The sequence below is a fragment of the Citrus clementina genome, unplaced genomic scaffold, assembly GCF_000493195.1.
Source record: "Citrus clementina cultivar Clemenules unplaced genomic scaffold, Citrus_clementina_v1.0 scaffold_3, whole genome shotgun sequence".
Taxonomy (NCBI): Eukaryota; Viridiplantae; Streptophyta; class Magnoliopsida; order Sapindales; family Rutaceae; genus Citrus; species Citrus x clementina.
Genome location: NW_006262339.1, coordinates 44,714,846 through 44,780,756, shown reverse-complemented (window position 1 = coordinate 44,780,756; position 65,911 = coordinate 44,714,846). Strand labels below are relative to the sequence as shown.

The window sequence follows — 65,911 nt, the reverse complement described above, 5'->3', positions numbered from 1 at the left end:
CCCATCATCAGAAAGCTGTCTCCAAAAATCTCCAATTTTTTCATCACCTCTGCTTTTCAGTGATTCAACATCAACTGCGGGGGCGGGACTCATCTTCTCAAGGGTCTCAGATGTCAGGTCTTGCTCGGCAACTAAAGAAGCCACGCTTTTCATGGATGAGCCAGAAGAAGCTAAGATGCAAGTAGTCTGGCTTGAGGATACAGACTTGCTTAATGGAACACGCTCATCAAACTTCTCTTTCAGCAACCTCACGTCTTGGCAAATAACCGATATTTCTCCTCTGCCAAAAAACAAAAAATAGACTGCATCAAAATGCCTCTCACCACAATTTTGACAAGACATGGAGTTAAATCCAGGACAGAAACTTTTCATGATCAATTCCGAAAGTACTTCTAAATAGTTTCATTACAGCAGCAAAATAATTAAACAGAACCAAGGTATTCATTGTACTCACAAATACCACTTCAGCAACAAATTATCACCACAACCAAAAACAGGATATGCAACACTCTATGAATGGCGAAGTAAAGGTTCTTATGCAGGCATGACTTACCATTGAAATAAATCATAGAAACATGCCAAACAACCAGGAAATTTCAAAAAATTTCACATAGCTGTCGAGATGCATATAAAGTGATTGGTTCTAGTATTTTTTTTCCGTAGGGATGGAAAACCATCATACCTCGACTTAAATGCAAATCAAACTTCATTTTTTTCAAAAGATAAAGAGAACTAAGACTTACTGCAATGAATCAACCACGCGACCACGGTCCATGAGAAACTCCCGTAACTGCAACAAAATAAAATGATAAAGTCACAAATAATTTGTCTTCCAAAAGATGTATAAACATATATGTGTAGGTAGCAACCTTAGAATTCTCCTCTGCTTGCTGCTGCAGAAGCTTCGATTCTTGGACCACCTTCTCCATGATCACTTCTTGTTCGGCAAGAGAAGCTCGGGCTGACTCTTCCTTTTCAAACTTTTCCTCTTCAGCTTCTTTCCTCATGTCTTCCGCTGCAGCTAGTCGGGCTTCAAGGGTTTCACGCATCTGCAGCAAATTTGCATCCAAAGAATATTTAAGATGTCATAGCCTTGATGAAAAATCATATAAATCTCCTTCCAATGAGACTCACACTTGGAAAAAGAAAAGTATCTAGAATAACAAGACAGTGGTAAGAACCAGATTCTAGAGACATTAATAATTTTTACAACTGAATAAATAAAAGCACAAATGATCAAAGAGTAAGAACCAACTGCAGACTACTATGATTATTCCAAGACCCTACTCATAAGACAATATAAGACATATATGCTGAAACGAGAGACACTACCTCGTCAAGAACTGCAAGCGATTTATCTCTCTCTTCTGACAAACTGAGAAGTCGATTCTGAAGCTCCCTTGCTTCAGTAGCCAAAATTGCTCTCTCTCCATATATTTCTCCTGCATGCTGCCAAGGTTACACAATCTAGGGTCAGCTTTCTAGCTCGCTAATCAAACAGCCACGTTATCAAAATAGTTATCAATTCCAATAACCAGAGGTCCATAAAACTATATTGTTACCATATCATTTGCTTCCTTTGCATGTGCAAGCATCTGTTTGAGTTCATCCATCTTAACAAAAATATCCAGACCTCCCCTTACTGCTGCTGCTTTAGCTTCTTTAGCAGCTCTCTCTTGAATTTCAACTTCTCTCATCATGTTCATTACAGACTCCATAGCCTTGAACAAATTTTTCTGCATCACGAATAATAGTGATTAACTGACTGTCCACAAAGGAATAAATATTACTCTGAAAGGGAAAAGCTAAAATATTAATGAATATTCTAATAACATCCATAGGTGAACTTGATTTCTGAATACTCTAAACACAATCAATCAAATAATCTTTCCAATATTATTTACCTAACAGACATACTAGCACATGAAGATTGTATAGTAGAAAATAAATGTGTAACCAAATTATTTCCAAATTCAAAACTCAAGAACATTTTAAAGAACAAAAGTACCTTATTATATTTGGCATCCTCAATCATCTCTTCAAGGAGATCAATTCTGCAGATTTGGCCAGATCTAGTAACAATGGTAGTAATTGTTGAGTCATCCTCAATATTGCACTTCCCATTCACAGAATTTTCTTGCTTGGACATCAGATCAGAAGAACCATTAGCATCAGGTTTGCCAGAATCAGTAGTGGAGCTTGAACCAACTTCTAAATGAAAACCACTTTCTGACACATCTGATGTATGCTGTTGGACAGATGATGGTAAGCTTGATCCAACTTCTAACTGAAAACCACTTTCTGGAACATTTGATGTATGCTCTTGGACAGATGATGGTACCAACTGAGCAACGGAATTTTCAACCTCAAGGGGAAAATCTAAACACGATCCTACTTCTTGACTTATTCCACAGTTAGAAACACCAATATCAGTGGCCCCAGGGCCATCTAAATCAGTCCAAGCTGTCAAGCTGCCATTAGCAACAGCATTTGATCCAACTTCTGACTGTAAACCACTTTCTGGAACATTTGATGTAACCAACTGAGCAACAGAATTTTCAACCTCAAGGGGACAATCTAAACACGATCCTACTTCTTGACTTATTCCACAGTTAGAAACACCAATATCAGTGGCCCCAGGGCCATCAAAATCAGTCCAAGCTGTCAAGCTGCCATTAGCAACAGCATTTGCTGGCATGACAATTGGAGTATGTTCTGACTCAACCTTAACATCTCTGTATTGGCATACATCTGATGCACGCTCTTGAACAGATGATGGGACAAACTGAGCAACAGAATTTTCAATCTTAAGGGGACAATCAAAACACGATCCTACTTCTTGACTTATTCCAAAGATAGAAATATCAATATCAGTGGCCCCAAGACCATTTGCATGTGCGGAAAGGGTTGGCATGACAATTGGAGTATGTTCTGACTCAAACTTAACATCTGTGTATTGGCCTTTGTCCACTGAAACCACACCATTGCTTTCAGTATTAGCACATGCTCCACCGAGATCATCATTTCCACACTCATTTGGCATAACTGTGGAAGCCTTATCTGACCCAACTTCAACGACACTTTCTGGAGTCTTTCCCAACAAGATCACTTCCTCACTTTCAGGATTCCCGTACAATAGACCACTACTGTCATTAGGATCATAAGATTGTGAAACTGCAGAAGCATTCAATGCCTTATCCAGAGAAACTGAATCAGAATTGGGAGCACATGGAAGATCAGTGCTAGTGGCATATCCAGTGGTTATTGATCCCTGTTCCAAGGAAGAGGGCTGACTTCTATTTCTTCTGCGACGGAAAGTATTTAGCTCCTCATGTTCCTCATGTTCAGCTGCATCTCCAATACAATTTATAATGCAAATAAGTAATATAAATAGAAGAAAACCTAACCCTCATTGGACCTAAATGTAACTAAAAAGGAAAAGAAGACAGGAAAAACCTTCCAAATAAAAAAAACTTACAAGACAGTAAGCACATGACATCATTCAATTAGATTTCGAAAACTTTGGATGATAAAACAACACACAAGTTTTTGAGAAAATTCAAAACCATCACCTATTTCATCACTAGGACGATCTGAAAGACGTCTAAGACTTAGGTCTTTAGAGGAAGTACTGGATGCGGTCCGGTTCGAAATAACAGAACTGGAAGTCAAGCTCTTTTTTGACCAATAAGGAAGAATCTCTGTAAGAACAATAGTAGCGGCAGCATCAGCATCTTTGCTGTGCTCAATAGCAACAGCCTTCAATAGACGTGTATCAATCTGTGCAAAAAATGAGACCATGTTAAAACATTTTTAAAGGGTTCGTATTTTAAAAATAAAATAAAATAAAATAAAATCCAAAAGTTTGCCCACACAAGTCTTGACTCCAAGCAAATAATAGATACTTTTAAGTTCATTGGTTTTGATAAATGCAGAAGACACATTTGTGAAGAACTACATGTTCAAATGAAATTTTTCCAAACAACTATTTCAAGCATGCAAGATAGCCTCATTTACAGAAAACTGATTTCAAATTCTTATTTCAAAAATAAATATGTAGATTCGATAACCATTTTCCAAAGAAATTTGCTTTAGGAAACCAAAAAGTTCTTGGAGAACTAAGAATGAAACTGCAGTATAACACATGTACATCCTCTAAGCATAATTTCTCGTTTAAATATCAATAAAAGGTTTTGAAGTATACAATTGCAATCCAAGAAGAAAGAAATAACCAAAAAACAGTAATGCATTAGTTATGAGTTCAATCCATTATCCGTAGAACAAACTGATACCTGGGGAAACATCTCCATTAAGCACCGATAGACTGCATTGAAACCCATCTTACAGAGCTATTGATCTGCAGAAATTAAATTACAAGAAAATTAACTAATTCCAATAACCAAACGCATTAGGTAAAAATCGTATTTGGTAAATAAAAAATCAAACAAAAATTCGGGTATAAAAGTTCCAAAATCATAAGGGTACAATGCAATAACAAATAAGCACAATTACAATACGCAGTTCAACTCTAAACAAACCCAAAAAAAAAAACGTAATTTAACCCAGCTTAGTCGCTAAGAAAACGCCAAACCAAAGAAATTAAGGAAGAAACCCTAGGTTTCACTTGGAAAACAAAAAACAAAAAAAAAAAAAGCCTCCTAGGATACTAACAGTGACACGAAACACAAAATTGAATGCCAAAATAAAAAAAAATCAATTAATTATAAATTTCAGAAAACGAATCTTTGAATAACATGAAAAGGATAAAAAACAAAAAAATCGTTTCAATTACTTGTGATTAAAATTTCCTTTCGGGTGTTTTCAAAGTGAGGAAGAATATGAAAAGAACGGACTTTTCAATGTTGGGAGAGATGCAGTGTACGTGTGCAGTGATAAGACTAAGATGAAGATGAAGAAATTGGTACCGAATTGTCTGATTGTTTGTTTTCACGGTAAAACACAGAGAAAGAGGAAGAGATTGGTACGCTATTTGTAGTGTTCTTTTATTCGGAATGCAAAATACAAATTGCCTGTTGCGAGGAGACTTCAGCAGCTAAGTAACTGGACATAACTGTAATATTATCATCTTAACGAGCGCATTTTAGTCTTATTCACTGGTGGCTGGCATCATTCGTGGATTTGCATTGCATTGTACACATTCACTTGCTTGGTAAGGCTCCAGGAAATTTCGCCTAGTTTTTTTCTGCCTTTTCCTTTTTTAAATGGAATTTCTCTTTGACATAAATTCAAACACCTTAATGAATTTATCCATCATTGAGAACAAATATCTCGCACCTTATGGCTTCTGCGAAGTAATGTCAAGTTTGAATTTATAATATTTACAGTGCTTTGACTAATCGGAATTAATTGAGATCTAAATAAATTACTTACTTTATTTATAGGAATCAAAATAAGTTATATTAGTATTGATGTATTTACTAAAATAAGTTACTTTATCTTTGAATTGGAAAGAATCATTCCAAGTTCTTAAATTAACTTTGGTTGATTATTATAATGATTATATGATTATGATTATTGTTATTCAAAATAATTATTTTTAATAATAATGATTACAAAAAAATTAATAAATTTTAATAAAAATAATATCAATATTATTATTATCATTTTCTTCATCATCGTTATTATTATTATAAATAATGAAGGATCTATTTGTAAATAAAAAAAATTATCATTTCACCACCTTTCTTTTACCTTATGTTCATCCAACCACCACAAAATTTTAACATATTTTCTGCATTACCTTTCTTTTGTAATTTGTATCAATTAGCCACTTTTACACTAATACCGTTATATAATTTAAACAAAATGATAATTTTACACCTAAATAAATTAAAAGATCATTTTATCTTGTAAAAGGTTTGAAGAAAATAATAATTATAAAAATACCCCTACATTTAATAAAGAAATAAATCTAAAAATTAGAATTTTTTATTTTTAATAAAAAATTATTTTAATAAAAAATTATAATTATAAAAATAATTACAAAATTTTGGGATTTAATAAAATCCCCTAAATTATTAAAAATTTGGGATTTGTTTTTAATAAATAAATTCAGTTATTTTAATAAAATTTTACAAATTTATAATTTTTTAATAAATAAATTCAGTTATTTTTTGTTAAAATTATGCAAAATTATAAAATTTTAATAAAAATAATTATTAAAATTTTGCAAAACCTAAATTTAATAAAAATAACTAAGCACCTCTATTTTGGATTTATTTTTTTAAATATAGGGATATTTTTATAATTATAATTTTTTTAAAAAACTTTTATAAGATAAAATGATCTTTTAGTATATTTAGAGGTAAAATTGTCATTTCATTTAAATTATTTAATAGTATTAATGTAAAAGTGACTAATTGATATAAATTTCAGAAGAAAAGTGGTGCATAAAACATATTAAAATTTTGTAGTAGTTGAATGAACATAAGACAAAAAAAAAATTATACAGTAATAATTTCCCTTGTACAATAATAATTTCCCTAATAATAATTTCCCTTGCAAATATCACAAATCTTCGACAGGGGGTAAAAGCAAAAGTGACAAAACTATATTGAGGATAATTTTAAGATTTTTCCTGAGGAGAAACGAAAACTTGATTTCAAACCCCCTCATGGGTCCTTAATCCCAAAAACAGGTGGATTCCACGTACTTCATTCTCATTTTCCATTTTACTTAATAAGTAGACATTATCAATTATTTTCATTCCGAATTCGGATTCCTTAATCCTACAACTAAACACACCCTTACTTTGAATATTAGTCAAAATACAATTTTGTATACCCTTTCTTTTGTTAATAAGCTAAAATTTTTGCTGCATGAGGCAGTGAAATCTGTTGGACTTCGTACAAATATAACCTCAAAACTTCTTTTCCAGAAACAAGGCTAGTTTGTCACCTCAAAAAGCAAAAAGCTAAGAGCACATTAAACAACTACATACGCGCACAAAAACTAAACCCAACATGATGACAGGTACTTATGCACATTACACAAGTCAGTGAACTTCAAAGCTACTTTGCCAAAGTCATTGCTTATTGCCAAGAAGAGCCTCCTTTTCAGTCCCCGGAAACCTTACTGAATGCAACCCGCTCTCCACAGACCTCTTTGTGGTTTGCCCCTGCTTACCTTGAGCACCCTGAAGGACAGCATTCAGCCAACATATTACTAGATGGCCAATAGCATCCCTGGATCTGAAATTACTAAACTTACTGTGTCTGGGTCTAATCAGTAATCAGGACCTATGTCTCTAGGTTGGATACAGATTTCTAGTTTTATACAATCTGTAACAATTTAATGTGCAACAGTTTCATTAAAGATATCAAAGGACAAAAGCTACAACCAAAGTTAATCCGTAACACATGGTACTAGAACAATTGCTATCTGTTCTAGTTTTGATTGTGTGGCAACAGTTTACAAGATATTTTAAGCACATTTTCATTTGAGCTCTAAGCAAAAACCAAGAATTAGACATAAGTACAATACAAAATAGGTTCATTTCCATACCATTTGAAAACAGATATGAGAAAAAGCAGCATGACCAAAACTCAACTAGACACAGACTAGTATTAGTTTATCTTTATCCTTCTAAAAGTCAACCATATGAGTTTGAATGCAAATCAGTGAATTAATTATATTACTTACAGCAGGCTTTTGTGCAGTCAATTTCCAACTTGATGGAGCTCGGGCCATTGTTGAAGCAGCTGCAGCGGCAGCAGCCACTCGTATCCTGGAAAAGTAATTAGCATTTTACATTTCACGTAAACAAATGGCATCAATTTCAAACATTAAGGCGATGAAAATTAAAAACAACCGTACCTTTTATGAACATCGACATATACATCAGTCTCATCCACTATTTCCTCCTGTATGGGGAGGAGATCACAAGATCACTTATAAGCAATTTCAAAAAAATAAAAATAAAAAATCAGCTGGCATAGTTTTATGCTGCTGCAACTGAGCAAAAGTTGGTCAAAATAAACTGATCGGCATCTAAGAGGTGGAAGCAAGCTTACTTGCAGAAGTTCTTCAAAAACATCCTCAAGGGTGATGATGCCAATGACTACTCCTTCTTCAATATCCTCTAATGAGTAAGGCAAGTTTTCTGCAGCAGCACCAAGCTGTGGTGGCAGAGATTGGTTATTTGTGTTGGGCCTTGATGTTCTGTCAATGCCAACAACAACACTTTCTGATGTAACATCGTTGGTTAGCAAGGGAGTAGTTTCTGATGTAACATCGTTGGTTAGCAAGGGAGTAGTTAATTGAGAATTCCCAGAGAAAACACCGTTTCCCCCAAATTTCTCTCCCAGGCTGATAGACTGGGATTTTTTGCTCTTTCCTTTAACCTTCACTACAGCAGCCATATGACTGCTACCCTTTTGAAACTCGTTGAGGATATCATATAAAGGCATATCTGCTGGAACCCTGGATATTCATGCATTAGAACTTGCATTTTTGCTCAGAAAATAAAAACATGATAATGGGGATAAAGAAGGCACACCTTGGCATTCTCCGTATAGAAACAGCACTCACTGGAGTTTCTGTCTCTGCCCGTACTGTAAGAAGGCTTTTCACCTAATTCTCAGAAAATTAAATATTGAAAAAGGTTCACTAATTTACATTCTGCCAGCAACCAATAATAACAAACATGGTTAACATTGAGAACTTGAGAATGCCCGAGGATTTTATCACCCACCAGTAAGAGACCAATAATGTTTTTAGGATTTCCAGAATAAATAGGTACACGACTATGACCTCGAGCGAGAATTTTTCCAATTGCTTCCCTGCATTAGAAGGCATAAATAATATATTTGTGAGATAACCTCATATTTATAAAGTAGACATTCAAGCACCTCAAGTTTTTACTGTATGGAAAGGTAGGCCCTTTTTATTAGTCCTGATAGAGATTGACTAACAAGATAATTTTGCCATATATAACAGTGTACTCATAACCATAGCAGACATCACCAACCATAACGATCCTGAAAACACTCTATATATTAGCTTGGCTTATTCGGCTGTGAATACACCATCCCAACCTCAAATGTCAATTTGCTCAGGATACAAAGAATCTAAGACTTCAGCCAAAAATGCAACATGGTCGTATAGACAGACAATTAAGAAGACCTCCTAAGTTACAGTGAAACAGACAATAGCAGTTCTTTGTCAGACAGATGAACAGAAGTACAAAATTAAAGGTTATATCACTGCAATTTCATAGGAAAAAGCACAGAGAAGGCAAGCAATTGAAGAGAAAAATGGGTTGCAAAGCCTAACTCACCAGTCTAATTTCGAATTGACATCTAAGGAAAATGTTGACTCAATGGGCGTCATAGCCTCCTCCGCAGTCTGCATGTAGCGAGAAACTTGAAAATTATAATCATTTAACAGAAAAAAGACAGTGCAGGAAAAAAAATGTAAATTTAAAAGCACATTTAGAAGGTCTAAAGGGATTTCAAAAACACCAACAGGTAGCCATAGAAGTACACGTCCGCCAAATTAGGATGTAAGCTAGCAGAAACTATACAGCAGCAAGGAATGTGCACATGAATGTCATCCATTTAGTTTGCAATTTCAGCAGGAAAGTCTTATCTCCTTTAAAAGCTTATCCCAAGTGAAAATTATGATATGATATCCTCACTATTGAGTACCTGCACTCCAAACTGTTAAAATGGCCAATTATTTTGGTCGCTTCTCATATTACAGCATGAAAGTGGTCCATTATTTCGAATGCCATATTTGAGTAAAGCGTCCCCTTATTATTTCAAATTGGAGGCAGTAAATTTCTTTTTCAAATGCTGTGGTTAAAATATTTTCCCACAAGACAAGCAGGAGCCCAAAAAAAAAAACAGAAACAACCATTTATAGTTTTCATGCAGTCTACAAATTATCTTCATCCCCTATCCAAATGAGATCCTATGATGCCAGAATGTGTTCATTGAAGAACAAGTCGCAGAGAACCCATAGCAACAGATACCTTTTCAGTTAAGTCTAGTGCTCCACTGATAATAGTCGTCTCATCATGAGTAAGTTCACCTCCCTTGCCAGCCTAAACTTGACAGGAATAACAAGTTAACAGAAGCAGGTTATTACAACAAAATTATTGTTACCTAAACACTTGTTGTTCTTGTTATCTGATAAACATCAAGAAGAGCAACATTTATTAGTAGTAAAATTTGGAAAAACATGTGATACAGAGAACTGATTCAAGCAGGTTACCTCTTGGCTGTGGATAGAAACAAGGGCTTTCAACTGGGCCCGCCTGAACAAAGCATCATGGTGTCCAAGAACAGCATCAAGAATCTGATGTCTTTTGAGTCAGAAAGATTCTCAATAAAAGCAACACCTTATTTCTTTTTTGTGGGACATGGAATGGTGCAATTACAATGTCAAGTAAAATGACAAATTATGCAAATTATGCAACAAAGCAATCTCCCAAACAAATAAAGCACCACCTAACACCTCCTCTTGAAATGTAGCAAAAAACAATTATGCAGCTTGAATAACTTAACTTGATTAGACGTAAGAAAGTGGTCAAGGAGCACAGTGCAATGGTATGCATAGTGTTATATGTACGAAGATAGAACAAAATCACAATTTGGCAACTCATGGCATACGTCAATAACAATTCATATTGTTCGAAGCTCAAAAGCGTCCCCATCCAGAATAGGAGTTGAATAACATTCTGTTATCATCTTCTGATGAGGCTTCACAAGTACCTTATAATACTTGTTTAAAAAAAGTAAATCTTATACCATTTGTGCTGCTATTACCAATAAACATCTGAGCCCAAGTGCAATAATTATACAAGTCTGTCATCTGGCGTTACAAGTCTGTAAAAGAAAATTCAAAATTCAACCATCAATTATGAGATTACCTTTCCAATAGGATACGCGATGGGATAACAAATGATCATCAGAATACGAACCAGCCATACAAAGTTTGCACCTACAGCAAGTCCATACCTTGAACATATGGCTTGTGGAATAATCTGACTCAAAATGATAAGACAGAAATTAGTCCCCTTACCGTAAGCCTAAGGTAGTAACTATACTAACTGAAAATCAAGCATTATAAATTAGAAACGAATTAAACCTCTCCAAAAGCCAGAACAAAAGTAACCGAGAGTAAAACAGCCACAAATGGATGAAAAATTTTGTCGAGGTATATCGGCAGCGCCTGCAAGAAACAGATCACAAGTCACAAATTTACCACTGAGATCAGTGAATTATATCAATAGTGGGGGTGGGGGGGGGGGTGGGGTTGGAATTTACTAACCTCCATAGCACAAGCATTACACAGAAGCAGAGTTACTAAAAGCTGGTGTTGCTTTTGAACAACTGGCAGTATAGCAGCTACATGCAAAGAAATGAAAAAAAAAATGCAATTAACAACCGTTCAATTACTGAAAGGCAATAGTAAAATTATGAGTTGTAAAGGCACCGGCTTGTTGCTTTTCAGTGGAGGTGCCGCTTCTTTGTAAAATTTCGAGCTCGACGAGGCCTAGAGACATTAGCCCGAGCGTGAGGCCGGACATTATACCGGCGAAGAGCACGAGTACGCAAGAGACGCCGGCGTAGACGAACCACCACGGATTCCCAAACTCGATGTCGTCCGCTTCGAACACGACGTCGTTTCGCGGCATCGTGGTTCGAGCTAGGGTAAGGACATTTAGCAGCAACATCAGATTTTCGTGCCTTGCTTGTTTTCGAGGTGTTGAAGAACGGGGAATGAACGTTAAGGGGAGCAACTGGCAGTAGAGTGGTGTGCAGCCCGTGGGTGACCTTTTGGTCGTTTCCTAGGTGCTGTTTTAAGAAAACGACAAGCGGCGTACTGATGAACAGTTACGAGTAAAGGGACAGATTAATACGGATTTTGTTGCTCTGTGAGATTGCGCTTTTGTTGAGTTCTTGCAATGAATACATTGTAGACTTGTAAGGACTTAGATGGAAGTCAGAGGAGAGCTGCTTCTTGGCCGTTTCAGATAATGAGGGGGTACATTTTGGCCGCCGCTGTTGGAACCTTTGGGACAGAAGGCTACAGGAACAGGAGTATATTCTTAATTACATGTAGGGACCATGTTGCTCCACGTGCATTACTGGCCCTGCCCATACTACGGTATACCCAACTGTGAGTCGATAATTATTAACGAGCTTAAACTCCCTCTTTATTTTTATTAGTAGAGATAAAAAAAAATTATTTAATTTTTAAATATTTTATTAAAAGAAAATTAAAGAATAAGAGAAATTTTGATAAGAGTTTATAGATTAAATAATATTTTTGTAGCAAAATAAATATTGTAAAAAAGTCATAAAGTCAAAGAGATAAATGAGGAGAGAATTGTATATGATTAATTCAGCATCTATCATGAATTAATTTTAATTTAGCAGCTGGATTGGAAAGGTCCAGGATGATTGATTTTTCTTTCCTCAATTTTCCGACGACCAAGGTTTCAATGCCGATGAGAGTGTAACGGTAGGGGCACTTTGTAAACGGCGTCACGAGCTTTGCTTGTTCACTGATGCCTTAAAACGCCGTCGTGCAGGTGGCTTTCAAGTTTCAAATACAGAAATCAGAGAATTACAGACATCTTGATCCTCGCTAGCTGACAATTAGGGCTCACTTTCTCTCTCTCTCTCTCTCTCTGCTCGTTGGGTTCACTCGCATTTTCCGGTATGCTCTTCAATACCAAAAGCTTTTCCCTTTACTTACAAAATCTGATAACGACATATAAACCCCATGTAAACCCGAACTTCACCCACACCCACCAAATCAAACTCATTTCGAGCCTCAAAGTAGTGTGGCGAAAAGATCAGAAACTAGACCAAGCCATAGAGAACGACAAACAGTACAAGCTCTGTGCCCGGGTCGTTAAGGAAGTCCTGAACGAACCGGGTCAAGTCATCCCGCTCCGTTACCTCGAAAAACGCCGCGAAAGATTAAGCCTCAACGTAAAAGTCAGAACTTTTCTTAACCGATACCCTGGTCTTTTTTATACTTATTATGATCGAATCAAGCCCAAATCTGATGCCGTTTTGTTCTTGCGCCCCAGTGATAGGCTTAGAGATTTTCTTGAAGAGGAAAGAAAGATATATGATAACAATGAGGAGTTGCTTGTCGCTAAGTTGTGTAAATTGTTGATGATGTCTAAAGATAAAGTTCTTAGTGTTGATAAATTGGTTCATGTGAAGAGAGAATTTGGGTTTCCTAACGATTTTTTAGTTAAATTAGTGCCTAGATATCCTAATTACTTTAAGTTAGTTGGGTGTCCTGGAGAAGGCCAATCATTCCTAGAGTTGGAATCTTGGAACCCCGACTTTGCAAAATCTGTTATTCAGTTAAGAGCAGAAGAGGAGGCTAAGTTAACGGGGATTCCCGTTCGACCTAACTTCAATGTGAAGCTACCTCCGGGGTTTTTCTTGAGGAAAGAAATGAGGGAGTGGGTTAGGGATTGGTTAGAACTAGATTACATATCTCCGTATGAGGATGTGTCCAATTTAGATCAATCTTCGCAGGAAATGGAGAAAAGAACAGTTGCGGTTTTCCACGAGCTATTATCTCTGTCTATTTTTAAGAGGATTCCTGTGCCTATATTAGGGAAGTTTAGTGATGAGTATAGGTTTTCAAATGCATTTTCAAGTGCTTTTACAAGGCATTCTGGTATTTTTTATTTGTCACTGAAAGGAGGGATCAAGACTGCAATGCTGAGGGAGGCATATAGGCATTCTGAGTTGATTGATAGGGATCCGTTGTTGGAGATTAAAGAAAGGTTTGTTGAGTTGTTGGAGAAAGGAAAACATGAATGGACGGAACAGTTGAGGTTGCAAAGGGAGGAGGTTAAGAAGGACATGGAAAAGATGGCCTTAAGAAGTGAGGATGAGGAGGAGAAATTGGATGAGCTCATGTATGATGAACAGATGTGAATCTGAAAGACTTGGAGGAATATGATATGATGAGCGAGTCTCACAATTAAAGCCTCAATCACAGGTATAGAAAGTTTAATTTCAAGTTGTAATGCTTATTGATATTCAGCTTAATGTTTTTGTCTTGAAAATTTTTAATATTGTGAAGAATTGCGGTGTCTTTCTCTCTTTCCTTTTGGGTAAATGTACCTTTTTTTTTTCAATCCACTGCCAAGCAGGGGGATTTGTTTAAGATATTATAGGAATGATGAAGACATTGAATTCTGTATGTGTCATTGCTAAGTTGCTGAGCTCTTTCAATTATGGTGTTTGCATAAGTTTGTGTGTCTATCAAGTGACAACATTAGCAGTAGTTGATTTTCTCATGCTCTGTGACTTTTCTGTTTTACAAGGATACTTTATCTTTGGTTATGTATTTGTGCATGCAAAGTGATATATCAGATACGATTGGGATTTTCCAGGAGTTATTTCCTAATACATAATTTTTTGGTGTTCTGTATAGTAGAAATTAATTATGTTAGTTTCGAAATTTAGTTTGTATCAGACTCCTTTGCTTATCAATAATATTGCATATTCAATCATTTACATTTTGAGTTCTGTGTGCATTTGTTGTGCTGCACTATTTTGCCATTTTTCACTTGTAGAAATCGTTGGGCCTTTGATTCTAACAAATATCATACATTCTCCATTTCTTAGGTATAGGAGTTTTAAGTTTGATTGTTGTATCTGAAATAGACCCCAGTGAGATGGAGTAGAGTATTGGAGAGCAATGAATCTTGAACATTGTGGCAACTTTGAGAGCTACCCTGGTAGCGTGATTGGACTTTGATACGCCTGCTACTTTTTTCAACATTAACATTTCCAGGATTGCTGATCCTGACATTGCTTGTTTTGATTCACTGCCATTAATAGAATTATGTTTTAGAATCTTTTTTATCCCCACAACACATAGTTGCTCGTCATCTCTTTCAGATTTCAATCTTGCTCTCTTTTTGGATACGCAAAGCATTTTAGCTCTTGTTCACACATTTGTTTCTGTTGCATGCAGCAATTAACCAGCAGTAGATGCCAAACCTATTTGATGTCTGTGAAAAACTTGGGAGTCAGGTATTTAGTAGGTCTGAGAAGTGTGGCGGATGCTTTTGGAACACGGTAATATCAAGGTTGGAGGAAAATGTCTGGTTCTCAGATAAATAATTAGATTTTTTTTCCACCTTGTGATAAATAAGACTTGCAATGAAGTTGTGCTTGACCAGAATAGCTGCCAAAGAGATCTTTTTTAACTGAGCCCAGCATGTAGCGTGGAAGCTAAATCTGTGGTATATGCATTAACTTCAAAGTCCTTATGTATTGATCGTGAGCTTGTAAGGATTTTTCGACATTTTTCCCTTCTCCCATGCTAATCATATTTTGTTATCAAAAGATAATTTGGATTTTGGGGTGTTGTTCGACCACTCAACGCAGGCATTTATAAAACCAAACACAGGAGTTTCTCTGAAATCAAAATCCTAAGCCAGAATAAAAGAATGTCCTGGGGGACCTGGTTCTCACCCATTTGCATTTCAATCTTCTCATTTCAATAGACAGCAATCCAAGTTGCTAGAATGCCCTAAAGCTAGCACTATATATTCTTCTCATTTCTTCTAAAAGTACTTGTGTTTTCTGAGTAATGCTATGGTAAACAGAGAAATTTTATTTTCTTGGTGGCTAACTTCAAAATATTTTCCTCTCGTGCTCTTATCTCTTCAACACATATGGTAGGAATAGAGTTGTTGGCAGGTAACAGCCTTAGGTTTGAGGCTGTACGTCACCTAAAAATTAGGCACACATTGAATGAGAGATGCATAACCAATTATAACCTGAAACTCTCCATAACATCCCCAAGAAAATTCCCCCCACTCCTTCAATCGTTTCTATTTTTTTATTTCTTCATAACCCGCCATAATTTCTAACTAAAAGGAAGCATGAAAAAACTATGAATTCACATATATATAAATAGAAGCAGGAGCCGTTCTGAAACATCAATTTCCCCTCACCCTCTTTATTAATCAAAGATAGACGCCATGAAGACAGACGGTGTTGTTACAGTAGCACTCTTTGTGTCTGTGTTGGCAGTCCTTCCCCAGATGGAATGCCAGCTAAGGCCAAGACCGATGCCACTGCCGCCGCCTGCTCCTCCCCGGCCGCTATGTGCCTCCCAATTCGCTTTAGTGAACTATGCGTGCTCAATGCTGCCATACAACCCGGCTGCACCCGTACCTCCTCCTTCCCCTCCCTCTCCTAACAGCCCTCCTCTGGATCATGATGAATCGTTGCAAAGACATGGTCACCGACATAGGCACAGACACAGGCACGGGGGAGTTCACGAAGAGACACCCGAGGGAGAAAGTTGTTGCCGTTGGCTGAAGCAGGTCGATGATGAATGTGTTTGTGACTTGTTGGTTCGTTTACCTGTCTTCCTTGCCAGGCCTGTGCACACGTACACTGTCATTGTTGATGAGTCTTGCAACGTTACCTATGCTTGCAGCGGGCGGCTACGCCCTTAATTAGTTGGCACATTATCAAGCTTCTTAATTTCTGGATAATTTCTTATGTTATTGTCTGCTTTTACCATGTTTGAGGCGACTTTGTTGTGCTACACATTAGCTCAGTTTTTAGCCTGTTATTAATATTAATTCTGGCAGCAGTCTATCCGCTGGTTTTCGTGATAATGTATCCCGTTTCTATAGCTAAGTAACAATTTAATGCTAGGTGATGATGGGAATTTATTAAAAGCCAGATTCTGCGAAGTGTTCATTTCACTGCACAAAATACAACATCCATGAACCACCGATATACGAGGATAAAGGACTTGGCATGACCATTAGATATATGTTCCGCATTGAATTACTGAAGTTTCAAATTCTCATTCATTTCACAGATTATATAGCTCATGGATTCGACTCCTATGTGTTCCGCAATTACATCCATGTGATGGAGAATATTTTCCAAAGATAATCGAACGCGAAAACACGACACAAAGGGAAAACAAACGATAGTTTCCGATTGACAAAAAGTTTATTCAAAGTTTACCTCTTCATCTTCAAAGTTCAAAACGAATAACTGTCTAGTCACAATTTGGCTTGTACCATATAAACCTTTTTTGCGTCTTAGTATATAAAAGAATCTATCTCTTCTCTTCTCTTTACATGGCGGTCCAGAAACGGGACCTATCCATACGCATTTGCATATCTTTTGAAAAGATAACCAAAATGCCAGCAGCACTTCTATCTTTTCATTTTTATGCACGTTATATACGGACAAGGCTGCGTTGCAGACTCTGTATGTAACAGCTCAGTGCAAACTGGCCTTGTATCAGCTGAGTTCCAACAGCTTTTCCTCTCTCCTGCAACGCGTGGATGCTCCCCATTTGCTATGTTACATACAGAGTCCGTAACATAGCAAGCTCCCGTTATATAATAGTAATGTCCATTACTTTTGTTATTTACTCGCAAAAAACAAAAAGGGAAGATAACATTTTTAACCTTTTTCCGAAGAAATAACGATACACGTTGAGGTTTGGGAAAAAGCATGGATTCCAGTCGGCTAACACTATGTTACGTTGAACGTAACATACATTCAAAAGAAAAAATATCTATTAATACCCCTAAACTTAATGGAAACTACTCTAATTGAATTAAAAGAAATATTTTTAAATCTCAAAGAAGAAATGAGAGAAATTAAACAAGAAATAGGAAAAATAAAAATAGAACTATCTGTAATACAAATGAGTCAAAAGAAAAATAAAAAAGTAGAAAAATTTGAAATGTTAAAATCAGGAATAATTGGAACAAGTTTTAAGAAACCTATAGAAAAACCACAAACAGAAAGTTATGATGATTGGTTTATAAAATTCCAATACCCAAAAATATTAGAAGAAATAGAAAAACTAAAAGCAGAATTAAAAAAGAAAGAAAAAGGCAAAGAAAAACTAGAAATAAAAGAAACAACCCCTAGTGATTCAGAGTAATGAAAGATAAATTAGAAGAACTTACTGAAAAATTTAGTGACATAAATCTTAGTGATTTAGAAGATTTTGAAAAAGAATATTGCATAAAAATGAATACTGCTGGAGGTCCAGAAATAAAACTTAATGTTGAAGAACCAAGCCATAGGTACGAAACAAATAAAAAGAAAAAATAGACCATTTTTTGAATATTACCCACCTATTAAAAATAATCAATGGAAAAAAGAATACCAACCTAATAACGACCACCTAACACCAATAAGCAATGCAGGCACATTTCTAGACTTAGACTGCAAAATAGATCCCCGAAAAACTTTAGTAGAATGGGGAATGCAAATGAAGTTATTTTTTATATTTAATGGATCTAGAGATGATTGGAATGTTGAAACAGAAGAAGAAAAAATAAATATATTTGCAGACATTTTAATAGCAAGTTTCATAAGAAATGTATTTAACTGGTGGAAAAGATTAAGTGAAGATACACAAAAATTAATAAATGATTCAACCAAAATAGCATTAGGAAGAAATAAATGATTAGGAATTGAAAGAATAATTGAATATATTGCCAGTTAATTTTTAGGAGAAGACTGGTTACAAAATTCAGAAAATGAAGCAAAATATGATAAATTAGACGCTAGAATGAAATTAATAAACTTAACAATTTGTAATATGTGTTTTGTAAAAGAATATACCTGTGAATTTTCTAAATATTATTATACTCAATTCATGAGTCATGAAGACCAAAACATTTATAAGAATTTATACTATTCTAAACTTCCATATCCTTGGAATGGATATTTTATTAATGAATATGAAAAGTACACTAGTAGTAGTGATAATAGACTCCCAGATACATTAGGAGCTAGAATAAGATTCCTAAATACAAGATTAAGTGAAATATGTATTCAAAGAAGTTTAATAAAAAAGAGTAAAAATATAACAAAAATATATTGTGAAAAAACAGAGATGCCTACCCAATAAGGATGTTATGCACCTCATAAACGAAGAAAGAAGTTCTACAAGAGAGAAAAAAGATATAAAAAATACAATAACTTTAAGAGAAAATACCGAAAATCAGGAAGAAAATATAAAACCCAAAGAAAAATATTAGACAAGTCCAAATGTAAATGTTGGAATTGTAGAGAAATTGGACATATTAGTACAGATTGTACAAAAAAGAAAGTTAAACTTCTAAAAGAAGATTTTGAAAATATAAAGAATGACTTAGAAGAAATAAATAATCTATCAGATTATGAAGGAGAAGAAGTTTATATGGCAGAAGAATCAGAAAATGAGTCAGACTAATGAAGAACTTATGGAAAATGAAAAAAATAGAAGAAATTGAAGAAATAGAGAAAGAAGAGAATAAAGGTGGATATAGTCTTGTTGCCACTTTTAATAAAGAAAAATATAACAAACTTTTAAAACTAAATATGGAGAAACCTGAATATGGAATAATACATAGGTTTAGAGATATGTTTAAAAGAAAACGAATAGTATTACATGAATATTATGAACAAGAAAAGGCTGTAACAATTACACAAGCTGAGGGAAACATTAGATTTAGTTTAATAAATAAAAGATCTATAGACCTAGCATTAAGAAAAATAAAAAATGAGTCTCAACAAAAGAAAAAATTCAATATGTATATTTAGTAGAAATACAAATCTTAATAAAATCTCTATTCAAAGAAGGAATAGATAGCCACATAGTTTTATCATTACACGATCAAAGATTTACTAATCCTAGCATAGGACATTTAGGGACAATAAAAGGAAATCTATGTTATACTAAATTACTATTTACTTGTCACCCTAGATATTGCGTACATATAAAGGATAAAAACATAGATGAAACATTAAGTCTACATTTTAAACTATTAAAAAAGAACCTAATGAAGGAAGGAAATAGAATAATGACAATACATTACTCAGCTTTATATAGTTTTTGTAATTCAAATTATGGAGAAATATATGGAAATAAACCTTACATAGAAATAAATAAAGATTGTGAAGATATAGCAACATTTATAGAACCAGTAATTCAAGATTATAAAATTCCTATTAATTATGAATTAAATATAGATGATAGAAAATAATTTTTAGATAATAATAATGAAAACTCCATTATCCATATAAGTTTTGCATGAAGAACCTTAGTAAGAGGAAGTTCATCTAGAAGATTAAGTACTGATAAACAAATAGTTAAATCCATAGCAACTAACAACGTAATAAAAATACTTGGACAATATTTTAATGAAATAGATTATACAGCAAAAATACCTATACTAGTAGATACTGGTACAAGTCATAACTATATGAATCACACTAAAAATAAAGGACTTTTGGTAAAAGAAAAAGAAATTTCATATGAATATACAGATTTCAATGGGAATAAACATATTTGTAAACAAGAAGTTAAAGTTCCTATAATCATAGAAGGACTTAGAATAATAGTGTCTTGTTACATAGATTCATTTATGACCACATATCCAGAAAAACATATAGTATCAGCAAATAGTTTTTTAAATAATTTAGAATATTATAAGATAGAAAAGCATAGAATAACCATACAAATAGAAGGTCAAAAAATAGTATGTGAAACATGTTAAGACAAGCTTATATAACATACCCTATGTCTGTTTATATACAAATAAATATAACAGAAAAAGATATAGACACATGTGCCTTAATTGACACAGGCAGTGAAATAACCATAATGAAATCCTTTTTATCAAGCAAATGAGAACTCAATGGAAAATTAAAAATTATTGGAATAACAGGAGACAAACAACAAGTAACTCAATCTTTACTAAACTTTGAAATATTGTTAGGAAGTAAAATAGTACATATTAATCAAATATTTCAATACAATAATATGGATTGCGATATCCTTTTAGGCAATGACTTTATACAATAATTCCAATATTACCAACAAACTCCATATATGATCACTTTAAAAACACCTTGTAATCATATTCTTCGTATTCCTCGTGAATTTAAACCCTACAGAGTTCAGCCAGCCCAGCATGGTGATAAGTACATTTATGAAAAACACTATCTAATACAAAAAGGACAAAGTTATAATATACAATTAGAAACAATAAAGTCGCAACTTGAACAAGTTTATAAAGAAAACCCATTATCATTATGGAAACCAGATCATCCTAGAGCAAAAATAGAATTAATTGAAAACATGATAATAAGATTAAAACACATGATGTACACAGAAGAAGGTAGAGAAGAATTTAAAATCCAAATAAAAGAACTCTTAAATTTAAAACTCATTTGAACTAGTAATAGTCCACATAATAGTCCAGCCTTTATGGTTAGAAAAAGATCAGAACATGTTAGAGGAAAAGTGAGAATGGTAATAAATTATAAAGAACTAAATAAATATACAAAATTTGACGGATATTTTCTCCCGAATAAAGAAGTACTGATAAATCTTGTAAAAAATAAAACTTATTATTCAAAGTTTGATTGTAAATCAGGATTTTGGCAGATAAAAATGGAAGAAAATAGTATTCCTTATACAGCTTTTAGTACCCCACAAGGACATTACGAATGGCTAGTAATGCCTTTTGGACTAAAAAATGCCCCTCAAATCTTTCAAAGTCGAATGGATAAAATATTTAAAGATTATAAATATATTATAGTCTATGTCGATGATATATTAATTGCATCAGAAACTATAGAAGACCACAGAAACCATTTAAAAGAATTTGTTAATGTATGTATTAGAGAAGGAATAGTACTATCAGAAAGAAAAGCAGTTATAGAACACAAGAAAATAGAATTTTTAGGAATGATCCTTGACAAAAAAGGAATAAGACTCCAAAGTCATACAGGAAAAAAGATTATAGAATTCCCAAATAAGTTGGAAAATAAACAACAAATACAAAAATTTTTAGGATGTTTGAATTATGCAGAAGGATTCATAAAAGATTTAGCAAAAAAGAGGAATATACTTCAGAAATTACTAAGAAAAAATAATACTAGAGGATGGAGTGAAGAATACACAGAAACTGTAAAAAAATTAAAGGAAGAATGTAAAAATCTTCCAGCATTAAGATTACCAGAAGAAAATGATAAATTAATAATACAAACGGATGCATCTGATTTATATTGGGGAGCAATTCTCAAAACTGATATAAACGAGATTTGCCGATATACCAGTGGAACGTTTAATCAAGCACAAGTCAATTATTTCGTACATGAAAAAGAACTACTTGCTATATATAAAGGAATTAAAAAATTTTCATTATTTTTGCTCCAGAAGTAATTTATCGTAGAAACAGATAATTCTCAAGTAAATTCTCTTGTCAATAGAATTTTACCAAATGAACCTCAATATAGAAGATTACATAGATGACAAGTTTATTTGTCTTATTATAATTTTAAAATCATACATATAAAAGGCACTAACAATTTCCTTGCAGATTTCCTAAGCAGGAATATAGAATTCAGAAAATGAATGCAGAAATAAATAAAACTATATCTGCAATAAATACCGAAATACAAAGGCTCAAGGCCGAGGCATCTGACATGCTTGATGCAATAAATTACATGAAAGAGGAAGCAGAGGGCCATGAGAAGGGAATACATTTGTTAGAGTCATACATAAACGACCTAACCAAAGGGCTTTCAATAAACACTAGCCCAACAAATATAGGAAGCAGTAGTGGACCAAACCCACAGCAAGAACTGGTCTCTGACCCAATTGTCAACCGAACCATATCTATAGAAACAACCGAATCACAAAAAGCAACTTCTTCAAAAAAGTTTATCAAAATAAACAACTCTCCTCCAGAAGAAGAAGAAAAATCATCTCCTCTAAATCCAAAAGAAGAAAAATATAAACAGTTTTCCATATGGGTATATTCTACTTGTTCCCACAACTATACAATCTTCAAATCTCCAGGAAAAAATATGTATCCCAGGATGATAGCCATAAAAGGAGCAGATCCACTCCTTGTTGGAAAAATAGCCAAATACGGGTATCTAGACTTAGTATATCCAGACACAGACCTTAGAGAGTTTAGATGAGCTATTAGTTAAAAAGGTTTCTAAATTTGCCCAAAAAAGGTCCATATATTTAAAATTATACACCATTAATCCAGAATACCATCAGAATGTAGAATACCAAGCATATTATATGATCTCAGTGTGACATATTACAAAGAATTTTCAATTAGAAATAGGAACTGAATATACAAATGCTCCTCATATAACCAGTACATGGATAAGAACCCGTAGAGCTCGAGGAATAAAAACAATATGGAGTATCGCTAAAGATCTCTATAAGAGAAATTATAGAACAATTATTCGTTTTCAAAATTATATTCTTGTGACTTCAGAAGAAAGCCATACACCATCCAGTATCCTTCTAGAATTCATCAATGAAATCAGTACTATGAGATTCACTAGTAGCAGTGAAACCATGCAGTAGGCCTATCAGCTTATGGAAGCAAAATAGCATAGCAAATAAAAGATGCTGGTATCAGAAATAAAAAATAAAAAGATGTTCATGGCAGACAGAGAAGATAAAAAGATGCTTGTGGCAGACAGAGAAGATAAAAAGATGTTTGTGGCAGACAGAGAAGATAAAAAGATGCCCGTGGCAGACATAAAAGATAAAAAGAAGAAGATAAAAAGAGAAAGAGACGTTCTAAAAAAAAACATATCTCATAACTCTCTGAACAATGATTCTGTAAACACTTCCTTGCTCTAAAACCATAAATCAGATCATCATAAATTATTAACACAATCATCAGAGAAAAGGGAAAGAAACCTAAACTTATCCAACAACTCTTCAACAAGCTGATCAAAATCCATACAGTAAAGCCATCTGAGTCCGCAGATCCCGCTGAGGCAAGAGGCCGTTAAGGGAATTGGACATCCAGGCTGCAGGTCACTGGAAAGAGATCGAAAAGGGAAGAAGCGAAAGAAAGTTAGGTAATAATTCTTAAACTTTATCTCTTGGTGGAGGTTGTTGATAATTGATAGATGAAACGATTTGTAGATGAAGAGCAAATTTTTATAATGAAACAAACCTTTAATTATCTTTTATGATATGAATCATAAATTTTATTTAGGAGAATCTAAGGAATTCAACTACAAAAATAACATATAATGAATATATGATGATCATAGACTTTAATTTATGATCGTTTAAACAAAGTTCATATCTGTTTAGTAAACAAGAGCTTGTAAGAACAGAAGATTTATTAGCCATATACTCACTGGATTTACCTCCGGAAATAAAACGAAAGATCATAAAATATATTGAAATAGATAACCTAAAACAGTACATAATTATGTTAACAATAGAAGAAACAATCGATATAGCAAAAGCATACTTAGAACAAAAACGTTATAGAGAAGAACCTTCATATACTTATAATTCTGATAATGAAGAATTTGAAATATAATTTATAAATCTGTTCCTATAAGAAAAATACTGGATAATTGTATATTGGCTGGAAACCAAGGTGTGCGGGCTACTGGTCCAAAGGAGATTTAAATATCTTGGCTTGCCAAGGATCTCATCACTCTGGTAAAACAATGCCACGTACAACTACCCCTGGTATTAACTAAAATATACTTTATATATGCAGAAAGAAAATAAATCCTTTAGTTATACATATAAAATATCTTTTATTATTATTATTATTTTTTTTTTTGTAGATTTGCAAACCTGTATTTATAAAATAATGAAATAGCATCTATGTTGATTATTTTGTTTATCTTTGTTTATAATTAATTCTGTTTTATTTTATAAATCAGTTTATCTTTTTTTTTTTTGGTTCACACGAACAAGATGGTATCAGAGCCATAACCATAAATGTGGATCCTATACAGTCAATAGTTGATAGTTTATACACATTAAAAGTATATAATAAAGAAGAAATAAAAAATTTAATAAAAGCATTAAAAACTGATAAAAATAATATAAGAAATATAGAACTTGAGTTAACCGAGGAGCTTAGAGAAAGATTTATAGATACAACAGGAGGTGAGATATTGATAGAAAAGAAAATGAAATTTATTGATAAATTTATAAACTTTTTAATATATTGGTATAAAACCGAAGCACTATGAATCAAGTTGTTAACACAATACAAGAATTAGTAAATAGTATAGAACGTATGTGTCTAGGATGGGAAATCATAGTAAATACATATATAAATTTAATAAATCAGAAAATAGACTTACTGGAGCAAGAAAGAATAAGATTAATAAATTTAGGACCAGAAATTTATTCTGAACTTATAGATTTATATGAATTCGATAACCATTTATTATTATTAAAGGAAATCAATAGAATTTTAGAAAGAATAAAAAATAGATGTAGAAGGGATGGAAGAAGACAAATACTTCCACAATTATAGAAAATAAAGAAGAATAAAAAGACTTAAATGAAATTTGACAAGAAAAATAAAACAAAAAACGTAAGGTACATTAATTGTAATTTAGGCGCTCTCCTTCTCAAAAAAGCCAAAGCAAGCAAACCTTATCCAGCGAGGTTAAAAGTTGAATATGAAGGTGACTGGTGAAGTAAGATACCGTCCTAAATTGATTTTTTTAATTCGCTTTGACCCTTCAGTTTTTTTATTTCTCTTGTTGGGTCTATGAGAAAAGATTTCTTATTTTAGCCTTTCTGTTTGCTTCTCTTTTAATATATGGTTATAATATGCGTATGGACATATCATACTCTTACTGTATGTATTCATAATCCTGCTGATTGGAGTCAAGTGGCCGAGGAAGACAATGGTTATTGGATGGAACCGAACAAATTGTAGCCTTTCTACTTTTGTTTGTTCTTATTATTTCCTACTCATAAGTCATTATGCACAAAATGACAAAATCCATAAATCTTACATAACCAAACGCGACAAACTTTATAGTCTTTATATTCTTTTTTGCTCCGTCTTTATTTCATTCGAATGCTAAAACTGTGATAGCAAAAGGGAATAAATAAATAAATAAATAAAATAAAATAAAATAAAAGGGCATATTAATCAATTGTGTGATTTGTGATCGAGGGTTCGCACCACATGTAAAGTGGGACCTGATGTGAAAGAGAGATGAAATAATTATATAAGTTCGTACCCACTGATTCTACGGAAGTCAACGCCTTCTCTGTACGGCAATATGCTCTTGCGCGTGGCGGATTGCAGCCGCCGTCGCCAAAGCTTTACGGCTCCTTTCCTATCACTGATTTTTTTAGCTAATAGCATGCTCCTTCGCAACAGTCTCGAAACTTTGGTGAGATCATCCCTCTACAAATTTTTTTTTTTTGTCTTTTATCATGCATTTTTGTCTTATCGAGTTTTATGGTCATTCTCGGAGGAGTGAATTTCATTACGTCTCTCTTCACTCTCTTCTGATTAAATATAACTTTTTTTTAATAATGATGCTTTGCAACAGTCCCGATAAACTTCATTACTTCTATTTTTTGATTAGATGTAATTTTTTTAGGTAATAATGTTTTGCAATAGTCTTGAAACTTTACTGAGATCATCCCTCTATAATTTTTTTTTAAATTTTTTTCTCGTATATCATGCATTTTGTCTTAACAAACTTTATGTTTATTCTCAGAAGAGTAAATTTCATCACATCTCTTCTTATATTTATTATAAGGAGTAAATTCTATATCGTCTCTCTTCTAATTAGGTGTAACTTTTTTAAATAATGATGCTTAACAATAGTCCCGATAAATTTCATTACTTCTCTCTTCTGATTAGGTGTAACTTTATTACGTAACGATGCTTCACAACCGAAACGTTATTGATATCATCCCTCCACAATTTTTTATTTTTTTCTCTCTTATATCATGCATTTTTGTCTTAAGCGAGCTTTATATTTATTCTTGGACGATTAAATTTTGTTACGTCTCTCTTCTTATTAGATGTAACTTTTTTGAGTAATGAAGGAGTCACAACTATCTTGAACAAATTATTGTGTACAAATTGATATGATAAAAGGTGATTTGGTTATACAAAATCATCATAGGCTCACATAATTAATAAAAAAAAATAACTTATATCACTTTTCTGTCAATTTCTTCATGCCACATTAATTTATATATACTAATTTGTACAAAATTATTTGTGACTCTATCATTATTTAATTTTTTTTTTCTTCATATAATAAAACTCTTTAGTTTTGGTTTGAGGTTTGCTGGGGAAAAAATTATAGTATAAAAACTGTAAGAATCTACTCAAATACTTTTTAAAAATATATATATACATTACATGCAACTAAAGAGATTGAGAAGAGCGATATGGACCACCCAAATACCATTGAACCATTTTTAATCAAATTTTATTTAATGGGTAATTTGATATTGGTTTGATACATTAATAAAAATTTTCAGTGACATGTAATTAATGTCATTTAATGTAAGTGGGTGAGTTTTCTCTAATACATTCAAAGAGTGATTTTCTAATCAGGAATCTTTAATTTTAATAAAATCAAGAATTAGGTAAAAGATAAAAAAAAAAATTAGATTTCAATACACTACATAATAAAATACAGTGCATTAGAGTCTGTTTTTATTTTATCTTTTAACTTATTCTTGATTATTGGAAATTAGTATACATTCAAAACTTTTAAACAAATAGTTATTGTTTGATTTTTAAAAGAGAAAATACCGTGCATTGGAATCCGTATTTATTTTATCTTCTAACTTATCCCGGCTGATAGAAAACTATTATACATTCAAAACCTTTAAACAAATAGTTATTGTTTTACTTTTAAAGAAGAAAACGGACCTATAATCCTGGTAAAACCACTGCTAACACGTACAGGGAGGCTATAACATACAGCTATCAAGAGGAAAAAGAAAATGACGAGATAATAATAACTCTTTATTGTTGTCGCATCAAAATTGCAGTTTTGATCGATCTTATACCACGAGGCATTGCTTAATATTATGATCTCTACTGGCTACAGAAGCTGGCGGGACCTCCACGGGCACATTGTACAGAAATTCTTCCACTAAGCGAGTGCTTGGGCCAGCCACAAACTTTTCCCACGCCTCATCCGCTGCTTTGCCGTGCTGACGAATTCGAAACACTTGTGTTGCATCAAAACGATGTATATTCCACCGTTTGACGTTCATTAGCCGACGTATCTTCTCCAGTTGGCGAAACGCCAATTTGCATGTGTTATATTTCACTGCCTGAATTGCTTGTTGCAATAGCTTGGCCTGATTCTCTTCATCCAAAAACGGCTCCATTTTGAAATAGAGATCAAACTCGGGGACTCCAATTGCTTTTCTTACCCCCTTTGAATAGTCCGCGTTGGGATCAAAGAATTTTCTCACTTCATCAATCATGCCATTTTGGACCATCCTGTCAACTCTCTCGGACACAAATGAACGTAACACCGGCATCGATACATCGACCCAGAGGAAACAACAATCATATTTCCACCGGAATCCGTAATCCTCGTCATCAACCAGAGCCTCGATGTATGAATTGGAGCCTCCAACGATTATCGGAACCTTCCCTTTATTCAAAGTTGATTCAATGGAAAATGAAGCCATGTCGCAGAAATTTTGGGCGGTGAAATCTGCATTAGGATGTTGGATTCCTAGCAAATGGTGCGGGATACCACACTGTTCTTCCTCGGTGATCTTGTTGGTAACTATGTCGAGCCCCTCGTAAACTTGAATTTTGTCTGAATTAATAATTTCCGCAGGAAATCGAGTTGCCATATCTATGGAGAGTCGTGATTTTCCTGTTCCGGTCGCCCCCATTAGGATCAACACCTTTTCTTTTTGTCGCCTGGAAACCAATAGGTCCATTCTCGGCCTACATGAAGATAAATCCATGGCTGGCGTTGGTGTAATTTGATTCAGCGTTACCATGGAGATTCCAATGACGAACCTATTTAACAAAACAATAGTTCTCAAAACACAAATGGAAATCTGAGATGGGTCTAGCAAATTAATCTTCATAACAAAATGTTTTAAAATCTATTAGTATTTTTAAAACATTTATAAATATATATAAATAAATAAATAATTACAAATTTCAATACATCACGGAATAAAATAAATTATAATGGAGTGTTGGTTGTTTTTAAGTATTCTAACTTATCGTTGGATGTAAAATTTCTCTAATAAGAGCGTCCTTGTTGTAATAAAATAAGGACATCATTCACAATTAAAAAAAAAAAATACAATCTCCAATATATTAAAATTTATATATTTTTTTTTATATTTTAGTAACAACAAAATGATGATATTCTCATTATAAAAATAACTATTTAGTGTAGTAGTACAATCCAAGACTTTGATAAAGTTCAGACCCTGAACCAGAGAGCACATGTACATACGATTATATATTGTTACAGAAACTCACCTTCTTGGAGATTTGATATGCGGCAAATTGAAAAAGGTTTCCAGAAATCTCTGTACTGAAACTCTCTCTCTTTGATATTTCAAGTGAAACTACCCAGCACAAGTGGTGGCAAGCTGAGGCTCATAATTTATAGAGGCGAAATGTTAACTGGGGTCTCTTTCCATTGCAGTCGACTTTTGGCAAGGAAAAGTGCTATTAATTTTCAACAATATTCCTTGAAAGCTATTTTTTAATTATAAGCTTAAGAAGGTTCATAATCATGAGATTATTCTTAAAAATAATGTCTTGACTATCCAGGCTCCAGCAACATGTAAAGTAAGAAAGCAGCCATGGTTGGTTAGCGATTTGATATTTCTGTATGCGGTTATGCATTAGCAAATTGTAGAAGAATATGATTAAATTTAAGCGTTAAGTGCTGAATATTTTGACTTTCATTGGCAGCATTTGATGGGCATTTCAGTGACTAAGTGACTTCCACGCACGCCTTTCCAGCAAGTAGGACTAAAAAAATTCTCCTTAACAAAATTAAGGAATAGAAATTTCTGTTATCATTATATTCGTCACACTTTACTCTTTAAAGAGAGCGATGTAAAGCCAAAGTAGAATTATCATTAATTTTTTTTTTTTTAATGAAACTTGTATGTGGGTCAACACGCAAAAATGGATGCTGTTGCCTGTTGCGTTATAATCAAAGTGTATGGCCAAGTACTTTGATCCTTAAAGAAAGTTACTGTTTTCGAGCGAATTTAAGTTGGGCACCCAAGATTCTTCAAGGACGGCAACGAATGTTACAGTACTAGCTGGAATCACTGTTAAAAGGAGCCTTTTCCATTTGCAAAATCTGATTCCTGATCTCATCCAAGTGGGGGCTGGGGATGATAATTGAAATGACGTTTTGGCCGGACTAGCTAGTTAGATTTACAATTCACGCTTCGATCAACTCGAAAGAAGCCATTGTCAAATGTCACCACTGGCAACATTATTCCAGCACAAATGGTGCTATCACGGCCCTTCGGCTCTTCTAGCAGTTTCTTCTACACTCCCACTTAATTTCTCTTCCCAAATAAATATAAACAAGGATTTAGATTCAGTGCTGAAATGATCTGTGTTAAGTTCTTCGTAATCTTTCGTCACACGTGCACATATTGTTATATACAGTTGAGATTAATTAATTTTATATTCTTATTTAATAAATATAAAATATACATTTCTAAAAAATTGACTGCAGAAATAAACAATTATATATTTTAAAAAGATCTGCTTAGCACTGAACCTAAATCTTACCAACAAATGCTGTTGACATGAGAAATAAAATCATGGGATTAAGTTGCAGCTTTTACACGAACTGACGTATATATCCCGCCATGCTTAACATAGCCATCTAGGCTATAGCTAGCTATACGCCATACCTAGAACCTTGGTTTGGAATAAGTAGTTGTACATAGGTTTTGTAATTTTGTGCCATATCATTGCCGAAAGCCTATAAAAGATAAGCGTCGCTACGCCGGATTCTATGTCCTAAAATGACCCAGAATGGTATCGATCCATTTAACCATGCACAATTTCCTAATTCGTAATCATCAATTCCTTGTCTTCACCCCTTTATACATGAATGAATCCAAGATTCATCTTATAACTTCGTTAGAATAAATATATTCAGCAAGAACAATAAGTTAAATTCTTTCTAGATCACTTTTATGCCATCAAATCAAAATTATTGCAGCAATGATCATTATCAACTTCTATTTACCATTACATCAATGAACAATAGTTAGCGGGTGGCTTGTGGGAACTTAAACGAAGTGGATAGATCACGCGACCGGAACTTTAGGGATATAATTCGACAAATGTGCAATCCAGGTGCAAGGATGAGATAGAATATTGAACTTTTATTTTATTTTATTTTCCCGTTTTGTAGCTACATGCTAGGTTTTGGCTGCTCATGTGTCCATAATCAACTGTTAATATTATCAATCATGTCAGCACGAGTGAAAATGGCCTACGTAATCCTCGGTCTAAAGATGATTGGGCTAATTTGGATTTAGGCTTCCAAAAATTTTAGACGAGGGATGGGACTTGGGACAGGATCGCTGGATTTTTTTCTTTTTTTTTTTGTTTCAATTCATGAAATATCGCTTAATTATTAGGGCCACAACAGCAGCTGAACTGACTCGTTGAGGAATCGAAATGTAACAAGTTGTTATTGTGTTACGATGCTTCAGAATTAGATACTTCATGTACATACAGAGTTTGCAATCGAATTCTTTCGGCCAGATCTTTTCAAAAGTCAAGTAGCTGGACATTTGCGATGATAGCTTGACTTTAAAGTTGTTTCTATTTAAACGGACACTATTTCATCCACACAAAAAAAAAAAAAAAAAAAAAAAAAAATCTAGCTGCAATGTAGGAATCCAATTTGCATTACTTCAAAAACACAACACATTCAACCATCACCACATATTGGAGTAAATGCTTCATTTAAGTACATGTTTTCTCTGGCCCCTCAATGATTGAGCTTGCATGCTTAACTTGTATGTGTGTGTGTGTATATATACACTTTTTATGCCCATTTCCCTTAATCAACAAATGGGTCTTTGGTCCAATGAGAGAAACTTTGTACTTACAATGTTGAGTGAAAGGGTTTAAAACTCCATAAAAATTTTATGGAGGTTAGTTTGAATACTCCCTCAATTATCAACATAATTGAGTGGAGACAGTCTCTCCCTTACGAAATGTAAGTGGAGTAGGCACCTCTTGAATATTAGAGAGGATTTAAAATATCTGAACAAGTGCTTCAATGTATGGTAATAGTCCCAGTTATGTAGTATGATTATAAATATTAATTGTAATGTCTGATGTAATGTCAATAACATCTCTATATAACAAAATTCAAAAGAAAAAAAAAACTCCCCTTAAGCAAAAATAGAAAATATATCTCCTTTTTCAATGATTTGTATCTTTTTTTTTTTTGGGAATTTTTTAAGCTATTTCTTTTGAAGTAGATTTTTGTCGTTTATAAGTATTTATAGTTGAACAAGGGAGCATGAGTCTTCTAAGGAATATGTTAACACTCATTGTACAAAAAGAAATAGAGAATAAATTCTAGGATATGCACGTATGAAGATACCACGGGTTACAAAATTTGTGTTGTCTATAAAGATGTAAGGAGAGTGGTGGAAACTATAAATACTCTTGTAATATGGATTAACTTTGCTAGGATGCTTGCATGTGGTATCTGGTTATGTCTACACTCTTGTAATATGTGATAGTTATTATAATGAATTTCTACACTCTAGTAACATGTGATAGTTATTATAATGAATTTCTCTCTCGTTTGTGGTTGTTGCCTAATCAAAAGTGAACTACGTTAAGTTATTGTAACTCTTTGTGTTGTGTGATTGTTTTTTTTTTTTTTAATCCTTTTACACGTCTATTGTTTTTGCTTATTATTTCTGTGATATGTTGCTTATGAGCTTTTGTAAGGGGCTAAAAATTCCTACAAGCACAGAATTTTTCTCCTCTATTTGTGAGAAATGAAAGACCAACAATCTTTTCTTCGTACTAATTACATTAGGTTATTAATCTCTTTTCTTAATTTGTGAGAGCTTTGTCTCTACTTGTGTTAAAGTTATTTGTGTGAGTATTATCTCGTGTTTTGGTGGTTTAATCCTCTACTTTGGTTATGGTTGGTTTTTGGAAAATTTCTCTCCATTTTTTAAGAATTTTTTTTTTTAATCGAAGTCATTATTTTAGTAGGAATAAATATTTTCATTGTTCAGAGCTAGATATTTTCTTATTACAAATCTATGGTTGTGTTAAAATCTTTTATGGGTAGTCATCTCTCTTCTAACCGAAGTTTTAATAGATAAAGCACATCTTATTTGTACAAATTAATGACAATCCCATTCTTTCCAAGATCATTGTACCTATTATCTATTTTCTCCATTGTTTATAACATATTTATTATCTTTTCTTTTTTTTTTTGCTTTAATTTTGGGTCTAAGGGGAGTTTGTTTAACCCAATTTAAGGCATTTATTAAAGCTTCCGTTGCTTTTCAAAAAAAAAAAAAAAATATATATATATATATATGTGTGTGTGTGTGTGTGTGTGTGTGTGTGTGTGTGTGTGTGTGTGTGTAGACTGTTCGTAAGGAATTCTTGCCGAACATGAAGTACCTTACATTTATGCTTGTTGAATTTTAATTAATGTGATCTTTGTTTTGTGTGGCTTTAATCTTATTTTCCAAAAGGTACACATTCTGTCTGTTACTCTATTTAGGTGAAATTGATTATCGACCAAACATGTTTTGTCAAATTTTGATAACACAGTCTGTTAATATGATAGCTATCATATTCATTTATTTAATAAATGACTAATCACAATAATTAACACATACGACAAATAAAGCAAGAGGAGAGGATTCCTATCCATGAATGACACAAAACTATTTTTTTGTGGGAAATGTACTTTTAAAATGTTATATTTACATTGATTGTCTAACATTTCTGTTATTATATATATATATATATATCAGAATCATGCGCGAGTCAGACTGATGTATATGGGCCGAGGTTTTAGGTACAAGCGGCTATTAGTTAATGGGTTGGCCTTGTTTGTTCGGTTCATGTTTAACCCATTGGTTCTTCGTTGATCGACAACCCCCCAACAAAGAAACCAAACCATCACAATCACATGTAGGGATAGCAAAAATCCCAACGGAGACGGGTATTTTTGGGAAATTTTTCCATTCAGGGAGGATATAGAGATAATTTCATACCTAATTTCTTATTCGGAGAAGGGACGGAAAAAAATTTTTACCCAATTTCTTATTCGGGGAGGGGATGGGGATGAGGTGGAATCCCCATCCCCTACCAATTTCCTCATTTTAATTTTTAATTTTATTTTAATTTTTTAAAATTATTAGTAAATAAATAATAAAATTTGAATTATAAAATTATAAATATTGGTAAAAATAACAAAAATATCAAAATATTTATATTATTAAACTTTTAGGCCTAATTAACTAATTAAAGTCCTAAATTTTTATTTAGGACATTAAAAAACTGGGTAAATACTATTAGCCCAAAAATTTTATTTTAATTTTAATATTCATTAAATATTTTTAACTTAAATATATTTTTTATTTATTTTTAGATGTTATAATTGCCCACAGCGAATTATAATTTTAGTATCTAATTTAATTTAATCTAATATTTGCTCTTGATTTGCTCCGATTCAACTATTGTGATGTAAAGAGAATAATCCACATTTATAAAGTGCCCATGCCACTATTGAAAAAGTTAATTTTGAATTTAAATTCGATTTTATTTGTAATAATTTTGTATTAGACTATTAATTTATTCACAATAGTTTGTAAAAGAAGTTTGTATCTCTTACATGCTACGTTACTTACTAATTTAATGTACGTGATTTTTGTAATGGATATTAATGTAAGATATATTTCAAACTTTACTCTTATTTGAATTTTTTATTTTAATATGATTAACTCAAAATCAAAAATAAAAAATGTATTAGTTATTCAGGGATCGAGGACCCTTGGGGATCCCCTATTATTATTCGGGGAGGATATGGAGATTCTCTCAAATAATTCTGACGGAAACGGGGAGGGGACGAATACATACCCAAAATATCGAGAATGGATCTGAGGAGATTAATCCCCTCCGCTCCCCTCCCCTTCCCTCCCCTTTCCTCCCCATTACCATCCCTAATCACACGGAGTGTGACTTGAGGAGCAGTTTATAGAGTTAATTTAGACCGTTGGTATTTGCGAGATCCTATACGTTAAAGGCCACGCAAGTGAATCCTATGCGGAAACTAGAAAAGTGTGAACAGATTATGGGGAGCCACAAAACTGAATCCCAAAAAAGTTAAAATATATATATATATGATAAGGGATTCCTAAGGATTTGACTAAAGGCAAAAAAAAATGTATTTCATTCACTAAGGGTGCGTTAGTATATTGTATTATATTATATTGTATTGTATTATTTTTATACTGTTGTATTGTATTATGCTATATTGCATTAGTACTGTATTATAATAATGTTGTACAATATTTAATGATGTACTGTACTGTATTAATTTTTAGTTATATTATGTTTGGTGTTGCACTGTATTGTATTAATTTTTTGTGATTAATTTATATTATATATTTATAAAATATATTTATTAGTATTTAAAAAAATAAATATAGAGGTCTTAAATTTTAGAAATTTAATTACAAAATGAATTGTGCAAATATTTTATATTATTAATTACAATCCAGCGAGATTTTATTTATTTATTTATTTGGTTTACATATGAAGGCTGAAGCTACATTTGCCAAAAATCCACCCACAAAAATACTTTAGCCAAACAATTAGGATAATTTTTTCTTAATGTAAAGTCAACTATGGATTGGAAATACTTCTACATGCAGTAATAATTTCTAGGCCACAATTAGTGAAGCAAAGCACCAAATTCTTTTTCTTTTAGACAATTCATCAAACAAATGTCGAGCATAGATCTATAAACTCATCCATTCGCAACATAAAGTAACAAAATCTCAATCAAAGCCTCACAATAACTTAATCAAACAAAATACCAATTTAATTTAAAGGCAACAAGAAGACTCCATTCTATTTTCTTAACTGAAGATATATTAGAAACTAAGTAAATCACAAAAACAACAAATGATCCTTTTTCTTTAAAAGAATAATAATCAAACCAAGTACAAAAAAAAAGCACGCATGATCTAACATACTAACACAAAGATAAGACCCTCACAGTTTCAAAAATGACGAAGGCACGACGGCATGATGAAGGCAGAGGAGCATGGTGGTGGAGTGTCGCGAAGGCATGCCGCGCAGTAGTCTCGCACGTCGTGGAGGTAGATAGCGAAGACGGTGGTATCGTGAGACAATGGCGGTATAAAGGCAGATCACATGGAGCTTGTGGTGTTTGAGGCAGTGGTGGTGTGGAGTTGAGATTTGTGGAGTGGATGTGTGGAGATGCAGGCGAGCCACTACACAGAGAAGGAGAACGAAAATGAAAGCGAAATATTTTTGGTCTCAAAATAATTACAAACCCGTGTAAACCCGACTCTCATGCGGATTTATTTTATGCGGGTTTGACCGCATTACAAGCTTCTTTTGACCACATTAAAATACAGTGAAGAATAGTCACCAAACATGATATTCGAAAACTTTAATGTTATGAGGAGTCCTAATACTATGTAATGAGGGCTGCCAAACACACCCTAAAGGTGGCTGACTAGTATGGGCACCCACCACTTAAATAAAGCAAAATAAAATTCTGATAAAATATTTGACTAGAGATTTGAGAAACAAAGACGTAAAGAACACTTTATGATTTTTTGCGTGAAGATCTGGGATCCACAGTTGGACGGCCCAGATTTTGACATGAGCGAGCGTTGTTGTCTCTCTCTCTCTCCACCTAGAAATCTCCAATAATAGCATCTTCATTTTATTAAAATAAAGATGTCATTAACAAATAAAAAATACAATCTCTAATATATTAAATTTTACTCTTTTTTTTTTTTTTATATTTTACAGACATCTTAACTTTTGTTCTCATTAAAGAAGGATTATATATGTATATATATACAAGGGATTCCTAACGATGGGTGTTTAGTTTTAAATCGAATTAAACTGATTATTTCTTTTTAGCCACACTAGAGATCCCTAAAGATAAGCTAAAAGACAAAAAAAATACAAATTTTAATATATTGTCAAAAAAATTGTAAATAGTCTATTTCTTATCTTTTAATTTATCTCTTACGTTAATAATATATATATATATATATATTTATCAATTAGAAACACAACATTGTCAGAGAAAAAGAGAGAGCAAACAAGTGATGCAACAATAGTCCAGATATTGCTTTTATTCACTCTTAAGTGTGTACAAATAAGAAAATGAGTTTCTTTTGTAGTTATATAATTTTACAAATGAACAGTAAATAGATATATAATTAGTCATAAGTAATTATGACAGGAGTTATATATAGTAGACGAAAAGTTGTTTGATAAAGAAATAAAATGTTGCTTTGATTATGCACACTCTCTACCTTTGGGTCTCCATATTTTTAATTCCCCTTCAGCTTCCATTAATCACATTATTCTCCATGATATGTATGGTGTTGCCTATCTTCGGTTTGTTTTATCTTAACTCCCTTTGAGGAGTCCCTATGTATATATATATATATAAAAAAGGTTATTTGACGAACATCCATATAATTATGATTACTTAATAACACTCTCCTCTGATGTTCACTATGCAAAGAATATGCTTTATTAAAACCTTTAATAGTGAAAATCATATATGAAAAAGAATAGTAAAGGAAAAATAATACACAATTCATTTGTATCTTAAGGAGGTACAAACTACCTTATTAAAGTCTTACTAGGAAAACCCGACAGGACAAAAAGAGATAATGCATGTAGTCCTCCATATCAACAACCCCCATTGATAAATATACTCCCCCTTAAAATGACATAAGTGCTTCAATGATCAATCATATATTGTTAAACTTTGGCAAAACAATCTACAGGATTGACACCATCCTTCTAAAACTTGTATTGATAATAGAATTTGGATAAACTTTATGTTTCACATTATTTTTATGTCTACAATTTTATACAAGGCAATTGCAAGAATGCGATATCATATAATTTGCAATTTGGTACAAGATACTTTGCAATATATTACGGTACCTTAGGACCCAAAACAACATTTTTACTGTAGAGGAAGAAAATGATAATTATCATATTAAATTTCTAATATGAAATGCTTCAATATTTATATCATATGCCATGCAAGTATTTAATCCTTAGATTGATGCTAATTTCTTCATCTCGAGAATTTTTTATATTTTGAATTTTGTTCTCAAATAGTAATTAGTCATCCTCCAAGAGTTATCTTAAGAATCAAATCATCTCAATGTAATTGTTGAGATTGCAAATCTAGAATTCAATCATTTCAATAAAATTCAAATTGCAAAGTGAATAATGACATATATATTTCTCTTATAATAAATTTTTGGCAAACCCATTATGGTTCATAACTCCTGATTGTTATAATATACATAAGTATGATTACAATTTTGCCAAGAGTATATAAGGTGCGCGCCTTTTGATTTAACACTTCACATACTTGTTTCAAGTATTTTATCATTCAAGGATAAATTCATAAATTCTTCTATTTTAATTATGACATATTACAGTTCTAGTTCACATTTTGTCAATAAATTTTATGACTTCAGGCATATGGATTACAAGTTCAAAGTTCTTTATATTTTGCTAATTAACTTTACATCTAGCGTATGGAGTACAAGTCCAAATATTTTTATTTTTGGCTGATCAAATAATTTGATGCTCTTCACATTTTATGATCAGGATCATGAAATTATGATAACAACAAATTTTTTATTAACGACAATCTTATGTCAATTTTAATTTTTCTCTTATAGCAAGTGGATATTCTTGATTAAATATGTTCATTTTTCAATATGTATGCGCAATGAGATTTTTCAAAGCTTCCTTACATATGCCTCTACAAGGGCTATAGATTTCTCTCTTGTAATTTGCATGTGTGCTTTCTATAAGATAATTTGAATCCTTTTTTTTTTCTCACTATATTCCTTTTCAAGGGTAATTGAGATTCATTTACTTGTTGATTAATATGATTCTTTAAAGGCAATATATTCAATAATTAAATTATTGAAATCAAATATGTTATACATGCAAATAAGGTCTCTTCAGGACCACCAAATTATTTTATGTTAACTTCCAGGGAAGTAAATTTTTATACTAATGGATCTATCACACGCTTCAAATGTTCATATATTTACTTGTATTACCATTTTGTCCTTCAAGGACATCATATATATCAACCCATAGTCATAATCTCTTCGTAATTTTCTCAATTTCACATATCAATAAATTTATCAACAATGCATTGCACAATAATCCTTTTGAACTTCAAATTCAAATTAATTGCATCAATATTAATATGAGATAAAATGATACATACCATTATCATGAAATCAAGTCGTACATCATGTATAGCTTTTCTACCCCTCGTGATGGGAAGACTATTTCAAGTTGAGAATTCACAAATGATTTATTTCCATAAATCCATCTTAACTTAATTTAAACAAAAATCAAGAATCAATAGAATCTTCTAACTCTATAACTAAATTTTTTGTGAATTTTCTATAATTTAATATGTATTCATTACCCTCATATGTAAATTCTTCATGTCAGAGCAGGTAATAACTTTGCACTTATTGAACTACCAGTTCATCACAATAGTTATATCAATTTTAAAATACCTAGAAATTTTGTAATATTTACCAAGTAGGTTCTTTATTATTTATGATTAATAATATAATAATAATATTATTATAATAATTGTTATAATAATAATTATTATCATTATTATGATTATGATTATTATTATAGTAATTACTATTTATTAATGTCATTGTTGTTATTTTTACAATAATATTATTAAAATTTATTGATTTTATTAATATTACTATTGTTAAAATTTAGTGATTTTATTAGTTTAATTATTATTAACTATTGTTATTATTTTTATTCTTATTCTTATTACATTAAGTACAACAATTAACTACGAGCATTTAATAATTTACAACAGTTCATTCTAATTCTAAGATAAACTAAACACATTAATGAAAATGTATCTCATTCTAATTTCAATTCTTACAACTTAAGCAAACAACTTATTCTTTTTTTTTATTTTTTTTATTTCAGCTCATTTAAATTATCAATTGGTAAACACACTATTAATTCTAACAGTAGGCTCCAAAGGCGAATGATGGAGAGGGCTAGTTGTGGCTACTAGGAATTACTTTTATTTTAGATTTCAAGTTTTGACATATTTTTTTATAATCCCTAATTAATAAGATAAATGTTTTCGATTGGTTCTTAATTAAAACAAAAATGAATCTTTAATGAAATAAACAATGTTCACATTAATCTCTAAAATATTATTTTAGTTTAAGCGGGTTGAAGTAAAGCTCATAGCTTCGCCAGAATCGCCACTGATAGGCTCTGAGGATTCCTTTTTCCAGAGACTGACTACGTTATTCTATCCAAGACTTCAAAACCACGAGGACGAAAGCAAATGAGCAGAGCATTTTTTGTTCGACTTTCCGAAGAAATGGGTTTTCTACATCTTGTTTTAATTCTATTCTTCTGTTTATTTGAGTATCACTCGGTAAAGAGTCCGCTAATATATGCCCATCATAAAGAAATTGCGTAAAGAAGTATTCCCAAAGACTTTCTTCAATTAATATGATGTGGCTGCATTCACAATTTTGTCTTAGGGACTGATATGAAGCCACAGAACCCTCCTATATATTCATGGACGTAAATCAAATACAACACAGCTTAACTTTTGATGAACTAAGAAGAGAGATACAAAGCAATTTTTTTTTTTTTTTTTTTTTGGGTAAACCTCGACGGAAATGAAGGCAAATATAAATATAATTATAATTATGTAGTCTCATATTAAAGTGTACTAATTTCCCTTTTTTTTTTTTTTTTTTGGGTAAAGGCTGCAAGGATTATTACTTATACAGCAGATTCTATGAGAGATTGATAGAGGTATGTATGTTACCATTATTATGATTTCTGTTTTGCATTATTTGAGCACAACTCACTTGTTTAATTTTATTCCTTTCCACGTTCTTCACATGACATTTCCGAATAAGAAACTCACAAATAGCCAGCAACCAGCTGAATAGCTAGGAACCAGCTGAACTTTGATATTAATATCATATGATACAACTTCTGGCAGCATTCAGTTGGCATCCATAGCTTCTTACATTACGTGATATGAATTTTTTTTTTTTCTTTTTTGGTTTTTTTGGCCCATAAATCATAATAATCTTATTTTTCTTAATATTAGAGTAAATTAGGTGGTAGTGAGTGCAGTAGAGATGAGAAGATATTCTCAAGGGGCATAGCCACCACCATGCCCACCGCCTTCACCTCCTCCGGCACCATATCCGCCCCCATGTGCACCTCCTGCACCATATCCTCCGCCGCCGCCGCCGCCAGAACCGCCCCCGCCGCCGCCTCCTCCAGCAGCACCAGCTCCACCACCATAACCCCCTCCTGATCCTCCACCACCACCGTAACCACCTCCATGTGCTCCTCCGGCACCATAACCGCTGCCACCACCTCCCCCGCTTCCACCACCTCCTCCTCCAGCACCACCAGCACCATACCCGCCTCCTGCACCTTTTCCTTCACCACCACCACCACCGTATCCAGCACCACCAGCGGCAGCACCTCCACCACCACCACTTCCACCACCACCGCCGCCACCATATCCAGCCCCATGTTCTCCACCGTATCCAGCACCAGCACCACCACCGCTTCCATATCCAGCAGCTTCACCCGCACTTCCGCCGCCGCCGCCACCCCCATTGCCGCCTCCTCCACCACCACCGTGTCCCGCCAAACCTCCATAGCCAGCACCACCGCCTTCTCCACCGCCAGCTCCGCCTCCATATCCAGCAGCACCATGGTCCCCCGCAGCTCCATATCCACCACCTCCACCAGAGCCGCCGCCGCCGCCCCCACCACCACCGAGGCCTACAACAACACCAACACCAGCACCTGCTCCAACGCCATGTCCAGTTGTTACAGTGTGGGTAACTTCTTCTTCAAGAGAATAGAGGTTTCTTGCGGCACAAGTTAAACCTAAACCTAGTAACACGAAGAAAACAGCACTAGCAAACTTGTGGGTAGCCATGAGAATGTATGTTACTATGTTTTCAAGTCCCACGAAGGATGGTTTGATATGCAAGGCAAGATGGGTATTTATATATAGGAATGGGAATGGGGTCCAAAAGCGCGTTTGCTGCAGAGTGTGCAGTGTACTTTTTATTTCAAAAGGGAACTTCTATTGAGGGGCGCATGAAGGGTTCCCCCACAAAGTGGTTGAATAGTTACACTACATGCCTATATGTTAGTGTGCTTCTGCTGTCCTCCATTTTTGATCATCCATGTGATGATATATATGTAGTGCTTCTGCTGTTGTTCAGCATTAAGCTTTTCTTCACCTAAAATTTCCCTTCATCCCACTTGTATGTTTAATGGGTGTCCCACTCGTTATCATAATTAATTAATCTTTTTCACACTCTGGATGGATAAGAGATAATCTGAAAAATTAAGTAATGTTGCTGAGTTCAGTTATAAAATAATTATTAGTACTCGTGCTGCGAGCTGAATAAATTTTCGGTGCAGGCATTGGTGCATGTGTTTGATTCGGCATTAGCATCCTAATTGTCATGATGAAGCCATTTAAGAATTTAATTAATATTAAATTTTAGACATTCATCCTCTTGGAGTATGAGATGCGGCAAAATGAAAAAGGTTTGAAATCTCTCTGCAGTACTGAAACAAGAAAATCCGAGCTTTAAGTATTAGCTTAAGATTGGGGAGGTTGGTAATGATTAGATTATTCTTAATTATTAATATCTTGACATTCTAGAAACTTGTAAATTCGTGCGCGCAATTTCTGTAAAGAAGTGGAAAGAAAAGTTTTTATTTTATTTATTTTTTTTATAGCGATTTGGTATCACTATATGCATGTGCATGTGGTTTTATATATGCAAATTGTAGAAGAGTATGCTTGGATATTTTTCATTCATGGACCCCATTTGGTCCCGTTTTCCGTGATTAATTAGGTGACATTCCACGCATGCTACTGCACGAGACAGGAAAATAAGTTTTTCTTGAAAAATCAACGAGGAGAGATTTCTGTTATCATTGCTCATACTACTTATTAATTTTTTTATAAAAAAAACCATCACTTAAGCCCTTAGAAATATTCATGTTGTATTACCAAAAATTAATAAATGAATAGGTAAAAATGTACTTAAATTCATAATACTTAATTATTTTATAGAGTTATGTGGTTTGTTTTTCAAATCAATACGTTCTTTAGAAAAATCTCTTAATTTCCTCTATACACTCTCTATGATGATAGAATGTTAGAAAAGAATAGAATTTCTACGTGTAATTTGGGGACTATAACCAATTATATGTATAACTTTCCTATTATCATTTGATATTCTTATTTTAGTCCATCATAAAAAATAGAAATTACTCTTAAATTTGTATACATTAAAGGCACACACTCTGTTAAATACATTGAAGTTCAGATTATCAAAAACTTTAATAAATAACTTTCAATTGGATTTAATTTTATGAGACAATTTATAACACATAATTATTCACGTATAAATCAAACATTAGATTCACTTTAATCTTTAGACCGTTAAAACCAGAGAATCGTCAATTGAAAAAATAGTTCACAATAATACATTAGACTCGAAAGCAACCATAAACAAAAATAATAATAATAAATTCTCTTTTGAATTTATTTCTATGAATTCTTCATGCTCTATATGTAGTATAATCCAAAGATCCGTCAGGTATAGCCTGAAAGTTTACATACCACTAAAGATGAGATTCAAACGTATACCTAAAAGGTATATGCTTGAGACAGATATACCTCCATTAGCATTTAGACAAATATACCATATTTTACATGAAAGTATAAAATACAACTTCCCTAGAATGGTATTAATTTTTTTTTTTTTGAAAAATGTATTGAGATCAAGACAAATATGACAAGAATTATATATATATATATATACATAGATAGGAAACATAATTTATTTAAGTGTATTAATATACTTACAAAGTTAGAATTTAAAATTTTTATTTTATAAGACGTGTCACTAATCAATTATTATCTTGTGTTTAATAATAAATGGAATGATTTCACAACACCAATTGCCATATCATTTACTCTTTCTTTAATGTTCTCATTACTAAAGATAATAAATATACATTTTAACTTTTAACCACAGCTGCCATTTAATGTTTGTAGAAATTAATCATACGAGGCTTATAAAAAATGGCAGAACACAAATGAAATGGTCTAACGCTTCAATTTGACCTTGATTTCTAAGATATTAAGTGTAGACAAAACATCAGACCATGGCGACAACCATGAAAAACATAGACAGTCTAACAAGTAACAAATATTTGGGCAAAACAATCGTATGGCGAGATGCGTAACGGGGAAGTATTTTTTGATCGTGTTCTCAAAACGATATGATAGTTGAATTAGTTTGCTATCCTTGATGGCGAAATTGATGATAACATAAAGATTGTGTTGGTGCTAGAATTTTACTCGACACATTCAAGAAATAAACTTTGAAGTCAATTATGATAACATGAGCATAGTGGACATGACCTTGATTGAGTTTGTGCACAAATTACATCATTTAGAAGTGATTTATGATTTATCGTGTTGAAAATTCTCAGGGTAACTAGAAAGTCCTTGCTGAAAACTCGTTCTCTTCATGCCCAAGCTAAAAATCAATGACAATAAGAAATTATAAAAATTTAGTAGATTATCACCAAATACAGTACATATGAGTGGAGCCAAACGTAAACTTTATATAAACATTGACAAAAGCTTCAATTCAGTCCCTGATTGTTGATGAAATTCTTTTCTGGATCTAGGGTCTTCTGCCTCTGTGGAAGGCAGGGGCATAGAAGGTCTCTTGAAAGATTGCCGGAAAAATGGAGATTATAAAGTTAGGTATGAAAAATTTTTGGTTCTGATTCCTTTTTTCTTTTTAAAAAAATTAATTATTATGTCTTTTAAAAGAAATTTTAAAATACATCAAGATAATATAATCAATTAATACATATATGAAATTTATATTTAAATTTAATATAATCACTACTTGTACGATGATTTTTTTAAAATATTATATATATATATATGTTTTATTTATTATAAGGTTGACATAATAGCTCTAGTATATTTTAAATTTTCTCCTTATTTAGTTTATAATTTTATTTATTCTTTTGTTGTGGATTTTGATAACTAATCATGCATTAAAAAAAAAAAAAGGAGGAAACTGTTGCTCCAAGTAAATTCTACTTTGATGTGGCAAATCATTGAAACAATACATAGCGAACACTTTGCTCCAATGCATGAGAATTCATTCTAATTGATGATGACACGGACACTTAGCAAACACTTGGCTACCATGCATGCAATTCTATGGCCAGACGTCATCTAGTTTGTGTTTTGTTTTGTTATTATTACATGATTCATATTTGATTTTAGCAAATGGATATGCCGCATCGCATTTGACAAATTAAAAACAACGTCTAAGTATAGTAATTGATTTGATTTTTTGTGGCTTAAATTGGGAGAAGAGAACCAACGGACCTTAAATAAAAGTGGCGAACGTGGACGGATTACGGGTGCGGGCACCGTTGAAGCAAGGTGGCGCCAACGGTCGAAAGGACGACGGAGAGGGGCTGAGCCAGAGGCGTGGGGCCTGCAGGCTGTGCCTGTTTCTGTTACCAAAAATGGGTGTAACGTTTCTCACTTGGGCCTCTGCCTTTCGAATCGGAGTCTTGTTCCTCCTCCTCGCAGTCCTTCTCGTCTCCTGCATTTCCCTTCCCATTGAAAAGGCACGTGTTTTATGTCATTTAATTTCCTTTCTTTTTTTCCCCTATCATTCTGCATATCTTGTTTAAATTTGCACGTGCTTGTATCTGGCTATTTCAGTTTTTTTTTTCTTTTCCGAAAATGCTAAAGAGACAAAGCGCTCAACAAATGGTTCACAAAAATAACGAAAAATCGGTGCCATGTTTACAATTTAAGTGAACGTTCCGTGCACTGTAAGCAATTTCAGGGTTTCGGTATTGTTGTGATCCATTTTTTCATTTCAATTATTACGGTAGAGTATGAATTTATACGCTTAGAATAATACCACATAGCCTAGGGTCTTCAGAGACCGAGTTGTGCCCAAACTCCCAAACTGAGCTTAGATAAAAAATCTGTATCGACTAGTGACGAGACCTATATCCATACCTAGGAAGGAAGAAATGTTGAGGGCATCACACCACTAGGCTAGGCCTTTAGTGGCTATTTAATTTGAAGTTATATTCTCAAAAACATATGGGACTCTAATTTTGTCCCACATTGCTAAATTATGGCTTAATTTAGCAAAGCCTTGGCATGTGGCCTTATAGGCACTTGGGTTCCTCCTCCGCACAAGCCAAATTTTAGATGAGTTGTATCAGAAGAATAGACACTGCTTGGAGAAGGCTCTTGTGGAAGGCCTTCATCACCGAGAAGGCACTACCTGGTCACGTGTCGGGTGCAGGATCCGTGGAGAGCCCAACAGATGGGCAGCCGTGCATATCCTTTCTAAGGGATGGCTATTAAGTAGATTAGTCATAGGTTACTATCACAATCTCCTTCATCTGTGATATTTTTATTAAGAAAAAAAATTGTTTGTTTTTACAGATATTGAAGGATTTTTTGATATGGATAAAGCAGGATCTTGGGCCTTGGGGTCCGCTTGTGTTGTAAGTTTCTCCCACAGGCCACAATTAGCATCCATTTCTCAGCAATAAATGTTTGAAATTCATCTTCCATTATGTCATCCTTGCTGATCACCTTGATTAAGGTTCTAGCATAAGCAAAGTACTACACTGATCAAAAACAGAAACTACTTGATGGGTGTGGTTACTAACTATTTCTGATATTACCCAAGTGGAAATATAATAAAATCATTAAATAATGAACTATTGATTCTAAGCCATCTTTGGCGATGAATCAACAATTAGCAATTTGTATATAAGTACGCTATGATTTCTTCTGAGATGGAAGAAACTAAGGCTTCATTCCATGAATGAATAAACATTAGTGCAAGTAGTTGCCAGTCATATATATCTAATATTTTTTTCTGGAATTTTACAGGATCATCGCATATGTTCCTCTCACTGTCCTGGCAATTCCTGCTTCGATACTGACAGTAGGTTTAATTTGGATTCTTTCTTTTGTTTCCTTTGAGATTCTCTATGCAGAGCAGCTTTCTTCTGCTTTCATCTATCATTGGAAAAATATGTGTACAAATAATTTTGGCCAAGAGTGATGTTTGTCCCAGTTTCTTTTTTTGTACTTTATTGAAGATTTCAACATCATGCGGCAGTTTCTTTGTCATTTGTCCTTTTTTCATGCATTTTCCAGCTTGGAGGTGGTTATCTTTTTGGACTGCCATTAGGAGTCGTAGCTGATTCTGTTGGTGCAACAATAGGTGCAACAGCTGCATTCCTTATTGGTAGAACAGTGAGTTCCTCTACTCCTGCTCATGTGAGTTATAGATCATATTATCATGTGTGTGCGTGCTTGTGGGTCAACTGCAATATTTCTTGGTAAGGCAAGCACCTCATCCCTTGAACCCCAGAAACATGAGGAAGACAGCAATGCATTTCTGTTTTACTTTCCTGAACACTGATATATCTGCACCTTTTTTAATTTTATTTTCTGTTTATTTGAGTCTTTCTAAGTAAAGAGTCTATCCCTTTTCTTATATTAAAGAATTGTGTTGCAACATTTTTCTTTTTGAAAACATGTTTTTTCTTCTTGTTATGTTTTTGTCGTTTGTAGACCTACATGCTTCTTAGTTTGTGCTGTAGTGCAGTTTGGAAGATCATTTGTCATCTCCAAGTTGAAGAACTATCCCAAATTTCAGGCTGTTGCAGGGGCAATCCAGAAATCTGGCTTTAAGGCAAGAGTTCTCACTGAAGCTTATTGGAAAAGGTTTATCCATACTTCCATTTAGAGTCTTTAATGTCAATTGTTTATATTCATTTATCCAGTGGCTGATAAATATGTTCAATGATCGTTGAAAATTACAACAACTAATTATCATAAGTAACCATTAAAAGAAAACTGACAAATCTATCGTTAACCCAGTGAACTTTGCTGACAGCAATGCTGATGGCATCATGTTTTTTCATCTTCGGTTGAGCTTAGACACATTGATAATAGGGTCAATAGCATTTATCTTTTTGAGTTAACAATTAAAGAAATTGCATAAAGAAGTCTCCAAAACACTGTGCACACAGAAAATTTATAAGACTTCAATTGTGTAATCTTATGTGGCCATTCAAAATTGATTGAATTTTGGAGAACTGAAGTGAAGCTAGAGAATCCTCATACTGGTTGGGAAATTTTAGATAAGAAACATGAAGACAGAGACAGCAAAAGCTGATTAATCTTTACAAGTATCATACATTTTTGGCTATTCAAGTAGAGACTGCAATCAAGTTATTTCCTATAACTGATACCACGACACAAGTTATATTCCAATATGCATAAGTATTTAAATATGACTATGAGATTATACTTTCTGGCTGTCTGAAATATTGTGGTGATTCTTCTTTGAACAATACTCGTGGGTTTATTTTTTATTTTATATGTTCTTTATATTCTAAAAAAATGCAATTCATTTCCTCTGATTTATAATTTTTTGTTCTTTTTCTTTCGATTTTGCAATCAGATAATTTTCCTGCTTCGGCTTGTTCCCTTGCTTCCATTTAACATCTTGAATTATCTCCTATCCGTAACTCCTGTTCACACAGGCAAATACATGCTGGCATCCTGGTTGGGAATGATGGTAATTTAACATTCCAATATTTTATGGGCTTTCACCATTAATGATTGGCTCAAGCTTGCTAAATAACTCAGTTTTAAAAAACCATTTGACTACTGAACTCCTGATTTTGCTTCTTGTGACAGCCAAGTACATTTTCTCTGGTATATGTTGGAACAACTTTGAAGGATCTTTCTGATGTCACACATGGATGGAATGAGATTTCAGCAACTCGTTGGGTTAGCATAATGCCCTCTTATTCTGATAATATGAGGCTATATCACAGTCTCCAATAGATAAAAGGCATATTAGATTGACTTCAGTTTTTTAAAAGAAATTTACTTTTATGCATGGTTGCTGACTCTGTGTAGGATGTTGCCTGTCATCCTTACTGGTTTTATAAGCTGCATTTTCTTGTGGATGTAGGTATATATGGCACTCGGCTTTGTGATATCTGGTAAGTTATTGTCAATTCTTGATTTGTCAACTCTTCTCCTATTTTTGATACAAAATTAGTTTAAATTGAGCAGGATTTCCCCTGAAATTGTTGTTAGGTTATGTAGATGTACTGACTTTTTCTATTTGTTGCTGCTTCAATATAGTGATTCTGATGGTGTGTGTTGCTAAAGTTGCCAAGGCTTCGTTGGACAAATCACTGATTGAGAATGGTGAAAAGTGCATCATGGGCCAATCAATGCTGCCCGCTGGGCCAGAGTCTATTTTGGATTTGTAGAGGCCTCTCATGAGTAAGACAGATCAACGAGGATAGATTGCGAGATACAGAATACTAATATCAAATTTCTTTAATGTTAATTCTACTCTTGTTTACTTTCGTTTGCTGATTTAAATGTGAATCAGCAGGAGTGAGTACCGCAAAGCATCAGAAAATTCGAGAAGAATGTTTTCTCTTTTTCTTCTGCATTTTGATCTTTTTCTAGCATCCAATAACAGCATCTCAGGGCTAGCATAACCATTCAAAAAGACAAATTCACATAATTCAAAAAAACCACGAGTTTAGATAGGATTGCCAGGCATCTTTGAGGTTTTTTGGCTTTGGCAAGCGTTACCCTTCAGCCGAAGACATGAGCATCAGATCAGGTATAGGCCGCTGTTCTCCAACAACTGACGTGCTGCTGAAGGATTCATCTTTGGCAACTCTGCCACCATCTCTTCAAATGGTTCATTTGTATTCTGTTCATTGAGAATGTAGTGGCCATATCCCTGCAAATAATCAGCATCAGTGTTTGGTTGCTACACAGTGAGCTTGCTTGAGTTTTAATTACTCTTTGGTAATTAATACCTCGAGGAAAACGAAAGGATCTGAAGTTGGTTGGCATTCAAATCCGCTTTGACTTGGTTCCTGCAGAATTGAGTTTGCTTTTCAAATTACTTCCTTAATATTATGATATGGTTTGATAAACATACAAATCTACACCATCATTGCAAAAAGTTTACGATAGATATGCACCTATGGAAGTAAATTTTTATCTTAAGATCGCTGGAACTGTCATTAAAGCAAATGAAAGCAATGAAGAATCGGATTCAACTTATTTGAAGTTTGAACCATACGCTTGTATTGAATTTCGCACATAGAAAGAAATACATGTCAATATGGTAAGTGACTGTCGGTGCATAAGTGGTGTAAAATGGCACCTCAGGGTACGCCATACCTTCACTCGTGACTGTAGAAACTTGATGTAGTCAATGGTATCATCCACCACAGCTGCATGACCACCCTGCAAAACCAAAAGTGAACCAGTGCTCACCTTTAAAATTTCACATGCACAATCATTGGAACTAGACATAGCGTGACGACGGACATTGGGATCCCAAAAAGCATACACAATATAACGCCATTTCCTTATTACAATGGCATCTTTAGAGTATTGTACGTAATAAACATATAACAAAATTTTGCTATTATTTTTATATGTAAAAGACAATGTATGAGGGAATTAGCATTAGGATATGCAGCACACCTTAAGATTACATAATTGAAAAACTTCTCGTGTCATGCATACATGTTAATTGTCACGATAACTGTGAAAGCATTGACACATTACCTCTACAGAATGAGGAAGCAGTTCTTGCGATGCTCTGATTCTTTCAGCTCTTCGTGTCTTGCGACAATGAATCAGAAATAAACTTTAGTCAGAGTACTACAACGACTATTATTTTATTCCAAATAAGAAAAATTAGTAAAATGAATTATCTGATTGTAACCATATTTGTTGGTCCGTTGAGTACAGGGGTTGATACATTAGCTTCTGCAATGGCTGAGAAGGGTATTCTACTTGCACGATAAGATGCACTGGCTCTTTGTTTCGATACCCTGGATCGTTGTTTGGAAAGGTAAATAGATGGAGCAACTGTTACCCTGGGATAAAGTTGAGACACATTACATTCTTCATATGGTTCTTGTCTCCATAAAGTTTGATTCTGGTGCGAGATATTGGCATCTACCTATCAAAAATCAAGTCCTCAAGTTTAATGACTGCTTAAGACAATATGCTCAACTTGTATTTGGAAATGGAGATATTAATGGATGAAATAAACCTGAGAAAGAATCTGCTGCGGGAAGAACATAAAGTTGCTGTTTTGTGATTCCACAACATCATATGGGTTCTGAAATCTTACCTGTAGCACATACCCAATCAGACATTTCAGCTTCATGGTCGTTGCCTCATAAAGCACCTAGGAAGATGGCTTTACCTTTGAAACATCCAAGTCGAAGAATGGATAAGCAGGTGCATGACCACAGGCATTTCCAAGATTGTTGAACAATAGGTCTTTCTGGATTTCAGAGTCTCCATAAGGAGGTGTATGACCGCAAGGGTTCCCAAGATTGTTGAACAATAGTTCTCTTTGGATTTCAGAGCCTCCATAAACAGAGTGAGCCCCACCAACAGGTGAAGTAATACACTCTAACATATCTGCACCAGTAGCATTTTCAAGAAATGTGGAACTTTCTGCAATCAAATCAATGTAGCTGCGAGGAGCTTTCCAGCTGTATGGCCACTGAGGTAAAGGCAGAGAATTATGCTGGTTCCCATCCCATCCAGCTTCCGCAACAAAGGGTTGGTTTAGATCATATCCAGGTCCATGAGACTCATCATTGGCATTCCCATCAAAATTTGATGACATCAACCACTGAAATTTCTGCTGATCACTTTGTCCTTCCATTCTATATAACTCAAGCCAAACCTTCTAAGTTCCAACCCTTAGTTACTAGTAAGCAGTAAAATAGCATGAATTACTGTGAGTGGTAAGTACCGTAAACAAAGTGACAAAAAGCAGAGGAGTGAGTCTTATATAGAATTAATCGACCGATTCCAAAAATTTTTAATTTGATCAGAAATTTAAAACCAGACAAGCTAAATGGTATAAGATGCTAAGACGTAGAGAAACAACACATTTATGAAGACACGGCTTAAATCACAGGATATCAATGAATGCAGCGAGTCAAGAAAGAACAGTCTTTATTTATTTATTAGCATCTTTTTTTCCCCCCCGTAATTACAAAGTTCTTTATTTAGTTAATCTAAAAAATAGAAAAATGGATTACAAAATGAGTCATGCATATTTGACATCCGAGATCGGACTAAGTGAAAAGAAATGGAAATTTTTAATACAACAATATTAGTCCATTCCAATTTTAAGGGATAGCAACTGGCTGTAAATCACATAACATAAGACAAGTTTAAGCTACAAAGAAATTTCCCATATATATGATATTAAAAACCGAACAGAAACCCACCCATATAAATGAAATGCTCATTTAAACATAGACCTATCAGAAGAAAAACATTTTCAAGTTTGATAGTTATACATAAAGACGTGATAAGCTAGTATAACAGCATGGTCATTTTTAGTAATACTGAAAACAACATGATACATGCTTATATATATATATATATATATATACATGCACACCTAGAGATTCTACAGATAAAGAGAAACTTACCCAAAGGATTTAAAGGTGGCGGAGTTAGGGTTTTGTGAGAGACAGAGGGGGATATTAATATTAATTGTAAGAGAAAAACCAAAGGAAAGAGCTTTGCCCTTTGCCACCTTTGCTTCTGGGATTGGCTTGTACGTACATTGTTGCAGCCATGTAGTATCCGCATTTTGGAGATAGTGAAGGACATGATGTGAAATGCCATATTTGTCCCCTTAAACGTGGAAATGGGGAATGAATTATCCACTTTCTTTTTCTCATAGCGAGACGTTAACTTTTGTTTTCTTAGAATGAGACGGCGCATTACTACAAAAATGGATATTTCCCTATACGAAATATGCCATGAAAATAATAACCATATTATTTTTAATGAGAAAAATTGTTGGTTTTTTTTAGTCATATGTTGTTATTTTCTTTTTCTTTTTCATTTTTTTTTTCTAAAGAAGCATATGTTGTTGTTTTCAATATCAAATGAAGTTGATATTCTATAATAAATTTTGCTATCTATCTATCTATATATATATAAATAAATAAATAAATATATATATATATATATATATATATTTATTTATTTATACATGTAGAACATAATATTTTATGATGAAGACAAGTCGTGTGTTACATTAGTTAAGATATATTATATGGATTTTGGAATTAAGACTTATTTAATATTGAGGTATTGTAATTTTTAAGGTACAACTAATATAAAAAAAAATATAATTATAAATAAAAGTTGATAGTATTTAGTAAATATTACTTTTAAATAATAATTTTAACAAAAATAATAAAGATATTATAAATTTTCTATCAAATAAGTGTGAGGTCAAATTAACTTAATTTTTAAACTACATCAACTAGTGTTTATCAATATTTTAATGTTTAACTCTACAACTGTTTAATCTCAGAGCCTTAACCATTGGATTAAATCCTAACACGAAAAATAAAATAAAGAAAAGGACCATCGCGATGGGCCGACAGCCAAACGATCAACCAAACGCCATACAGACCAACCATATATTGGATTAATCGTGAATCTGGATCGTGCAATGCCATATTGATGGGCCGATTAAAATTCAAAGCAGACAAAAGAAAAGGTAATAATGCTACAAGAACCCAACGTCATCCCGATTACACGCCTCGGGCAAATAAGTTTCAATCTGCCGTTGCATTTAACAATAGAAAACAGAACGGAGGAGGAGCCCTATAAGTCTACAACTAGAGTTTGACAAACATGTACAGCTGCCTAAATCGTGCACGTTCTTCATACGTGTCCCCTGATGATCAAATTCAAAGCTCCAAAATTTTCAGCTACGAGGGGATTGCACCTTGGGACAAGACAACCTCGTCTTTCAACTAAAAGTCAAAACCACGTTCAGCATAAAGAGGTACAACCTTTAGCAGCACGTTCTAATATGAGGAAGGGAAATTAGAGCAGATAGATAGGGCTGGTAGATTTGGCTACGGACAAGTCGCAAGTAACAGTCAAACCGCTTCGCAAACACGAACTCGCATATTCCTCTCTCTCTGTGTTTTTGCGTTCTGCTCTGTTTTCATTTAAGCAGTACCACCGCAGCCAGAAAAGAAAAAAGAAAGGTAAAAAAAAAAAAAAAATCGGCCTTGTCCATTATCGTAATCACTCTCGTCTTAGTTCCTCAAAACTTCTTAATCAAAGAGATAAAGCAGAGCCCAGATCTATCCGCTCATCAATTGAATCAACCAAATCAATCAATTATGGCGACTCCGGACATTATGGAGAGAGAGCAAGACTTCCTTCTTTCGCCTCCTCTCCTTGATCCCAGCAAAGGTTCTTTTTTTTCTTTTATGGCATTATTTTGCAATACCCAGATCGTATTTCTAGACATATTCTGCACTCGCGTGTATATGTGAGAAATTTTTTTAATTCTTTTGTGTTATTTTTTAGCAGGAGAGGGTGCGAAGTCACGTGGGATGTCGATCGAAAAGAAAATCGAATTTCTAGAGAGCTTAACCGGAAATGTAATTCTCTTTCCTAACCTACAAATGGTTACTGTAACGTAAATTTGAGAAGATTACATAGCCACTATAAGTTTGATCTTCATATTGAATCAAATTGTCCAGTTGTGTGACGACAGCTCAAATTTCTTATACTTGATTCTTCTTAAGTGACACTGTTCAAATACTGTATTTTCCCGTTGCATATACATACGATTGGTGCAATCTATGTGACCCTAACTTGGGTCCCCACTGATGGATTGTATTTTGTTGATCACTACTGATAAAAGTTGTTTTGCTGAAGATACTTGAGGTGTCTTTGTTCACGTATGTTCGATATGGTTCATTTTCATTTGATGTTTTTGGGAATAAAGAATCCATTAAATTTGTGCAAGTTCATTAATCATATTGGGACTCATTTTATTTTGTTGCAGGTTAGCAATCGACGGTCTCGAAGGTGGTTAAATGATCGTTTGTTGATGGAACTTGTTCCACGGTTAGATGCCGATGAAATTAGAGGCTTGTTTGCTCCACCACCTTGGGGTAATTTTCTGCCTTGATTTTCCTATTTATAATGCTCAAATAACTGCTATCTTTATCAGTATGTGTCTGTGTGTGCTTTTGGCTCATTCAAGCACGCTGCCTTATCAAGTTGCCCTAGGGCACTTACTTGGCATACTAATTTGGTTTAGTTGTTCCGATATGAAATTTGCTGACAAGCAAATGCAAGAGAATTGAATACTATCCTGTTTCTGTAATTCTTTACATTTACACCAAGGTTGTCTTTCTTGTGTCAAGTTATCTGTGGGTATTTGAGGTGAGCCGTGTGCAATATACATGTTGCAGTAGTGGAGTTCGGATTGGTTCTTATTTTCTTATCAATACGGAAATTTGCTTAACTTCTTATATCATAATACGGTCAAGTTTATTTGGATATAGTCGTCGTATGTTTGTGTGTGTACTAACTTTGATACTACTCAGCAAATTTAAGTACACTCTTCGTTCTTTCTGTTGGGGAACAACAGGAGCACAACTTTTATTTTTGGCATCTCTGAAGTCACTTGCACCTTTGTGGCAGTAATTTGCAAAATCAGTTATTTTAGCATTGATTTTGAGTTCATTTTGCAGGTGACAAAGTGCCGCCATCACCATTTTGTATGACTAACTATGGAGAGTGGGACAAATTCAGGAATATAGACATGGATAAAGAGGTCTTTTTACTTCTCTTAATCACCAAAACTAGTTTTGATCTTTCAAATTTCTTCTGCTGTCAAGAAAGTATATGCCTGAATAACCTGCAGTTTTGTGAGATTTGTGTGGATGCAGACTCCAATACAATGCTTTGTGTTAATTTGACATGTAATGTGCCAAAATGCTCCAACTGCAATCATCTTTTGTTTGTGGCAGGCTAATATCATTAAAGCCTTAAATGGTTCGACCCTGAAGAGGAAATGTCATGTTGACACTGATAAGATAGCTGTCTTGAATGCATGGCGCAGAATCGATTGTCGAACAAGAGATGCATTTCGCCGTAGCTATCTTCCAGAACTTATTGAGGGCTTCGAGGTACATATTTATATTCATCCTTTTTTTCTTTACTCTGTTAATTGCAATTCATTTTATGTTCTCTGTAGCGAGGATCATAATATCTGTTTGGCATTAAATTTTTATAATCCAAAAATAAGTTGGTAAGAGTATCCATTTGGTTTTATGAAGGATTTAAAATATTAAAGTCTCATCTTTATTCTGTATTAATTATGTGTCAACCAGCTGGTATATCTGCCCGGTCTTTGTCTTTTTAATGCATGGCTTGTTAACAGATTTTATTGTTATTAGGAGTTAAAATCCTTTTAATCACAGGTTTGCATACGAGCCTTCATTGAGGAGAGCAAAGATGCAGATGAGCTTGTGCTACGAGTTCAAGATTCATTTCATAGGTTGTTGCTGCATGGTGTCTGTGAGGTAACTTGTCTCATAAGTTGTTTCATTTGGAGGCCACATTTCATACCGGACTGAAAGCCATGTAATCAGATGATGATGTTAGAGATCTCTTAGATAATAGTAAAATTAATGGTCGATGTGCATTTGTTGATTGATTGTTTACTGAAGATTAAGGCAGACCATCTAATCCGTAATAAAATCTGTTTTTGAACAGTTCTATAATTTGGTCTCAGTAACAGTTACAGAATCAAAGGATGAGGAATCTTTGAAAATGACAAGGATTAAGAAGAAGAAAAAAGGTTCAGCCGAGATCCCCCGCATTACCCTTTCGCAGTTTCTAAGACTGTCCAAGGAAGGGATTTGGTAATGTGCCTGGGTGCTGGGGCTCCCCATTCTTGTACATAAATAAGATTGTACATTATGTCATGTACCAACTTCATGTAACCTTCGATGAAGTGAAATGTAATTCTGTGTTTCAGCTTTCAATTATATTTGTTTATTGATCATCAGCTTTGTAAAACAGGGGTGTCTGTAGTCTACCCGTCCAAAAACCCGTATAAGTTAGGATTTGTCAAGTTACTTCTTAGCTTGACTTCATTTAGAATATGTTATATTTGAGGGATTAATATACGTTATGTCATTTCTTCCCTTATATTCAGATGAATTTATGCTGGATTGACGGCAAAATAATTGTTCAGGTGATTGGCTTTTTCATAGAATTTGAAGGGGTTTATTTGAATAATTTGCTTGGTTGGTGGCATTTCAGCTTCCTGCAAGGTGGGTTAGGTTTTGTGGTCCTTGAAGTTTTGAACATGTCCTACCGGTGTTGAATCAGTTATTAATGAGATGTTTATCTATGTGTTAAAGTTATTCGTGTCATATTAAACGCGTTCCGTAAACTTTTCGAACATGGCATCTATGTGATGTACTTAGAAACGATATGTCATACAATGATTTGATAATTGTTCGATACCTTGTAACGAAGTTTTATCTACGCGCATAACAAGTTCAGAAATTATACTTTCTATATCGTGAATTTATCTATGATAAATTGTACAATTTTTATTCTACAGTAAAAATTTTATTGACAAGTCATCTATTCAATGAATTTATAAATGAATGGCATACATAAAATTTAAATAAAAATTTTATTTATCAATGTTATTATTAAATAAACATTATTTAATAATTAATAAATTGATATTAGTATATTTAATTTCCTCATGAGTCTCTCTAAATTATATTTAATATAATTCACAGTCAAATAAAATTTATTCATTGCCTCACTTGATTCTACTATTTAAGAAAATTCTTTTCTTGTAAATTAAGTTAATCAGTTGGTTGTAGTAGGCAGAATACAAGATAATTTTAAGAAAAACAAATCTTATTGTGTCATGCACAGTCCAATCGAATGTGCCAAGCGTCCGTGATTAACGAGAGGGGAAGAAGCGTGGAAAGAAAGGAAAAAATATAAAGAAAAAGACAGTAGGTTGGCGGCTGTTAGGTTGACCATTTCCTTCATCTCAGTTTCGGGTTTCAGCTCTGCAACTCCAAGTTTCACGTGTCAAACTCTAAACTTCATTCTTTATTCTGCAACATGGCCAAGAAGCTCGTACAATACTATGTGGTAACTAATAGTAATCTCCTCTTTTGTATATAGATTGATGTTCCGTTGTGGTTGAATGGGACTGGGTTCTTTTTGTTGCTTTGACAGGTGGATGCTTTTACTGACTCAGCTTTCAAGGGGAACCCGGCAGCGGTTTGTTTGTTAGAGGAAGATAGAGATGAAGAATGGCTACAAGCTGTGGCTTCTGAGTTCAATATCTCCGAGACCTGTTACTTGACTCGCCTTACTGATGCTGAATCGCCTAATCCGAGGTTCCGTCTTAGATGGTTCACTACTGTTGCTGAGGTCAGTTTCAGTTTTTATAATTATAAGTTGTGGATGAAGCTATTTGGCTCAGTTCTGGAGCTTGATGATTTATCTTATTTCATGGGGTTTTAGTTATTTCATCATTCCATCATTGTGGAATGTTTACTCTTATTTATGTGCTATGCTTCTTTTAGTTCTGAAGGAAGATTATAGCTAAATTTTTATCTTGAATGATATTATTTCTGATCATTAGGCTTCATATATTTTCATGTGTTCATGTCATAGTTTTTTATGCATATGACACTTACTCCAACACAAAGGAGAGTGTATTTTAATTTCAGGATAAGTTTTTTGCAGGTTGAACTTTGTGGTCATGCAACATTAGCAGCTGCACACACTCTCTTTTCGAGAGGTTTGGTAAACTCCAACATAATTGAATTTGCCACACTGTCTGGAATTCTAACAGCCAAAAAAGTTCCAGATGTTAAGGCGATGAATGACTCTAATTCACAGAAAGGCGAAGCACAAGAGTGCTATTTTATTGAATTGGATTTTCCTATAGTTCCAACTACTGATTTTAATTTTTCTGAGGTTTCCTTAATTCACAAGGCTTTGAGTGTTTCTTCAGTCATGGATATGAAGATAACAACTACCTCAGAAGATATCTTTGTAATTTCTTTTAACCCTTTACTCATTTGGATATAGTGTTAGTAGTTGTTCTGAATGAAGTTGGCTACAATATGCAGGTGGTGCTCCCATCGGCGAAATCTGTTACAGACGTGGAGCCACAGTTTGATGAAATACGAAAATGTCCTGGAAGCGGCATAATTGTTTCAGGGCTTGCTCCTCCAGAGTCTGGATTTGATTTTTATAGCCGATTCTTCTGCCCTAAATTTGGCATCAATGAGGTAATAACTCGTTGGTTTTAATGAATGAGTTTATATACTACTATATTATGAGCATGTACATTTGTCATAACTCATGCTACATGGCGATGTGCATTGACTATCATTTCTGTTTTAGAAAATCTGATGAGTAATAAGGCCTGCAAATTGAGTGAAATGTTACAGCTGAAAGTGAACAAAATTATTGCTCATTTCCTACTAGCTTTTCACCCATTTACTAACTTCGAAACATATAGTGCCTCTAAAGTCTAGTGTAGATTGCTCTGTTTTGATTTCAAGAAGGATTTTTGGCATTTGAAGTAAAATGTCTATGTAAGAGAACAAAGAACTTTCTTTTATGTGTGGTACTGTAGTTTAGGATCCAATAAGTAAGATGGAAGTAATTTTCAAAAACTCTGTCAATATTGAAACAGTTCTAGTAACAGTCTTATATGTACATGACTTGTTTATATCAGGATCCCGTTTGTGGGAGTGCACATTGTGCTTTGGCAACCTATTGGAGTCAAAAGCTTGGAAAGTGTGATTTTGTGGCTTACGCGGTACTCTCTTTGCATCCATTTCTCTCTAATTTATGTCTATTCATATTCCTTCTAATTGTTATATGTTGATTACATTTTACCTGACTCAGGCATCACCAAGAAGTGGGATCTTGAACATTCATGTAGACAAGCAGAATCAGAGAGTGCAGCTGCGAGGAAAAGCTATTACTGTGATGGAAGGCTCTCTGTTAGTTTAGATTTCAAGTGATTTCCATTATGCGTGTGTGATCAACTCCAATAAATGTCAATCATTACGTTCAAATAATGATTCCCTGGAGTGTTTCTTGATCATGTTTCGATACCTTGTACAAGACATCTTTAAGATAACATTTACATTTGTACCATCCAATTTGGTGGTATCCGATATCCAATGTTATATGATAAAATCACTTCATTGTAATACAATAAGCAGTAAGCCAATTTCATTGGACTGTATTTTGTTGATCACTACTTGTTCTGCTGAAGATATTTGAGGTGTTTTTGTTCGTGTATTTTCGCTACGGTTCCTTTTGATCTTATGTTTTTCAGAACAAAGACAGAATCCATATAATTTGTGCAAGTTCATTAATCATATTGGGGCTCATTTTATTTTGTTGCAGGTTAGCAATCAGCAGTCTCGAATGTGGTTAAATGATCGTTGTTGATGGAACTTGTTCCACGGTTAGATGCCGATGAAATTAGAGGCTTGTTTGCTCCACCACCTTGGGGTAATTTTCTGCCTTGATTTTCCTATTTATAATGCTCAAATAACTGCTATCTTTATCAGTATGTGTCTGTGTGTGCTTTTGGCTCATTCAAGCACGCTGCCTTATCAAGTTGCCCTAGGGCACTTACTTGGCATACTAATTTGGTTTAGTTGTTCCGATATGAAATTTGCTGACAAGCAAATGCAAGAGAATTGAATACTATCTTGTTTCTGTAATTCTTTACATTTACACCAAGGTTGTCTTTCTTGTGTCAAGTTATCTGTGGGTATTTGAGGTGAGCCGTGTGCAATATACATGTTGCAGTAGTGGAGTTCGGATTGGTTCTTATTTTCTTATCAATACGGAAATTTGCTTAACTTCTTATATCATAATACGGTCAAGTTTATTTGGATATAGTCGTCGTATGTTTGTGTGTGTACTAACTTTGATACTACTCAGCAAATTTAAGTACACTCTTCGTTCTTTCTGTTGGGGAACAACAGGAGCACAACTTTTATTTTTGGCATCTCTGAAGTCACTTGCACCTTTGTGGCAGTAATTTGCAAAATCAGTTATTTTAGCATTGATTTTGAGTTCATTTTGCAGGTGACAAAGTGCCGCCATCACCATTTTGTATGACTAACTATGGAGAGTGGGACAAATTCAGGAATATAGACATGGATAAAGAGGTCTTTTTACTTCTCTTAATCACCAAAACTAGTTTTGATCTTTCAAATTTCTTCTGCTGTCAAGAAAGTATATGCCTGAATAACCTGCAGTTTTGTGAGATTTGTGTGGATGCAGACTCCAATACAATGCTTTGTGTTAATTTGACATGTAATGTGCCAAAATGCTCCAACTGCAATCATCTTTTGTTTGTGGCAGGCTAATATCATTAAAGCCTTAAATGGTTCGACCCTGAAGAGGAAATGTCATGTTGACACTGATAAGATAGCTGTCTTGAATGCATGGCGCAGAATCGATTGTCGAACAAGAGATGCATTTCGCCGTAGCTATCTTCCAGAACTTATTGAGGGCTTCGAGGTACATATTTATATTCATCCTTTTTTTCTTTACTCTGTTAATTGCAATTCATTTTATGTTCTCTGTAGCGAGGATCATAATATCTGTTTGGCATTAAATTTTTATAATCCAAAAATAAGTTGGTAAGAGTATCCATTTGGTTTTATGAAGGATTTAAAATATTAAAGTCTCATCTTTATTCTGTATTAATTATGTGTCAACCAGCTGGTATATCTGCCCGGTCTTTGTCTTTTTAATGCATGGCTTGTTAACAGATTTTATTGTTATTAGGAGTTAAAATCCTTTTAATCACAGGTTTGCATACGAGCCTTCATTGAGGAGAGCAAAGATGCAGATGAGCTTGTGCTACGAGTTCAAGATTCATTTCATAGGTTGTTGCTGCATGGTGTCTGTGAGGTAACTTGTCTCATAAGTTGTTTCATTTGGAGGCCACATTTCATACCGGACTGAAAGCCATGTAATCAGATGATGATGTTAGAGATCTCTTAGATAATAGTAAAATTAATGGTCGATGTGCATTTGTTGATTGATTGTTTACTGAAGATTAAGGCAGACCATCTAATCCGTAATAAAATCTGTTTTTGAACAGTTCTATAATTTGGTCTCAGTAACAGTTACAGAATCAAAGGATGAGGAATCTTTGAAAATGACAAGGATTAAGAAGAAGAAAAAAGGTTCAGCCGAGATCCCCCGCATTACCCTTTCGCAGTTTCTAAGACTGTCCAAGGAAGGGATTTGGTAATGTGCCTGGGTGCTGGGGCTCCCCATTCTTGTACATAAATAAGATTGTACATTATGTCATGTACCAACTTCATGTAACCTTCGATGAAGTGAAATGTAATTCTGTGTTTCAGCTTTCAATTATATTTGTTTATTGATCATCAGCTTTGTAAAACAGGGGTGTCTGTAGTCTACCCGTCCAAAAACCCGTATAAGTTAGGATTTGTCAAGTTACTTCTTAGCTTGACTTCATTTAGAATATGTTATATTTGAGGGATTAATATACGTTATGTCATTTCTTCCCTTATATTCAGATGAATTTATGCTGGATTGACGGCAAAATAATTGTTCAGGTGATTGGCTTTTTCATAGAATTTGAAGGGGTTTATTTGAATAATTTGCTTGGTTGGTGGCATTTCAGCTTCCTGCAAGGTGGGTTAGGTTTTGTGGTCCTTGAAGTTTTGAACATGTCCTACCGGTGTTGAATCAGTTATTAATGAGATGTTTATCTATGTGTTAAAGTTATTCGTGTCATATTAAACGCGTTCCGTAAACTTTTCGAACATGGCATCTATGTGATGTACTTAGAAACGATATGTCATACAATGATTTGATAATTGTTCGATACCTTGTAACGAAGTTTTATCTACGCGCATAACAAGTTCAGAAATTATACTTTCTATATCGTGAATTTATCTATGATAAATTGTACAATTTTTATTCTACAGTAAAAATTTTATTGACAAGTCATCTATTCAATGAATTTATAAATGAATGGCATACATAAAATTTAAATAAAAATTTTATTTATCAATGTTATTATTAAATAAACATTATTTAATAATTAATAAATTGATATTAGTATATTTAATTTCCTCATGAGTCTCTCTAAATTATATTTAATATAATTCACAGTCAAATAAAATTTATTCATTGCCTCACTTGATTCTACTATTTAAGAAAATTCTTTTCTTGTAAATTAAGTTAATCAGTTGGTTGTAGTAGGCAGAATACAAGATAATTTTAAGAAAAACAAATCTTATTGTGTCATGCACAGTCCAATCGAATGTGCCAAGCGTCCGTGATTAACGAGAGGGGAAGAAGCGTGGAAAGAAAGGAAAAAATATAAAGAAAAAGACAGTAGGTTGGCGGCTGTTAGGTTGACCATTTCCTTCATCTCAGTTTCGGGTTTCAGCTCTGCAACTCCAAGTTTCACGTGTCAAACTCTAAACTTCATTCTTTATTCTGCAACATGGCCAAGAAGCTCGTACAATACTATGTGGTAACTAATAGTAATCTCCTCTTTTGTATATAGATTGATGTTCCGTTGTGGTTGAATGGGACTGGGTTCTTTTTGTTGCTTTGACAGGTGGATGCTTTTACTGACTCAGCTTTCAAGGGGAACCCGGCAGCGGTTTGTTTGTTAGAGGAAGATAGAGATGAAGAATGGCTACAAGCTGTGGCTTCTGAGTTCAATATCTCCGAGACCTGTTACTTGACTCGCCTTACTGATGCTGAATCGCCTAATCCGAGGTTCCGTCTTAGATGGTTCACTCCTGTTGCTGAGGTCAGTTTTAGTTCTCATAATTATAAATTGTGGACGAAGCTATTTGGCTTAGTTCAGGAGCTTCACGATTTATCATACTCCTTGTGGTTTTATTTTTGTTATGATTTAATCATTGTTGAATGTTCCCTCTTATTTATGTGGCTATGCATCTTTTTATTTCTGAATGGAAATCATAACTAAAGCTTTGTGGAGTGATCATCATGCTAACATATATTTTCATGTATTCATGTTATAGTGATTTATATATACGTCACGTCAATACAAAGGAGTGTATATTTTGATCTTCAAGATAAGATTTTCTGCAGATGGAACTTTGTGGGCATGCAACATTAGCAGCTGCGCACACGCTCTTTTCGACAGATTTGGTAAACTCCAACACAGTTGAATTTGCCACACTGTCTGGCATTCTAACAGCCAAAAAGGTCCCATATGTTAAGACAATGAATGACTCTAATTCTCAGAATGGTGAAGCACAAGAGTGCTATTTTATTGAATTGGATTTTCCTGCTGCTCCAACTGCTGACTTAAATTTTTCTGAGGTTTCATTAATTCTCAAGGCTTTGGGTGTCTCCTCAGTCGTGGATATGAAGATAACAACTACCTGTGAAGACATCTTTGTAATTTCATTTTACCCTTCACTCATTTGGATATAGTTTCAATAGTTGTTCTGAATAAAGTTGGCTACATTACGCAGGTGGTGCTCCCATCAGCAAAATCTGTTGCAGACTTGCAGCCAAAGTTTGATGAAATGAAAAAATGTCCTGGAAGAAGAGGCATAATTGTTTCAGGGCTTGCTCCCCCAGAGTCTGGATTTGATTTTTATAGCCGATTCTTCTGCCCTAAATTTGGTGTCAATGAGGTAATAACTCGTTGGTTTTAATGATTGAGTTCACATACGACTATTATGAGCATGGACATTTCTCATAAACATGACTGAATGATAACTCATGCTACAAGGAGATCTGCATTGAATATCATTCCTGTCTTGAGAGCATCTGATGAGTAATGAGGACTGCAAATTGAGTGTAAATGCTACTGCTGAAAACGTTCATTTTCTACCGCCTTTTCCCCCTTTTGCTAACTTCAAAATATTTAGTGCCTCTAACGTATACTGCTCTGTTTTGTTTTCAATGAAGAATGTTTGGCATTTGAAGTAACATGTCTGTGTAAGAGACCAAAGAACTTTCTTTTATGTATGGTATTGTAGTTTAGGATCTAATAAGTAAGACGGAAATCATTTTCAAAAACTATCTCAAGACTGTAACAATTCTAATGAATAGTCTTTTATGTACATGACTTGTTTATATCAGGATCCTGTTTGTGGGAGCGCATATTGTGCTTTGGCAACCTATTGGAGACAAAAGCTTGGAAAGTGTGATTTTGTGGCATATGCGGTACTCTCTTTGCATCCATTTCACTCTAATTAACATTTATTCATATTCTTATAATTGTTATATATTGATTACGCTTTCTACTACACTCAGGCATCACCTAGAAGTGGGATCTTGAACATTCATTTGGATGAGCAGAATCAGAGAGTGCAGCTGCGAGGGAAAGCTATTACTGTGATGCAAGGCTCTCTTTTAGTTTAGATTTCAAGTCATTTCCATTCTGCATGTGTGATTAAATCCAATAAATGGCTATCATTATGTGTAATTAATGACACCACCCGCCCCCCCGCCTCTCTGATCACGTTTCGATTTCCCTGTACAAGACATCTTTAATATGAAATTCACATTGGCACCATCGAATTTGATGGTATCTGATATCCAATGTTATTAAATATAAAAATATGTAAGTAGTCACTTTAAATTGTTCTGTCCAGGTTTTGCACCAAATCTCT

At 33.8% G+C, this 65,911-nt stretch overlaps 12 protein-coding genes across 13 annotated transcripts in view; 7 read left to right on the top strand and 5 right to left on the bottom strand.

The window, feature by feature from the left end:
• LOC18048813 overlaps positions 1-5,067 on the bottom strand; it is a 5,444-nt gene extending 377 nt beyond the window's left edge. The window contains exons 1-9 of one of the 2 annotated variants that reach the window (XM_024187839.1): positions 4,793-5,067; positions 4,293-4,357; positions 3,573-3,780; positions 2,009-3,348; positions 1,563-1,736; positions 1,333-1,449; positions 870-1,049; positions 744-790; positions 1-280 (exon numbers count right to left, since the gene is read on the bottom strand). The exon at positions 1-280 is cut by the window's left edge and continues 377 nt beyond it. In XM_024187839.1, coding sequence (XP_024043607.1) covers positions 1-280; positions 744-790; positions 870-1,049; positions 1,333-1,449; positions 1,563-1,736; positions 2,009-3,348; positions 3,573-3,780; positions 4,293-4,340 — 2,394 coding nt within the window. In that variant the 5' untranslated portion in view covers positions 4,341-4,357; positions 4,793-5,067. The remainder of the gene's footprint in view (positions 281-743; positions 791-869; positions 1,050-1,332; positions 1,450-1,562; positions 1,737-2,008; positions 3,349-3,572; positions 3,781-4,292; positions 4,358-4,792) is intronic. The other variant, XM_006444059.2, reaches the window with a different exon arrangement.
• Positions 5,068-6,771: 1,704 nt separating this feature from the next.
• LOC18048812 (putative DUF21 domain-containing protein At1g03270) lies at positions 6,772-12,133 on the bottom strand. Its single transcript, XM_006444058.2, has 13 exons — positions 11,461-12,133; positions 11,296-11,372; positions 11,113-11,196; positions 10,895-11,008; positions 10,237-10,320; positions 9,995-10,066; positions 9,299-9,366; positions 8,714-8,801; positions 8,519-8,592; positions 8,034-8,442; positions 7,837-7,883; positions 7,663-7,747; positions 6,772-7,156 (listed from the first exon to the last, which is right to left on the bottom strand). The coding sequence occupies exons 1-13, from the start codon at positions 11,699-11,701 to the stop codon at positions 7,046-7,048; spliced, it is 1,554 nt and encodes a 517-aa protein (XP_006444121.1). The 5' UTR covers positions 11,702-12,133; the 3' UTR covers positions 6,772-7,045.
• A 250-nt stretch (positions 12,134-12,383) lies between these two features.
• Positions 12,384-15,376, top strand: LOC18048811 (protein WHAT'S THIS FACTOR 1 homolog). The gene is made up of 2 exons (XM_006444057.2): positions 12,384-14,004; positions 14,989-15,376. Exon 1 carries the CDS (start codon positions 12,693-12,695, stop codon positions 13,938-13,940), a length of 1,248 nt encoding a protein of 415 aa, XP_006444120.1. The 5' UTR covers positions 12,384-12,692; the 3' UTR covers positions 13,941-14,004; positions 14,989-15,376.
• A 477-nt stretch (positions 15,377-15,853) lies between these two features.
• Positions 15,854-16,761, top strand: LOC18048810 (myosin-1). The gene has a single exon (XM_006444056.2). The coding sequence runs from the start codon at positions 16,004-16,006 to the stop codon at positions 16,484-16,486; it is 483 nt and encodes a 160-aa protein (XP_006444119.1). The 5' UTR covers positions 15,854-16,003; the 3' UTR covers positions 16,487-16,761.
• Positions 16,762-27,700: 10,939 nt separating this feature from the next.
• On the bottom strand, positions 27,701-29,404 carry LOC18048809 (adenylate isopentenyltransferase 3, chloroplastic). Its single transcript, XM_006444055.2, has 2 exons — positions 29,321-29,404; positions 27,701-28,843 (listed from the first exon to the last, which is right to left on the bottom strand). The coding sequence occupies exon 2, from the start codon at positions 28,822-28,824 to the stop codon at positions 27,859-27,861; it is 966 nt and encodes a 321-aa protein (XP_006444118.2). The 5' UTR covers positions 28,825-28,843; positions 29,321-29,404; the 3' UTR covers positions 27,701-27,858.
• Positions 29,405-41,324: 11,920 nt separating this feature from the next.
• LOC112100000 (glycine-rich cell wall structural protein 1.8-like) lies at positions 41,325-42,131 on the bottom strand. Its single transcript, XM_024187565.1, has one exon. It carries the CDS (start codon positions 42,129-42,131, stop codon positions 41,325-41,327), a length of 807 nt encoding a protein of 268 aa, XP_024043333.1.
• Positions 42,132-45,618: 3,487 nt separating this feature from the next.
• On the top strand, positions 45,619-49,609 carry LOC18049795 (TVP38/TMEM64 family membrane protein slr0305). The gene is made up of 9 exons (XM_006444053.2): positions 45,619-45,889; positions 46,731-46,792; positions 47,187-47,241; positions 47,457-47,555; positions 47,911-47,997; positions 48,772-48,888; positions 49,011-49,103; positions 49,291-49,321; positions 49,467-49,609. The coding sequence occupies exons 1-9, from the start codon at positions 45,785-45,787 to the stop codon at positions 49,595-49,597; spliced, it is 780 nt and encodes a 259-aa protein (XP_006444116.1). The 5' UTR covers positions 45,619-45,784; the 3' UTR covers positions 49,598-49,609.
• A 344-nt stretch (positions 49,610-49,953) lies between these two features.
• Positions 49,954-52,047, bottom strand: LOC18049794. Its single transcript, XM_024187564.1, has 7 exons — positions 51,577-52,047; positions 51,421-51,501; positions 51,088-51,327; positions 50,928-50,984; positions 50,535-50,600; positions 50,165-50,224; positions 49,954-50,085 (listed from the first exon to the last, which is right to left on the bottom strand). Exons 1-7 carry the CDS (start codon positions 52,045-52,047, stop codon positions 49,954-49,956), a joined length of 1,107 nt encoding a protein of 368 aa, XP_024043332.1.
• Positions 52,048-54,069: 2,022 nt separating this feature from the next.
• Positions 54,070-57,531, top strand: LOC18049793. The gene is made up of 7 exons (XM_006444050.2): positions 54,070-54,626; positions 54,747-54,817; positions 55,228-55,336; positions 55,922-56,004; positions 56,201-56,359; positions 56,654-56,755; positions 56,949-57,531. The coding sequence occupies exons 1-7, from the start codon at positions 54,554-54,556 to the stop codon at positions 57,099-57,101; spliced, it is 750 nt and encodes a 249-aa protein (XP_006444113.1). The 5' UTR covers positions 54,070-54,553; the 3' UTR covers positions 57,102-57,531.
• Positions 57,532-58,170: 639 nt separating this feature from the next.
• Positions 58,171-60,498, top strand: LOC18049792 (uncharacterized isomerase BH0283). The gene is made up of 6 exons (XM_006444046.2): positions 58,171-58,361; positions 58,449-58,646; positions 58,965-59,276; positions 59,354-59,515; positions 59,968-60,051; positions 60,141-60,498. The coding sequence occupies exons 1-6, from the start codon at positions 58,332-58,334 to the stop codon at positions 60,246-60,248; spliced, it is 894 nt and encodes a 297-aa protein (XP_006444109.1). The 5' UTR covers positions 58,171-58,331; the 3' UTR covers positions 60,249-60,498.
• Positions 60,499-60,646: 148 nt separating this feature from the next.
• Positions 60,647-62,642, top strand: LOC18049791 (R3H domain-containing protein 4). The gene is made up of 5 exons (XM_006444045.2): positions 60,647-60,758; positions 61,344-61,426; positions 61,623-61,781; positions 62,076-62,177; positions 62,371-62,642. The coding sequence occupies exons 1-5, from the start codon at positions 60,695-60,697 to the stop codon at positions 62,521-62,523; spliced, it is 561 nt and encodes a 186-aa protein (XP_006444108.1). The 5' UTR covers positions 60,647-60,694; the 3' UTR covers positions 62,524-62,642.
• A 222-nt stretch (positions 62,643-62,864) lies between these two features.
• On the top strand, positions 62,865-65,667 carry LOC18049790 (uncharacterized isomerase BH0283). The gene is made up of 7 exons (XM_006444044.2): positions 62,865-62,933; positions 63,559-63,783; positions 63,871-64,068; positions 64,374-64,685; positions 64,763-64,927; positions 65,379-65,462; positions 65,553-65,667. Exons 2-7 carry the CDS (start codon positions 63,754-63,756, stop codon positions 65,658-65,660), a joined length of 897 nt encoding a protein of 298 aa, XP_006444107.1. The 5' UTR covers positions 62,865-62,933; positions 63,559-63,753; the 3' UTR covers positions 65,661-65,667.
• Positions 65,668-65,911: the final 244 nt, after the last annotated feature.

Coding starts and splice junctions, on each gene's coding strand:
- LOC18049792 (XM_006444046.2), top strand. CDS start 58,332: ATGGCCAAGAAGCTCGTACAATACTATGTG. Junction 59,516..59,967: donor CTAAATTTGGCATCAATGAG/GTAATAACTCGT, acceptor TGTTTATATCAG/GATCCCGTTTGTGGGAGTGC. Junction 60,052..60,140: donor GTGATTTTGTGGCTTACGCG/GTACTCTCTTTG, acceptor TACCTGACTCAG/GCATCACCAAGAAGTGGGAT.
- LOC18049791 (XM_006444045.2), top strand. CDS start 60,695: ATGGAACTTGTTCCACGGTTAGATGCCGATGAAATTAGAGGCTTGTTT. Junction 60,759..61,343: donor GTTTGCTCCACCACCTTGGG/GTAATTTTCTGC, acceptor TTCATTTTGCAG/GTGACAAAGTGCCGCCATCA. Junction 61,782..62,075: donor AACTTATTGAGGGCTTCGAG/GTACATATTTAT, acceptor TTTTAATCACAG/GTTTGCATACGAGCCTTCAT.
- LOC18049795 (XM_006444053.2), top strand. CDS start 45,785: ATGGGTGTAACGTTTCTCACTTGGGCCTCTGCCTTTCGAATCGGAGTC. Junction 46,793..47,186: donor CCTTGGGGTCCGCTTGTGTT/GTAAGTTTCTCC, acceptor GGAATTTTACAG/GATCATCGCATATGTTCCTC. Junction 47,556..47,910: donor CATTCCTTATTGGTAGAACA/GTGAGTTCCTCT, acceptor GCTGTAGTGCAG/TTTGGAAGATCATTTGTCAT.
- LOC18048809 (XM_006444055.2), bottom strand. CDS start 28,824: ATGGTAACGCTGAATCAAATTACACCAACGCCAGCCATGGATTTATCT.
- LOC112100000 (XM_024187565.1), bottom strand. CDS start 42,131: ATGGCTACCCACAAGTTTGCTAGTGCTGTTTTCTTCGTGTTACTAGGT.
- LOC18049793 (XM_006444050.2), top strand. CDS start 54,554: ATGGCGACTCCGGACATTATGGAGAGAGAGCAAGACTTCCTTCTTTCG. Junction 54,818..55,227: donor TAGAGAGCTTAACCGGAAAT/GTAATTCTCTTT, acceptor ATTTTGTTGCAG/GTTAGCAATCGACGGTCTCG. Junction 55,337..55,921: donor GTTTGCTCCACCACCTTGGG/GTAATTTTCTGC, acceptor TTCATTTTGCAG/GTGACAAAGTGCCGCCATCA.
- LOC18048810 (XM_006444056.2), top strand. CDS start 16,004: ATGAAGACAGACGGTGTTGTTACAGTAGCACTCTTTGTGTCTGTGTTG.
- LOC18048812 (XM_006444058.2), bottom strand. CDS start 11,701: ATGTTGCTGCTAAATGTCCTTACCCTAGCTCGAACCACGATGCCGCGA. Junction 11,009..11,112: donor TTGTTCTGGCTTTTGGAGAG/GTTTAATTCGTT, acceptor ATTTTGAGTCAG/ATTATTCCACAAGCCATATG. Junction 8,443..8,518: donor TCTATACGGAGAATGCCAAG/GTGTGCCTTCTT, acceptor ATGAATATCCAG/GGTTCCAGCAGATATGCCTT.
- LOC18049790 (XM_006444044.2), top strand. CDS start 63,754: ATGGCCAAGAAGCTCGTACAATACTATGTG. Junction 63,784..63,870: donor AGCTCGTACAATACTATGTG/GTAACTAATAGT, acceptor TTGCTTTGACAG/GTGGATGCTTTTACTGACTC. Junction 64,686..64,762: donor CTACCTGTGAAGACATCTTT/GTAATTTCATTT, acceptor TACATTACGCAG/GTGGTGCTCCCATCAGCAAA.
- LOC18048811 (XM_006444057.2), top strand. CDS start 12,693: ATGCTCTTCAATACCAAAAGCTTTTCCCTTTACTTACAAAATCTGATA.
- LOC18049794 (XM_024187564.1), bottom strand. CDS start 52,047: ATGGAAGGACAAAGTGATCAGCAGAAATTTCAGTGGTTGATGTCATCA. Junction 50,601..50,927: donor TGCTTCCTCATTCTGTAGAG/GTAATGTGTCAA, acceptor TTGGTTTTGCAG/GGTGGTCATGCAGCTGTGGT. Junction 50,086..50,164: donor ATCCTTTCGTTTTCCTCGAG/GTATTAATTACC, acceptor GATTATTTGCAG/GGATATGGCCACTACATTCT.